Genomic DNA, 72,089 nt, shown 5'->3' with positions numbered 1-72,089 from the left:
GAACATATTAAATTCCCCCAGTACTAGAGCAAACAGTAAGGAGATAATGCAGGGTTTTCATGAGGTCGCGCACTTGCCGCTCTTGGTATGTGCAATTGACTGCACCCATATTGCAATCCGGGCACCTGTTCCAGTTGTCCTATTCTATCAGGATTCCAGTTGTATTTGGAATAGTAGGAAATTTGAATAGCTATTCCGTGCCATGTAAACAGGGTATTCAGAATGAATCCGTCCATATTCTGGATACCAGTATTCCAAAAACATGATACTGAATACCCACTTGGGATACTATTGGAATACTAGCCCTTCTAGACACTTTATTCAGAAAAATTGCAGACTATGCAATATTTTCCTATTTGTTTTTTTAGTAGATCAACAGTCAAAACCAACATATATATATATATATATATATATATATATATATATATATAATATATATATATATATATAGATATGTTGTACATATCTTTCTCAAGGGAGCCTGTGTTTGAATCAAAACATTGGAGGTATTTATAGGTGTTTGACGGCATGACAACTACTTGTTATTGTTTATATTCAAATCCATGATTTATTCTTACATGATGTAATGGTGTTCTATATTGTGACATCATTTTTACTTATATCTTTAAATCTATATTAATTCTAATTAACATTATTTTATATAAACTTATATTTATATTATCATGCAATGCTGGCTCTGAGGATCAGCCTTGATATGGTCTCCCCAGCGCATCAGCATGCACAACTTTTGAATTAATTTTGTTTATTTAATTATTTTTTAACTTTTATATATTTATTGGAATTAATTAGTTCATTCTTTTCTGTTGAGTCCCGCTGGCATAATTGTGTTCAGTCTATTTATCCATTTACTTTCTTTTATTCTTCTATATGTGGCATTATCTAATTTTAGCTGTTCTAATACTAAAAACCTTACATCATTTATGCCATGTCCTTGCCTGGTGAAGTGCTGTACTATTGGCTCATTCATTTTTTTTTTATTTCTAATTAATGAAAGGTGGTTCTGAATTTTTTTACATAAAGTTGTTCCAGTCTCTCCAACATATTTTATTTCATCACATTTTTCACAGGTTATTCCATAAACAACATTGCTATTTTTACAGTCGCTTTGGTCGGCCCTGTCATCCCGGTGGAGTCCCTTGTCGCCGGTTCACAGTCCCTTCTTGGAAGCGCCGGAAGGACAGACCCACCCTCAAAACTACCCGTGGAAGAGGGCGAAAATTGACATTTGTGGACTTGAGGGTGGGTGGTTGTGTTTTAGGGGAGGGGGTGGCCTTGGAATGGCCGATCAGTGTTGCACACTTATGGGGGAGGATGTGTAATACAGCAGGGAGGGGGTTAATATCCTCCCTGCAGAAAACATGTGCGTATGCACATTTTGTTAATTGTTTTTTTATTAATTATCCCCTGCACCTGGTAGCTATTGTTAAATTAAACCCAGGTGCAGGGTATTTATAGAGAGCAGCCAGTCTATTCGGGGCTGCTGTGAGTGAAGAGCCCGGTTGCGGCAAGGCAACCGCAAAGTGTCGTGGTGCCGAAAGGGTACGTGGGCGTGTATGTATACGTCTTTTTGTGAACCGGTAAACAGGTTAGCTGTCCGGTCTGTGTAGTTAGGTTCCGGTGTGTATTAGTTATTGCTCAAGAAAGAGCTAGGTGTTTGTTTTGTTTATTTCGTTTGTATTTTGTTTCTGTTTGTGTGTATTAAAAATAGCACGTAAGCGCTTTAAACTCCATTTCTTGAGTCCTGGGTCCTGAGTTAAAGGGTCAACGAACCATGTGAGTGGCGGGATCTATTACAATATATATATATATATATATATATATATATATATATATATATATATATATATATATATATATATATATAGCTCTGGAAAAAATTAAGAGACCACTGCAAAATTATCAGTTTCTCTGGTTTTACTATTTATAGGTATGTGTTTGGGTAAAATGAACATTTTTGTTTTATTCTATAAACTACTGATAACATTTCTCCCAAATTCCAAATAAAAATATTGTCATTTAGAGCATTTATTTGCAGAAAATGACAACTAGTCAAATAACAAAAAAGATGCGGTGTTGTCAGACCTCGAATAATGCAAAGAAAATAAGTTCATATTCATTTTTAAACAACAAAATACTAATGTTTTAACTTGGGAAGAGTTCAGAAATCAATATTTGGTGGAATAACCCTGATTTTCAAGCACAGCTTTCATGCGTCTTGGCATGCTCTCCACCAGTCTTCCACATTGATGTTGGGTGACTTTATGCCACTCCTGGCGCAAAAATTCAAGCAGCACTGCTTTGTTTGATGGATTACATCACTGGAAGAAAGCTTAGATCATCAAACTCTGGACTTCTCAAGCCTTTGGTTCCAAGATGTGTTATCTTGGTGGGTGTAGTTTTAGCTGTGTTGCCACATCATTCTGGAACTCTCTGCCCGGCTGCATCCGAGACGCCACATCAGTGTTGAATTTGAAATCCACTCTTAAGACACGTTTATTCTCAGCAGCTTTTTTACAGTGATCATGGGGGCGTGTTCTTAAAACTTTTAATGTTTTTGTAATTCTTGTTTTTATAATCTTAGGTATTGCTTTTTATTTGAACTTTACTTGTTTTTAATGTATTTTTTAATTGACTGCTTAGTGTTTGTTTTGTTTTGTTTTATTATTATTATTATTATTATTATTATTATTATTATTATTATTATTATTATTATTATTACTATGTTCCTCATTTTGTTTTTTCATGTGGTGCAGCACCCTGAGACACCATCATGTTACTTGCTGCTGGAAATTGTGGAAGTCTAAATATAGGTACAGACTTGTTCAGATTGATCCCTGCAACAGTGAAAACAAGGAATATGAACCCAGTACAGTACTTCCATCAGCATCCCTGGTAGGATCAGCGCTCCGCTTGTGTATTTTATAAAACAGGCAATTGTAGCACATTTTCTGGAATAATAATTATCTTTATATAGCGCCTTTCATAGTGGAACACTATCACAAAGTGCTTTACAAGATACGAGACCAGGGTATGTTAATTATGCATCAGCTGCAGAGTCACTTACAAGAACGTCTCATGACTTAACTTGCTCAGGGTCACACAATGAGTGGCTAAGCTGGAATTTGAACTGGGGACTTGCTGGTTACAAGCCCGTTTATTTAATCACTTGACCACACAGCCTCCTCCAGGATGAATATGCCTTTTTCAGATGGTTGTATGCAACGGTTTTGAACATGTTTTTAAATCGGTAGGTACTGTGACTTCAGGCTGAGGCAGCTGTATGCCTAAATGAAAGAGTACCAATTTAACTGTTGGAAAAAAGATATCCATCTCATTTGTAAGGTGTGTCTATTTGAGAAAAAAACTGTTGATTCAGTTAAGAGACCTTGAACCAGCTGAGCTTACTTTAGTACATGTCTGAGCACCCAGTCTGTTTCTTCAAAAGACTGTAAAATGCGTTACTGTCTACTAAAGAAGCTCTCCAAAAAGGCTATTTACTTTACAGGTATAGAAGCAGTAATTCTACCGTAAGTCCATAAATACAATTAAAATAACACTGCCCCTATACCCTACACAGCTCCACTAGCTGCAGCATCAAATCCTCTCAACCAGTGTCAGCACATTAGAAGGTCTATAGATGGTTAGTAAACATGTATAGTATCCGTGAAACAAAAAACACCTTCATCTACTAGAATTTTTTTAACAAATCATAGTAACAAAAATACAGAGTATCATTTTGTTTGTTATTTAAATGTCACTCAAGTAGACAGTTTAAAAATCACACCCCCGTTGTCTACTTGTAGCAATTTTAATGTCCTCATGTTATCAGCAGGAAACAGGAAATGCGATAGGTACTTTGGTGTTTAATTTTGCTACTATTGAAAGAAGCTGACGATTTTAAGCAATTTCTGAAATGCACAGTGCTTTTCTCGCAGCATTGACAGAATAACCAAAAACTCAAAATGAACCTGTTTTCTGTGCTGATCTGTTTATTTCAGCCACTGTTGTTTTCTAAGCTGTTACTGAAATGCAGTTCAGGGCAGAGTTTACAGTGATAGAGTATAACAACCTTTGATTAGTTTACCAGCCTGATGCCTGGCTGCTTTTCCTTACAGACATACTGTATACTGTAAAATAAAAAAACATAGCCTTTTGTTATGCATTTTCCACGTATGAAAAATAAAAAACACAAACATTTTTGGCACAAATATCAAATTCCAGTAACAATACATACTTTATATATTGCAACAGGTTGCCAACATTCCTGGAGCAAAATATTTCTTTATGGGCGTGATTTGCCAAATATTGTGGTCACAAATATGTATGACTTTATAGTATTGACAATTCCTTCCCATGTATCTCTGTAAGTCCAAATAGGTTTCATCATGTTTTTATTTTTGTTTGTTTGTTTGTTTATTGTTTATAGTAGGAATAAACATACCAACATACAGCGGACACAGCATACCAAACAAATTATTCATGTTCATATAAAAATTATTTTTACAAGATACTCTGGAAATAGCCCTAACCCTAACCCTGAATCATTCAGTACTAGCATATTTCACCTCAGGCATTATTTGCGCATATTTGTTAAAAAACGAGAAATAAATGGGGAAAATTTGAAGTTGGTTGGGGTGACCATTCAAACCGGGGCATTGACATTGACAGACTATATACAGAATAATACACTGGCTTCAGTGAGTTACAGGAAAATAATTCCATCTAGGGTTTATGTGACGTCATAAACTATGTTGAAGCCAGTCACCTGGATATACAGCATATTTATAATTTTGATATGTACCTGAGTAGGACATGTAGTATCTTAACTGGGGAAAGCCTGGGCAACCCCAACAGTATAGAGAGAGATTAGCGAAGCATAGGCTGAAGACCTGAGCCATACAGCTAGTGGCGTTTGGGAAAGCTGAAGATTTTATTATTGTGTTTTATTTTCATTTTTTCCTTCTATCTTGACTATTAATTTCAGCACCTGCGCATGCACTGGAAATGATCTGACCAGAGGAATTTACCATTGCTGGTAAATTCAGCAAGCTACCGTGGGACCGAAACTTATCATTTGATCCCATGTGTTTTATGTTGTATGTTGTGTGTTTCATGTTGTCTGTTATATGTGGATATAGTGGTGCACGGAATATAAATTGGCCTATGTAGTACAAGTGTTGTAGTATGTATTAAGGTATCGGATTGCACAATCACGTCACATGCAGATAAAACGTGTATTAGTATGTGAGCACATGAAGTACACAAATTAGTTCACATGCTGGAATTCAAGTGAATAATTAATTAATAATTGAATCCCGGCACAACTGTATATATATATATATATATATATATATATATATATATATATATATATATATATATATAGATGCATGTTTCACTCACTCGGGGTTGTGTGTTCGAGAGCGGAGAATGGAAGAGAGAGAGAAGAAGTAATTATAATATAAACAATTGCTATACTTGCTGACTATCAACCAGCACGATACTTGTTTGTCTGCTCATCCACTGTGTTTGTCTGTCTGTTTTGACCACTGTGTCGTTTTCTTTTACCTAGTGTTTTTGTCTGTTGAAACTTTTATTTTGCAGTACACCAGTGTATCAGCACCATTTACCTTTCACTTCCCACTGTGTGTGTTTCTATTCTGGGTCTGACGTCTCCACTACAGTCACCTTGGTGACAGCGGTCCTTATTCATTTTGCACATTTTAGCAGATCTGCCTTTTTTAGATCTGGTATAATCAAGCTGTGAGTGTACAAAATGCTAACTATCATTGTGGCCATATATCTAAAAGTCTCATAGTATTTTTTATTGAATCTACCCCGTTGTAACATCCTCAGATTGTGAAAAAGAGCTAACATTATTGTTCAAGTGTGGTAAAGACTAATGTTGGGTATAACACATGTCAATAAACAGACTCATGTGTGATGCCAGCACTTAGTAATTTTCACCTACCTGCAGCTTGTCAGAGTGTTAAGGAGAGCATGCCTTGAGCAGATTAATGAAGCATGTTAATGAGTTTCTCATATGGCAATATGATGCTCTGGAGACTGGCTTTGCAGTATTTTAACATTATATGAGATTCCTTGTTATTCAAGCAGTTCTTAATTACAGCATGTTTTCCAATAAATACACATAGCATTTTTTTCCTGAGTATCTACTCTACTAGCATTCCCTATCCACTGCAACACATAAAGAATTGTGCTTTACATTAATTATTGTTTGGCTTAACTATCTCTGTTCTGTATTTGTATGTAAATTGCTTTGAAAGGTTTTGCAACAGAGGAAAGGTGTTTTCTGAATAATAATGTTGTTTTTTTTCAATAGGAGATTCAATCATAATTTTAAATTAAATATTTAGCATGACTTCACGATTATGCTACAATGAAATTGCTCGAATGATGCCGCTTAAGCTTGAGGTTCACTATTAAGTTTATTTATTGCCTTTATATAGCACTTTTTATACAAAAGTATTGCAAAGCACTGTACGGTACATAGCTTAAAAACAGAACAATCCACAATACATTTGTATAGCATGTCACACATACAACTGCCAGTCAGACCATTTAAATAACAATATACACATAATAATACAAAAGCAGCCATTTTAAAGTTATATTAAAACCAACTAATATAAGAAAGACATTTTATAAAAGTGCGTTTTTAGTCCCAGCTTCATTTACAAATGAAGACAGAGCATTCCATAATTTAGGAGCTCTATAAGAAAAAGCCCTACCTCCTGTGTTGCTTTTATTGACCCCAGGAATAACCAGCAAAAATCTTGACCCCAGGAATAACCAGCAAAATCTTAAAATCAATTCTATACTGCACAGGGAGCCAGTGTAAAGAGGCTAAAACAGGGGTAATATGTTCACTTTTCCTGATTTTAGTCAGAATTCTAACGGCGGTATTCTGAAAAAGCTACAAGCAGGATACCACACGTTTTGGGCACCAGAAAAAAGTGCATTACAATAATCAATTCTAGACGAAACAAAGGCATCCAGTATATAGTCTCTTGGCATCAGATACAAAAATAATTGGTCAAAGTTGGGCTATATTTCTCAAATGGTAAAAGATACTTAAGTAACTTCCCTAATATGAGTAACAAATGATAGATCAGGATCAAAGATAACCCCCAAACTCTTAATTTCTAGTTTAAGTTTTGATGAGAGACTGCAAGGGTCGAACTCATTTAATTCCACATTTCCTTTTAGTTGGTTCTGTGAGCCCACTAGCATAACCTCTTTTTTATCTGAATTCAACATTCAAGTTGCAAGTGTAAAAAGTTGTCAGGATGTTAACAATGAAAAGAAAATGGACATGAACATTATTTAAACAGTTGTAGCAACACCTAGGGACACATAACACTATATTTTTCCTAACCCCACTACTTACTCTTTAATTTCACATGGAATACCTAAATAAGGCTCAAATTAAGTAAATAATTTGTATAGAGCATAATAAAGTACATTGAAATATTCAAGACCTGAAAAAGTCAAAAGATTTTCTAGTATTTAGGTTACAATGGAAATACAAGTGACTATATTGTATTGATTTGCCTATAAGGAAAGCAATTACCCTGGTACATTTCCATACAGTACTGATAACATTTCACCAGTTAACAAATATAAATGAAATATCTCTGTAAATAATATCTATGCAGCAATTCCAAGTTGCTTCAGTTCAAGGTTAGTTGACGATGTACTTTTGTTTAATGCTTTATTGACCTTACAACATGAAACAGAATGAAACAAAGAATCTATGAGCCCTATTAGCTTTATCCAACTGCAATCTCTTAAGCTCACTGTTATTTCACTTCAATAACTTCAATTTTTTTTGTCTTATCATCCAAGGAAATAGCTTTTCCATGAATGTCTGTTCTATATGTTCTCGTTGTAATAGGAGGACCAAGAGCCTTCAGTATATGATATTAAATCATTACTTTGGATTTATCATGACAGATTGTTAACAAGTCAAAATTTGTAATAGGGGACATTTAGACAACACTGTGGTGTCTTATGATGGACTGACTCAACACTTCAAAAGACTTAAAATGGAATTGGGAGATTTTAAACCTCGTATTAGTCAGTTTGAAAGGAACAGGGTGAAAATGTTCCATATAATGTAAATTTAATTTCTTGATTTTGCTCTATCATTGGTGGACAATATTAGGATTTTTAGTTATTATTGTTCATTTAGTTGTATTCCTTCCATTTTGTAATCTATGTACACACTTCACTTGAGTTATAATGGAACTATGAGCTAAAACAATGGCTTTGGACAACTGGTCCATTTCTGAAGTACAGGTAACTGCTGTAGGCATATATTCTTAAATGGATGGGGACAGATGTCATGAAAGAGTGCTTTCATAAAGCAAATATGACAATTACCATCTTTCATGCACTGGATTTATCATAGTAGTTTAGGAATCAGTCATAACGCCTCTGGTAAAAAGATATCTTGTCGTCATACTGTGATAAATTGATTATTCAAAACATTATTTTTCTGCTGTCAGATTTTCCTTGAAATCTTCCACAGAGGCTAAGTTTACAAATACATTGAGGGAAGTCATTTGTTAATTTTTATATGCAGGTATGCATTCTATTATTTGTATTTTGCTAGAGAAAAAAAAGTCTTTACATCTGTTCTAAAAGATGTTACATACAGTGGCTTGCGAAAGAATTGACCCCCCTTGGCATTTTTCCTATTTTGTTGCCTTACAACCTGGAATTATAATGGATTTTTTGGGGGTTTGTATCATTTGATTTACACAACATGCCTACCACTTTGAAGATGCAAAATATTTTTTATTGTGAAACAAACAAGAAATAAGACAAAAAAACAGAAAACTTCAGCGTGCATAAGTATTCACCCCCCCCCCCAAAGTCAATACTTTGTAGAGCCACCTTTTGCAGCAATTACAGCTGCAAGTCTCTTGGGGTATCTATAAGCTTGGTACATCTAGCCTCTGGGATTTTTGCCCATTCTTCAAGGCAAAACTGCTCCAGCTCCTTCAAGTTGGATGGGTTCCGCTGGTGTACAGCAATCTTTAAGTCATACCACAGATTCTCAATTGGATTGAGGTCTGGGCTTTGACTAGGCCATTCCAAGATATTTAAATGTTTCCCCTTAAACCACTCGAGTGTTGCTTTAGCAGTATGTTTAGGGTTATTGTCCTGCTGGAAGGTGAACCTCCGTCCCAGTCTCAAATCTCTGGAAGACTGAAATAGGTTTCCCTCAAGAATTTCCCTGTATTTAGCGCCATCCATCATTCCTTCAATTCTGACCAGTTTCCCAGACTCAGCCAATGAAAAACATCCCCACAGCATGATGCTGCCACCACCATGCTTCACTGTGGGGATGGTGTTCTCGGGGTGATGAGAGGTGTTGGGTTTGCGTCAGACATAGCGTTTTCCTTGATGGCCAAAAAGCTCAATTTTAGTCTCATCTGACCAGAGTACCTTCTTCCGTATGTTTGGGGAGTCTCCCACATGCCTTTTGGCGAACACCAAACATGTTTGCTTATTTTTTTCTTTAAGCAATGGTTTTTTTCTGGCCACTCTTCCATAAAGCCCAGCTCTGTGGAGTGTACGGCTTAAAGTGGTCCTATGGACAGATACTCCAATCTCCGCTGTGGAGCTTTGCAGCTCCTTCAGGGTTATCTTTGGTCTCTTTGTTGCCTCTATGATTAATGCCCTCCTTTCCTGGTCCGTGAGTTTTGGTGGGCGGCCCTTTCTTGCCAGGATTGTCGTGGTGCCATATTCTTTCCATTTTTTAATAATGGCTTTAATGGTGCTTCGTGGGATGTTCAAAGTTTCGGATATTTTTTTATAACCCAACCCTAATCTGCACTTCTCCACAACTTTGTTTCTGACCTGTTTGGAGAGCTCCTTGGTCTTCATGGTGCCGCTTGCTTGGTGGTGCCCCTTGCTTAGTGGTGTTGCAGACTCTGGGGCCTTTCAGAACAGGTGTATATATACTAAGATCATGTGACAGATCATGTGACACTTCGATTGCACACAGGTGGACTTTATTTAACTAATTATGTGACTTCTGAAGGTAATTGGTTGCACCAGATCTTATTTAGAGGCTTAATAGCAAAGGAGGTGAATACATATGCACACACCACTTTTCCATTATTTACTTTTTAGAGTTTTTTGAGACAAGTTATTTTTTTCATTTCACTTCACCAATTTGGACTATTTTGTGTATGCCCATTACATGAACTCCAAATAAAAATCCATTTTAATTCCAGGTTATAAGGCAACAAAATAGGAAAAATGCCAAGGGGGGTCAATACTTTCGCAAGCCACTGTATATACTGTATATATTAAACATCTCAAACCAACAGTAGTCCCAGGGGTTGCAGAAACTTATGGCGATAAAATAAGTTATACGTAGAACTACCGCAGCTGTCATTTTGACTGTCAGTAAAAACAGTGGATTTGGCTTAGTGCTGCTGAACTTGAGAGCTTCACTCTTGTTTTGAATAGCTACAGGAGACATTTTCAGACATGATTTATCTATCAACAGCTGTAAATACTTATTTTCTAGTTAAAATGAATAGACCAATACAACACAGGACTACACAGCAAGTCTTAGGCATAATTATCTATCCATCCATTATCTGTAACCGTTTAATCCTTTACAGGGTCGCGATGAGCCGGAGCCTAACCCAGCAGACACAGGGAGCAAGGCAGGACTACACCCTGGATGGGACGCCAGTCCATCGCAGTAGGCATAATTATATTGGAAAAAAAGTTACTGAATAATAGTGTACCAAACCAGCAAACAAACAAAAGTCAAACAAACAAATCTTGGGCGCTATTCTATATTGCTTCACAAAGTCGCAAGCTCTCGCTGCATGTCAAAAATCGTCTCTGAGCTGCTAAAACCACTCTGTTTTATAACCCAGCATTTGCAATCATAAGTCTCCTTCCAACAACACCCTCAAGTCTTGTGTCAGTGCTTGAGTTGTAACAGGTTTCCCTCCCATGTAACAAGCAGGCTGCAAAAATTGTGTCACGGACAATATCCTGAAGGAAAACAAACAATAACATCAAAACATCTGATTCATAAAGAAATCATGGGAAAATACAAATGAGGAAATTGGAATTAAAGTTAAGCACTATGTTTGGTATGTTAAAATAAACACGCTCTTTTAACTACATTTAACACTGAACAGTTTCCTAGCACACAACACTGTAGTAGTTTTATATGCATTTTAATGGAATGTAAAAAAGACTGCTCCGGTAGTTTAAGGTATGTATGTACGCCCGGTAGTTCTAGTGTTAAGCTGATATTTGGTTATTGTTAACAATAACAGATCCGTTTTGTCAGATTGTGGAAGAGCAAGAGCTCTGCCTAAAAATTGTGTAGTGCTTTGTGGTGTTTTAGTAGAAACTGGCAGGGATGGGGATAATTCCTGTCCCTGTCAAAAACATGTGAGATGTGAGAAAACATTTTATAAAAGTAGAGCCTGTGGCCTCATTAGGAGGAGAGAGAGAGAGAGAGAGAGCGTGAGCGGAAGTGAGCGAGCGAGAGAGAGAGCACGAGTGAGCGAGCGAGAGAGAGAGAGAGAGAGAGAGCGCAAGTACACGAGAACGTGCGCGCACGCGTGCACACACACACACACACACACACACAGATGGTTTGCTGGAGAACTGAATAAAATACAGGAAACAACTGCTACCTACCTGCACTGTTTTGTATGACTTATTATGGTGTTACTTTATTTTGTCCTTCATGAGCATAGTGGCATCTGACCTGCAATACTGCTGCCTGCTGTGTGTTACTTCCTGGTCTAGAGTCCCCACTGAAGCTATCTTGCCACATTTGGTGTCATAACATAGAGGCATAAAAAGTAATTGTCTCAATTTAATCAATAGGTAATGGAATCCAATTTTTTGATTAGTTGAAGTTTCAGTTTGTTTGTTTTTTTTTTTCCTTGACTGGTTTCAAATTCCCTTTCAATGCTGCAACCCAAGTTCTCATAAACTGTAATCTGTAGTTTAATAGTTGATGTTGTGATATTGTTTGCTCTGTTTTATTTATTTTTAGTTTGGGTTTTGTAACCTTTTTGTGGAATGCATCTTTTGTGTATAAGTGAGTTTTGCTCTCTTATGCATTGGTAACAGATGGCTTGACTATAAATAATTGATTGTTTTAAAAGCTTGAACTGTTTAAGTAACTATAGCAGTCAGTTGGTGTCATGGATGGCTAGAGTGGTGCGTGTGGGTAGCGACGTCAGACCAGCAAATGAAACAATGACAATAAATGTACGGGGCTAAACTGAAGGCTAGAGTGCTCAGCTTTTTATTAAACAAAAATAAACAAACAGTTTAAACAAAACACAAAATAAAAGGCACACTGGCCAAACCAAAATAAATGGAATACACAAAACAAGTATTTTTTGGAATATAGCAATTGTCTTCTCTCAATTCAGACTGACATCTCTTGTCTCACCTCTGACACTCACCTTTTAATGAGCCTGGAGTGCATCTTTTTATATTCTGTGGCTGGAGTCTTAATTACCCATTGATACAATAATTACCTTAAGGCTCCAGCCACATTCCCACGAGGGTTCTAGGGAAGGGGTTTTAACCCCATCCCCACCGACTACACATTATAAGACCGGCTTTTTTGCCGGTCTCAAACAGCAAACAATAAAAGATGGGCGGTGTTCAACCGCCCGCACATAAACACAATAATAATGATAAGGACAGATGGCTTTGTCCGCCCACATACAAATACAATATTAACAATAATAAGGATACAAATAATACGCACAAGGGAAGGGCACCCCCTCACAATTGGTTTTCAATATACTGAGGTTCCTTTATCCTTTTTCATTGAATTCCCGCTTTTGAGGTCTTGAAAGCAAGTGATTTTATCCCACAGTCAATCTGCAAGTATAGTTTAGAAAAATGCACAATGTCTCTTATTAATTGCTCCTCAACAGAGTAGTTTTTATTCAGTTGAAATCTTCAGTACAAAACTGTTGTTGGACCTGGTCTGACGAATACCTGAGGACATGACAAGGTACACCTTGGAGAGATTTTCCAGTAGAGTCTTATGACTATCTTAGATCGACCAGATGCATACCCAGTTCTTACCCAGACCTACATTCTACTGGGCAACCACATCAAACTTATTGAGAGTCAGGCTGACTATAACAGCATAATGCCATCTCCTTCTTCCTTTTACTTCCTAACAGACAAACCTTATGTCTGTACTCATTGGCATATCCCTGGTAAATTAATACATATATCCTCACTAGCACTAGCACTACCTTAACCCCAAACAACTTTTCTTCTGTAGCACTATGTGCCTTTAACAATTGCATAATTTTGTTTTCAGCTGCTTTTTGCACTGTAACCCAAATATTTTGGTAGCTGTGAATCTGTCTAGAAAAGGCTGTCCTCAAAGTATCCGGGCAAGAAGGGCACTAGTCAGAGAGGCCACCAAAGCACCACGTTTTACCATAATAATGAACAACTTGGAAAATGTGCACAGGCAATAGGGTGCATTTACTAGATTCTGTTTGATTTGCCTCATTTAAATAATATTACCAGTTCTATTATGCAGATCAGAATCTTTAAAAAAACTGGAACTATAACTACAAAAATGATCACTATGTTGAAAAAGTACTAAAATAGTACGTGCATGCCTAATCTTCTATTGGTAACACATTGGGAGGCAGCAGTTCCTTCTCTTTATACAGTGGCTCTCAAAAGTATTTTGACCCCCTTGGACTTTTCTACATTTTATCGTGTTACCCCTTTTGCTATGACGCATCTAAATACGCTCTGGTGCAACCAATTGTCTTTAGAAGTCACATAATTAGTTGAATGGAGTCCACCTGTGTGCAATTAAGGTGTTTCATGATTTCAGGTTAAATACATCTGTCTCTGGGAGGTCCCACAGTTGGTTAGTACCTAACCAAAACTACATCATGAAGACGAAGGAACATTCAAAGCAAATCCAGAATAAGGTTCTTCAAAAGCAGCAATCAGGGGTAAGATATAAAAACATTTTCAAGGCATTGAATATCCCATGGAGCACAGTAAAGTCCATTATTAAGAAATGGCGAGAATATGGCACAACTGTGAATCTGTCTAGAATATCCGCGCGAGAAGGGCACTAGCCAGGGAGGCCACTAAGAGGCCTATGGCAACTCTAAAGGAGTTACAGTTTTCCACGTCTGAGCTGGGAGACACAATGAATATGGCAACAATAGCCCGGGTGCTTCACAAAACTGGTCTTTATGGGAGAGTTGCAAAAAGCCATTGTTGAAAAAAACTCCTATCAAATCTTGGCTAGAGTTTGCCAGAAGGTATGTGGGAGACTCTGAGACCAAGTGGAAGAAGATTCTATGGTCTGATGAGACCAAAATAGAGCTTTTTGGCCTCAACGCTAAGCATTATGTTTGGCACTAGCCTAACACCGCATACCATCCTGAGAATACCATCCCTACCGTGAAGCATGGTGGTGGCAGCATCATACTATGGGGATACTTCTCTGCGTCAGGGCCTGGAAAGCTTGTGAAGATAGAGGGAAAAATGAATGCAGCAAAGTACAGAGAAATCTGCTGAAGTCTGCAAGAGACCTGGGACGGGAGAAGATTCATCTTCCAGTAGGACAATGACCCCAAATATACAGCCAAAGCCACAATGGAGTGGCTTAAAAACAAAAAAGTCAGTGTCCTGGAGTGGCCCAGTCAAAGCCTGGACCTCAATCCAATTGAGAATATCTGTAAAGAGTTGAAAATTGCTGTTCACCAAAGGTCCCCATCCAACTTGATGGAGCTTGAGCAATTTTGCAAAGAATAGGCAAAAATTACAGTGTCCAGATGTGCAAAGCTGGTAGAGAATTATCCAAATAGACTCATGTCTGTAATTGCTGCCAAAGGTGCCTCTACCAAATATTGACTCAAAGGGCTGAATACAATTATTTTCTGTTTTGTATTTGTAATTAATTTAGAAAAATTGGTAGATTTTAGTTTTCACTTTGACATTATGGTGTGTGGCAAAAACTCCTAATTAAATCCATTTTGATATCATGTTGTAACACAATAAAATGTGGAAAAGTCCAAGGGGGGTGAATACTTTTGAGAGCCACTGTACAGTTACACAAACTTCCATTATATCTTGTGATATTCTCAATACAATACTGTCACAAAGACGGCCGGAGTGGGGGGTATCAGACCAGAAACAGGAACCAGGAAATAAATGACAGAGAGGTGGAGTTTGGTGGAGCTGAGCGAATGGTCTCGCTCAGCATTTAATAAATGAACAGACAGTCAGAAAATAAACAGTTGTAAGACAAACAAAAACACAGGACACAGCACTGGTAGCCAAAATAAACAGACAAACAAAACAGACTAACACTAAACAAAACACGGTGAGCAGATATTTTAACTATTATTATTTCTTATTATTATTACCTCCGTCTCCAATCCCGTTCTCCACTCACCGAACACACAACCCAGAGTGAGTGAAAACATGCAGCTTTTATGCAGCAGTACCGAGACTCGATTGCTAATCAGTCATTCAATTGGAGTCGCTGTACAACTGCACGTGAATTAATAAAGTGCAATTCCCCGTGCTCATATATTATTACTTTTTACTTGCAAGTGAAGTGCTGTGCAATCCTCATGCCTAAATACAAACATACATTTTAAACACACGTTACACAGACCCTTTTATATCCCGTGTACCAATGACTATACACCAACATTAACACACAACATATAACACAAAAAATACACAGGGATGGGCACTTTGCCACAAATACCCAGACAGATGTAATCCTTTTACATAACACACTATTGCTAACCCATTGTTATAAATAACATTACCATTATTTCCCTACATTCATTTTAGACATTCAACACTACAGAAAATCATTCAGATTCCACATGTTCTACAAAAATGTCCACAGTAGGTGACAATATTATCCCTTTGTTAGGCATTGGTTCTTCATCAGTTTTCAATGGTCCCATTGTCTGAGAGTGAAAAGTTGTGTATGGTCAGCTGCACGTTCCTGCTCCCTATAAGTTCCATGGTTGTCTCTGCCCAGGCCCTGTTGCTTCAATAACCATCAGAATCCGCAACAACTTAATGTCTCAGAAATATCCTGGAAGAAAAAGTGCAGTATTAATTATTTTGATTTCACTACTATTCATTCCTTTATAACCACCAGAATGTCTGTTTAATTATGTCTTGGATTTTTTCAGAGCCTATCTCCACCCCATGTTGTGAAATATATATTTTCAACCCTCATGGCAGAGTCGAAAGTGGACCTGTAGGATAAAAGAAAGCCTCAGGCCTGTGTCTGTACTCTGAAAGTAGCTGTAAAGATTGTTATCTCTGTGGGTGTGGTTAGCAGCATTCCTTTTTCTGTAATGGAAAAATGTCAGATAGCTGCTTGCACAATGGCTTGTTTCACCTTTAAAGGTTTATGAAACTCACAAAACCTCTACTGTGAGTGAGTGCTTGTGACAGAGATCAACTGAATCCTAGTCAACAATCTGCCTCCCGACCTGTAAGCACACTGTATAACCAAAGTAAAGTGTCCCGTAATGGATGGTTTAGCAGTTCATTCCAGTGTCAGTCGAAAGCCAGCCTTCCAGGAAGGGGGCAGGGCCACGATACCAGATGTTGGTAGGTGATGCGTAGGTCAAGGATTGGAGGAGAATTGATTGGCTGTGCCAGCGAAAGAGGGTGTGCGGAGGGTATTTAGGGGAAGTGGCCCCAATGATCTGTTCCTTTGGTGTGGTTACGAGATTTGAACAAAAAGGAAACAGACGCAATTAATTATCGCAAGTGTTTTGTGTTTTGTTTGTTTGATGTGCTAACTGTTTGTCATTTGTCTTTCTTAGTCGGCTAAGCACAAGCCAGGAGCTGTCGCTACAAGCCATCATTAAACCCAGACTATACTGCACCACTTATTCCTGTGTCACGAACGGAGGCCTTACTAACTTGGCTTTTTTCTGTTTTTATTCCTTTTTGTTTTATTTTTGGATTTAAGCAGAGCGCGAAGAGGACTAAGAGGCTTCTGTTCCTTTATTTTTGATTACTCCAGCACTCCCTCCCTCACATCCTTCTTTATTATTTTTCTCTTTTTTTCTGTGTAATATTAAATAAAATTTTAATTTTTACACGTAAATCACTGTCTGGAAAATCCATTTTTACTCACACGCCTCACAACCCCCTTGGCATTTTTCCTATTTTGTTGCCTTACAACCTGGAATTAAAATTGATTTTTATTTGGAGTTCATGTAATGGACATACACAAAAGAGTCCAAATTGGTGAAGTGAAATGAAAAAAATAACTTTCTAAAAAAAATAAATAACGGAAAAGTGGTGCGTGCATATGTATTCACGCCCTTTGCTATTAAGCCTCTAAATAAGATCTGGTGCAACCAATTACCTTCAGAAGTCACATAATTAGTTAAATAAAGTCCACCTGTGTGCAATCTAAGTGTCACATGATCTGTCACATGATCTCAGTATATATACACCTGTTCTGAAAGGCCCCAGAGTCTGCAACACCACTAAGCAAGAGGCACCACCAAGCAAGGGGCACCATGAAGACCAAGGAGCTCTCCAAACAGGTCAGGGACAAAGTTGTGGAGAAGTACAGATCAGGGTTGGGTTATAAAAAAATATCAGAAACTTTGAACATCCCACGAAGCACCATTAAAGCCATTATTAAAAAATGGAAAGAATATGGCACCACGACAATCCTGGTAAGAAAGGGCCGCCCACCAAAACTCACGGACCAGGAAAGGAGGGCATTAATCAGAGAGGCAGCAAAGAGACCAAAGATAACCCTGAAGGAGCTGCAAAGCTCCACAGCGGAGATTGGAGTATCTGTCCATAGGACCACTTTAAGCCGTACACTCCACAGAGCTGGGCTTTACGGAAGAGTGGCCAAAAAAAAGCCATTGCTTAAAGAAAAAAATAAGCAAACATGTTTGGTGTTCGCCAAAAGGCATGTGGGAGACTCCCCAAACATATGGAAGAAGGTACTCTGGTCAGATGAGACTAAAATTGAGCTTTTTGGCCATCAAGGAAAATGCTATGTCTGACGCAAACCCAACACCTCTCATCACACCGAGAACACCATCCCCACAGTGAAGCATGGTGGTGGCAGCATCATGCTGTGGGGATGTTTTTCATTGGCAGGGTCTGGGAAACTGGTCAGATTTGAAGGAATGGTGGATGGTGCTAAATACAGGGACATTCTTGAGGGAAACCTATTTCAGTCTTCCAGAGATTTGAGACTGGGACGGAGGTTCACCTTCCAGCAGGACTATGACCCTAAACATACTGCTAAAGCAACACTCAAGTGGTTTAAGGGGAAACATTTAAATATCTTGGAATGGCCTAGTCAAAGCCCAGACCTCAATCCAATTGCGAATCTGTGGTATGACTTAAAGATTGCTGTACACCAGCGGAACCCATCCAACTTGAAGGAGCTGGAGCAGTTTTGCCTTGAAGAATGGGCAAAAATCCCAGTGGCTAGATGTGCCAAGCTTATAGATACATACCCCAAGAGACTTGCAGCTGTAATTGCTGCAAAAGGTGGCTCTACAAAGTATTGACTTTGGGGGGGGGTGAATACTTATGCACGCTCAAATTTTCTGTTTTTTTGTCTTATTTCTTGTTTGTTTCACAATAAAAAATATTTTGCATCTTCAAAGTGGTAGGCATATTGTGTAAATCAAATGATACAAACCCCCAAAAAATCAATTTTAATTCCAAGTTGTAAGGCAACAAAATAGGAAAAATGCCAAGGTCAATATTTTCGCAAGCCACTGTATCCAGCAGGCTTGTTTATCAGTGCAGCTATAGTTTCCAGGCCAGTCTCACTCCCTTCTCATGTCCTTAAAGCTTCAGCACAATTATACATGTAAAACATTAAAAAAAACAAAGTCTAAATTCCTTATTTTTCCTTTTTTGGCAAGATGCCCACAGCACATAGAAATGAAAGTAGAAAAGTTACAAGTGTTTAAAGGAAAATTATTCAAAAGTTCATGTTTCTAAATAGTGCCTACAGAAATAAAAGTACTGCCTACTCTTGCTGCAGTGACTAACAGCATATAATTTAACAGATCAACAACAATACAGTATGGTTCAATAAGTCAGGATTTATTATAGAATAGAATGTATGTATGTGTGTGTGCCAAGAGTGAGAGAAACAGGTTTAGGAGCTGCTAGGATGAAGAGAGAAGCCCTACACTCGCCCATAGGCGGAGCAATAGCTCTAATTGGAGACAATTCCTCCTCTGATTTTTTTTTTTCTTGCACTGTGTGATACACTTGTTTTCTTTGTTATCAGCAGACCTAATGGCTCCCTGGGCATCATTCATTCATTTGCACTTTCAATTAATCATTTTTTTTCTAAATTGTAATTGGATGTCAGCATTAAGTGAGTTAAGAGTTGTAACCCCGTACTGTAACCAGTTATTTTGTTATTTAATCTTGCATGCATTCTCTTGACATAAAGTTGACTATTTTTATCTGCACTTTGTGACATGTCTGCAAGCCCAGCTGTGCTGCTGCTACTTTTCCTTTATGTTCCATGTTTCTCAAATATACTAACATGTTCTCTATATACAATTCACTGCTAGTCAATTCTAAAAACCTGTTCCCTACTCACTCCCTACGCTGTAGGTGAAAAAAGTTAAAATGTAAAACTTACTATCCAATTCTTGGAACAAAAAATAAAATAAAACCACATCTGGCTTCACTTATAATCATTACAGAATTGATATACACCTCAATAACACATTTAAGTTTTACTTATTATGTTTTTAACATAATTACATTTGTGTATAATTATCTTTTAGAGTTAGAATGTAAGGTGCACTTTCTCTATCTCTCTCTCTCTCTCTTTGAGGGAAATGTTCTACTTCTTTTCAGATGGGGTAAAGGGTTATAGTAGCAAAAACGTCACGGTAGAAGAGAAGCTGTCCACTCTTGAGTTCTAGTAGCACTTTGTCTTTTTGCTATACTTCCAAGTTCTTTTTCCAACTCATGAAGTCTTGCTTCACCTGAAAGAGACCTGCAGTTGTACATGGCCAGGGTCAATGTTTTGTCTTTTGTCACCCTCTGCCTTCATGCCACTGCTTTGGTCGGCAGCCTCCAAAGAATAAGGGCATTGTTTTTGTCTGTGCTTTCATCATGGCCACAACTTACCACACTGGCCAGGTGTGTTGGTGAGTGCTCCTTTCACTTTGTACGAGTATGTTACTTACTCAAGCTTTCACAGCACGGTTGAACCTGCCAGAGTCAGGGGACCTCGCTTTAGAGAACCTGTTGTCACCCCCCTGCCACTTTGAGGCAGTGAATGTTGGACTTTAGGAGGAACATATATATATATATATATATATATATATATATATATATATATATATATATATATATAAGATATAGGATTTGAACCCAAATTAGTCATGCTTTCACTGCAACTACATAACTGCTACGCTACACAGATTCAGATCTTAACCCTTTCAATAAACTAGGCTACTATTGATATTTACCCTATCCAAACGTTAATACATTACCTCAATATAGGTTAAGCAATTTTGCGATTTCTTTAATGTGTGTGTGTGTGTGTTATTACTCATTAAGTGAAAAAAGAAGTGATATCTGAAACAAAAACACATTGGAAATGTGAAAAAATGGCAAGTTATCAAAAGTTCCCAGCCATTTAAAGCAGAGATATCAAAAACACTAGCTAAGTTAGAAGAAGCAATTGGGGTAACCTTGGCCAGCGCCAAGCAAATAGGCCCAATGGTTTCTTGAAACTTGGCTTGTGTTTTCGATATCTCCACTTTAAATGGCTGGGTGGTTTTTGACATTTCCAATGTGTTTTTGTTTCAGAAGTAAAATTCCCCATAACAACCCAACAGCAAAATTAAATCACCATGTTACCTATGCACAGAACTGCACATAATGTAAAAGGCAATGCAATTTAGTAAAAGATTAAAAAAAAAACAACACCAGGTTTCCAGAATTAAAACAGTGTCCAAAGTTAGTATACAAAATTGCAGAATATAGTGCTCGACAAGGCCCTAAAGTCACAGTTCACTTACAAATGAAAATGCACAAAAGCCACTAAATCACAGACAGAAAAATGCATCACAGTATCTAAAACTGTTTAATGATTAACTTTTTTACATTACACTAGCTTGTCTCGTTTGTTTTGTTTTTGCTGGATTTTCATCATGTTAAATTTGAAGAAGTGCTGTGTAACTGTTCGATACTGATTGATTTAGCATGAGAGAAAAACAAAACTAAACAAAAAAAGTGGGTTGTGATGGATAAACAAGTACATTGTAACATTGAAGAGATGGGGTTTTTATTAGAAAACTGGTGACAGTTGGAAATCTCATGTGATGGGGATTGATTTTATTCTTAATACAAGGGTGGTAAAATGCATTTGATTTTTATCTAGGTAACGAATATTCGAGTGCTGACTGTAGCAGTATCCTGGTATTCTAAAGTAAAGATTGCAATTCTGCAATAGTTGGTATAATGCCCTGTGGCAGAGATAGAATGATTCTTGGTGTTAAATCTCCCTCCTGACCTGTGAGGGCGCTGTGTAATGGTAACAGAGTGCCCTGGACTGGATGGCCAGACAATTCATTCCCAGGGTAGTGGAAGTCCCAGGGTAGAGAATGGAAGTCAGCCATTTAGAAAGGGGGCAGAGCTATAGTACACTAAATCATTGACCCGGAAGGGAATCGATGTGGCAGCCACAGATTGGAGGAGCGATTGCACTAGTTAACCAAAAGGTCATGATTGTTCGGTACAAAAGGGGACGTAGCGAAATGATCTGTTCCTTTGTATGGTTAATGCTGAACTGGAACTTTTGTTTGTCGTATCTAAAGATACTTGTTTTGTTATTATTAGACAGCTAACACAATCCAGAGCTGTCACCAAAGGCCAGCACTTTCCCAGACAACACTGCACCATTGTTCACGAATAACTGTATTAACACCACGAGCACTATAGCACTCACTGTGGACTTGTGTTTGTGTTTTGTGTTACCTGTGGGTGTTTAGGAACAGGACTATTATTATTACGGGACCAACCAAGGGATTAACAACAGAGCAATGCATGCCGCTGTATTGCCTGTTCTCATTGTTATTATTTACTGCCATTTGTCATCAGACTTTGGATTGTACAAATAAAACATCATTGCACCTGTATTAATGTTGTCTGTCTGTTTATTGATCACCGCTGCATTCCTGCACCTGCACACTCTTAACCACTTTGCCACATGCCCTTTAAAACATTAATACATACAAAGCACTGAGGTTTCCCCTGACTCTCATGTGGAAACACCCCTGAGACCAAAGCTTATTATGTGCTGAATACCAAAGATGTGTTCAAACATAAAGGTTACCATGTGTTGCTGTGGGATCTGAAAATGCTGCAGTGAAACCACTGCAGTAAATTCTAATTTATACTAACTTACTGTTAAGACTGGTGTGAGTCAAATAACCCAGAATGATCACCTCATACAATAGTTGATCAGTTTAATATTAATAATTTATTAAACATCAAAATCTAAATGCAGTATGAAAAAAGGCAATAATGCACATGATTATCAATTTCCAGTACAACAACGTGTGGAGTTTTTATTTCTTCTCTGGTCTAACTAAGAATCTATTAACAAGCCTTTTTATACCTAACCTGCTCCTGCATCATTCTTCAACAAGCCTTTCTTTGTAGCTTTTCTCCATTGCAGCTTTTGTATCCTCTTGATCCTTCCAATAAACATGTTTACAGTTCATGCATTTGACACACATACCCTGCTAATAAGATATATTACCACAAGAGATTACAAGACACAGGGCACTGACAACCTCCATATATCACACAAAAATAAGTGTCCATATCAGTAACTTTCCACCAGCTTGCCTTTACATGGAATGTAAGGAAATACACAGACAAAGCACAGCAACATATACAATAGAAAAAATTACAAAAAAAAGAAAACAAAAACACATTACCTTCTAACACTACACGTTTTATAGCAGTGATTAATATAGTAGGGTTGCATTATATAGTGTAAGGTGCTGTGACAAAGTGCCCCGCCCCTGGGCTTTTTATTTGTGTTGTATGTAACATGTAGCGTGTTAATGTTGGTGTCTAGTCATTGGTACACAGGATATAAATGGGTCTGTGTAACACAAGTTGTTTAAGATGTATATTTGTATTTAGGCACAAGGATTGCACAGCACTTCACGTGCAGGTAAAATGTAATAATATGCGAGCACAGGGAATTGCACTTTATTAATATTCACGTGCAGTTGTACCGTGACTCCAATGGAATGATTGATTAACAATCGAGTCTCGCTGCAGCTGCATAAAAGCAGCATGTTTTCAGTCACTCAGGGTTTGTGTGTTTGGTGAGTGGAGAACGGGTGTGGAGAGGAGAAAGAAAAAACATTAAGTAAATCATAATTTCACTCACCGTGTTTGTCTGTTCATCCGTTGTTTGTTAGTGTGTTTCGTTTAGTGTTAATTAGTTTTGTTTGTCTGTTTATTTTGGCCTCATGTGCCGTGTCCTGTTTTGGTTTGTTATTTTTCTGTTTAAATCTCTTTTATTTTGTTTATTAAATGCTGAGCACAGCTCAGCTTCACCAAAAATCCACGTCTCTGACTGTCCTGTGTTTTTGTTCCAGGTCAGAAGTCTCCCACTACAGCCATCTTTGTGACAGGTGTCCATTATACTTGTAAAGCATACAATGCAAGACAGTACCTGAAGAAAATGTTGTTGCAGTTTACTGCAGTAAATACTGTTAATGTCATGTGGTGAGCTTTAATGCATGTTCCTTTTCTGTTGCTTTTTATACACACCCATTAAAACAGGATTAGGTTTTTCAAGTTATTTCACAATTAAACATACTATTTATTCAAGTAGAAAAGTAGCACAATTAAAATTGAAAATCTGTAGAGTTATTATACAACAAATGTTCCTAAATATGCTTACCAGAAAATCAGTCAATGCTAAATTGTAAAATATTTAGTTTTACGTATCCACCTTTTAAAGCCATTTTATTTTCACCAGGAGTGAAATTTCAAACAAAATAAAAACATAATAAATGTAAAAATAACAATAGATACATGAAATGTCGTCTACTTCTACTATACTGGATAGAGAGATCTTTAGCAGAAAAATTTCTGATCGTTGATGCAGCTAGTGCCTGGATAGTCTAAAGCCTATTTCTCAAAAGCACCAGTCTAAAAAATAAAGACAAAATCCATAAACTTAAACTAAAAGCAACATAAGTAAGTATTATGCATTTTGGAAGGATGGACCATTTCAAAAGGCTAGCAGAGCAGATTAAAATAATATAACACCCTGAGTAGATTAATACTGCTATTTTTTATTATAATTGAGAATAATAAAAAATAATAGTAATTAAAAATAATAATAATCAATGAATAATAATAATAATAATAATAATAATAATAATAATAATAATAATAATAATAGTTTTATTATTCTAAAACAAAATTGTCCATATTGCTGGCTTAATGGTGTACTTTGGTAATAAGCCTTTCTTGCATATGTCTTAACAAAATGTTTAGCATTTGCTTTCCACATGTACAACTATATACTTTAGAATCAAATTCCTGGTTTACAAACGGTACAGGCTACATTGACACAACCCACTTGAAAGTCCTAGGTCCTGTAAAATGTTAATAAAACTACCCCTCTACATTCATGTTTTCCATGCTATTAAACTGCTTTTATACAGTAGTAGCTGCGTTAAAACTTCTCTTTGGCCAATGTGGGACCTTTTTAATATCTTTCACACCAACTATTAGTGGATATAGAATCCCACTTGTTTAATGCAGTTTTTTTTTGTTTGTTTTTAAACACACACATTTGCTTGCACACTGACTACTGTGCTGGACAGGGCATTAAATGCCAATTGATTTGCATATCAGCACAAATACCAGAAGCCAAACAGCATGAACCATTTTTTTGGAGGAAATATTAAGTTGTTACTTTACAGTGTTGCAGAACCCCCTGCAGAGTTTCACAGAACCATGTTTTTCTTTATCTTTGCTGTATGCAAATTTAACTCTGGCATGTTCCCCAAAAGAGAGTGTTTTTTTTTTTTTTCTTAACATTGCAATGTATCCAGTTCATGCTTCCTCCAGCAACAATGCTGGTCCTCTGATTGAACTGAGTGGTGTATTCTGGGAAGAGAAAACTAGCATTGTTGCAGAAGGCAGTGTGATCTGGATACACTTGCAAAATATAGTCAGCAAGATATAATACAATGTTGAGATACAGACAACATGGGACACACCAAAGGTAATATATTTATTAATGCAGGACACCAGTGAAATGCTGAAGTGTGCACTATTGATTAAGTCAATCTTTCTCTAACATGGTTTACCAGGATATTCTTAACCACCCCCATCTAAATAATTAGGCAGTCTTATCATAGTGTCAACTTATTACATTATTTTTCATTTTATACATGTTATGTAATAGTGTTGTTTTATTATAACACTGAATCTCTAATTTATATCTTTCAATAGAACAATTACAAATACCTTTGTCTGTGACTGTGTGTGTGTGTGTGTGTGTGTGTGTGTGTGTGTGTGTGTGTGTATATATATATATATATATATATATATATATATATATATATATATATATATATATATGTACACACACACACACACACACACACACACGTTACTTGTCAATATGCTGTATAGTTTTCTCTAAACAAAAAGTACAAATGTCAGCTTGTATTGGTAAGAGCAATCTATATGAACAACTCCTACAGTGTTAAACCATATTCAACATTTGAGATGATCATGAATTTCATTGCAATTTAATCAATCTAAATTGTGGTATTTTTCATTTACACTTGAAATTGTAATCATCATATTGCTTCAATTAGTTGTTTGTTTTTCTGTTTTCTTCATTTATGGAGGATGTGTAAATACCAGAAGATAGCAACAGTTGCTGCATTCATGTTTCACTATATTCCATGCACTTTATACAGTAAACTATGTGTGCAGATTTGAACATTGAAAGTTTGGATAAAACTCCAAAAACAGTTAGTTTAGATTGCGATCAAAATGCAAGGTACACATTTGTATTCACATTAAAGCTCCAAATAGGGATACACATCAGATTTGAATTTCAGTATTCCCGAAACAGCACTTGTGACCAGCTTTCTCCAAAAATTGCTCACTTACCCCAATACTTTCTATGATTAACATTTTTTCAGTGTCTCAAAGTAAGATCTGTATTTGGAATTCCACCCCTATAAAAACAATGAAGCCACCACCTCAGCATGATGTGTTTAATTTGATTGATAGTGTCAGTGTACTGCGTGTCACTAGAAGATCATTGGTGTTGATTTGACTTGCGTCCATTTCCCATTGCATTGTAAATATTGTATGTTATTTATTTTATAGCATCCAGAGGTAGTGTGCCATGTCCCTCTTATTGAATTGACTGGTAAATGATAGTGTCTTTTTTGTTGCTGTTGCCAAACTTGCCTGCAGAGCTCTGCCTCATGGTTAAATTAATGATCTGGAGGAACATTATTCTTAATCAATGAATCCCTGGCTTCATATCAATCTTCTTTTCAGATCCTTTGCAAAAAGAAAAACTATTTTAAAACTATCTTAAAAACTATTTTAATTGTAGGTATTATGTTTAGACATTTAGATGGTCCCTAACCTCAAAATAAAATGTCCACCGCTGGTATAAAATGTTAGTTTATCTGAAGTATAGTTGTGGTTTACGGTAAATAAATCAGTTAACAAATGATGTGAGTAAATTGGGACAAAATGTCTGCTGTGTGAATTTCAGTTTTACATAATTAAAAACCTACAAAAAATATACTGGCCAAACTTAATTTACTCTGCTCCGTTTTTAGAATGCTAATATGCTAGAAAAAGAGATATGTTTCAGTATTCCTACGACTGTTAGAAGTATATTGTTCAAACTGTACAGATATTATTATTTTGTTGGCAAATAACTCCATAATTTAGACAATACATATACACATTTAGGGTAATGTAATTGTTGCTGAACTCTTTGTTCCACTCTTTTACAATACCTAAAAAGAACCTGCTTACGAATAATAATAATAATAATAATAATAATAATAATAATAATAATAATAATAATAATAATAATAATAATAATAATTCAGTTATGTTTGATATAAAATGTTGCTAATTAATTAATTAAAACAATAAAAAAGCAACCTGATTGTAAAAAAAAAAAATTGATAGGCTTCAACTTAGCTCACAATATTATTATTATTACCCATAGACCAAAAACAATTGCAATTCTCCCAATTGTAGATACCTTTTCTGGTGGTGATAAAAACATCACTACGTATGTCAGCACCAGTTTTCACACCTTTGTCACTAACACTGAGCAATGGCGGGATTAGAATCATTACACTGCATACATTTTTAGGGGCTGAGTTTAATATGATTCACTATGATTTAAATCATTAAAACTGAGCCTATTATTAGCGTCACCGTTCAACAGGCAACATAAATACATTCAATCATGCCAGTATTATAATAATAACAATAATAATCATTTATTGAATTTATAAAGAGCCTTTCAAGAGATCTCTAGGTGCTGTACAACAGTAACAATACAACAAACCAAGCAAAACAGAAATAAAATCAACACCAATACATTTAAAAGGCATCTGTATAAAACTACATCTTCAGGCGAGATTTAAAAACATCAAGAGAAGGGGCCTCCCTTACAATGAGTGGCAGTGAGTTCCATAGGAGCGGGCACAACAAGAGGAAGCCTGGTCACACGTCGACTGCAGGATAGCTTTAGGAACCACTAAAATATTTAGATCAGCTGATTGCAGAGCATGAGAGGGGACATAAACATGTAAGAAATCTTTTAGATAGCCAGAGGTCTTTTTAGGAGCCAAGTCATGAAGTGCCCTGTAGGTAAGAAGTAAAATATTAAAATCAACTCGAAATGATGTAACTCATTTCCACCTTTTACATGTTAATTACATTTTCGTTGGCAATGCCTGTCACCCGACCTTTGCATAACAACATTTTATGACACTCTAGCCTTGTTAAATTTAGAAAACAGCGCTTGTGGCCATCAAATGCTTCATTTAAATATGGCATTTAAATTCCACAGCACTTGTTAAAAAATACATTTTCGCCTTATCACCACACTTATTTCCAGTTATTTTGTTCACTTATAGAAATGTCATGGTATTTGACTGCACAGTGTCATAAATATTCATGCAGTTAATACTTTCTTTGTGTCAATATGTGATAAACAGTGACAGAATTTAAAGTCAGTGATAACATTGCAAAGCAGAATTATTTTAATAGAGTTGGATAGAAATAAATAAATACATAAATGAAAATAAAACATTACATCGCTTTAGTCATGAAGAAAGGTAAAAAAAATGTAATTTATTAAAGATCATATTAAATCAAAGTATGTAGTTTAATTAACTCAGTTATTTATTTTACTTCCTAACAATACAACTTTGTAAAACATAATTTGAGGCCAGTTATGTCAATTTATGCATATCTATTTAATTATACAGCTACCTCTGGCAAAAGAGCCTGCAAATCATTAATAGAGCTATTCATCATACACCACTGCACTGTGCATGATATTCTGGTGAGTAACCTGTGGGAACCTTATTTGAATGTTAACCCTTTCAGGACCAAGCATTTTTCAGTGGGATGCTCCCCCATGATCATGTGTTTTTTAGCTATAAAAATTCCTATAAAAATCTTTTACAGTAGCATCTTGGAAATGGTGTCTTCTTTTTCAGAACACTCTGGGGAACATTATAAAGTACTTCAGAACCCATATAAATGTTTCACTTTTTTAAAAGTTAAGTATTTTTTGTATTATGTATTCTGCTTAGTATGCCTAAAAATGTATTACTCTATGGCCTGAGGGACCTTACAATACCTGAAAGTTTTGTTGAGAAATTTTGATGTTTGGGCAAATTACAAGACATTGTTTCACCTGAGTGATTTCAATGACATAATACATGTTTATTCTCAGGGTCTTTATAAGCAATAATAGACACTACTATTGATTTACTTTCTCAAAATAAATATTTATAAATTAAATAGTTCTTCATTCCATTATTATCAGTAATAATGAAAAAAAAAATGTACCCAATAGATTTAGTTCATGAAATAGTATATGCTTATATCCTCTAATTTCTTGATATTTATAAATGTTGTAAAAATATTATATATATAGGTTAATACATCAGATGTACAGTGCTTCGCCTTTTTCATTCGTTCTAAACTAGTTATTGTGATGTTTTCTTTTTTTGTCTCCGCCTGGCTGCTGTAAACTGTCTCCATTCTTTAGACACTAAATACCCCTCAGTGACATTACACGAAAAACAAAAACTGTCAGGAAGTGATCGTCAGTCCCTCCCCTATCAATTGATGTGTTTCAAGCCTGTACTGCAAAGTATGGTGGCCCTGCAAGTCATCAAAATGAAATGCTTTTTTATCATGTTTACATGATCGTGGTCCTAGAAGCCCACTTCTGTATGATCATGTTAACACGATCCCGGTCCTTAATTAAGAGGTTTACATCTTCTGGGCTGATTATGTCATTTCACGTTACAGGGAAATTCAAACACTTACAATCGCAGGGTTTACATGCAAGTTTTAGTCATGCTACTATAGTGCATTCATGACGTGTCACGCACAAATGATGCATGATTGTGCTCATTCCAAAAATGCATGGCAAAAAAATGTGCAACTTAAGTGTCATTACACTTTGGTAAAGCACAGTAAAGAGTGTGCTAATTGGCCTAATTAGTCCCATAACAACAAACTCGACAGTCGTTTAAAATATTTCACGATAGACTTTCATTAAATACCACAATACCTCCTCCACTTCCCCTATATAAAAGAACGCTTTCTCTGGGAACATTCTTTCCACCCTATTGTACTCCTCAGGACTGTAGTGTAAGATTATCCTTATCCCAATCTTACTAATACAAATCAGTTAAATATCCATCAATCCATTATTATCAGTCAGTGTATTATGAATAGGGCTGGGATTTAGTCACGGTGGTTGCGGGTGTCACGGATTCCGTGATTTTTGCTAGTGTTAGTGAACTGTGTTCAATATGTATGTGATTTTATTGGAAAGCGTTTCTCATTAACATTAAATTTCACATTTAAAAACAATGCATTTATCTTTTATTAATTCTAATAATTACATATTTTGAACTAGCTCCAACATGTTCTTGCTGTCTTTTTTTAATTTTTTAATTTGTTTGGAGAAGAAAAAAAAATTCTGAATCAAACTAAGCTCTTCGATTAAATGCTTCTTGAAAGTTATGTTAACAGTTCATAAATTCAGTGTGTGTGTGTGCAATACTAACTGTCAGCATTCGCTGTGGGACATACATTGAAAATTTTCCTCTTTTTAATTGAAATTATTGTTCCACTTGTGTTTCAATTGTTGTACGGTTGTACTTAATTTAATGTGCATGTCTCTTGTCAGCCCCACACCCTCTTTGTGTGATCCTTGTGTGTATTTCTCGCCCCTAGTGTGTTATGCTTGCCGTTTCTACCCTCTACGTCTTTATTCTCTGCTTAGTTCAACGCTTATACAGCGGCTTGCGAAAGTATTGACCCCCCATGGCATTTTTCCTATATTGTTGCCTTACAACCTGGAATTAAAATTGATTTCTATTTGGATTTCATGTAATGGACATACACAAAAGAGTCCAAATTGGTGAAGTGAAATGAAAAAAATAACTTGTTTCAAAAAATTCTAAAAAATAAATAACGGAAAAGTGGTGCGTGCATATGTGTTCTCCCCCTTTCCTATTAAGCCGCTAAATAAGATCTGGTGCAACCCATTACCTTCAGAAGTCACATAATTAGTTAAATAAAGTCCACCTGTGTGCAATCTAAGTGTCACATGATCTGTCACATGATCTTAGTATATATACACCTGTTCTGAAAGGCCCCAGAGTCTGCAACACCACTAAGCAAGGGGCACCACCAAGCAAGCGGCACCACCAAGCAAGCGGCACCATGAAGACCCAGGTGCTCTCCAAACAGGTCAGGGACAAAGCTGTGGAGAAGTATAGATCAGGGTTGGGTTGTAAAAAAAATATCCAAAACTTTGACCATCCCACGAAGCACCATTAAAGCCATTATTGCAAAGTGGAAAGAATATGGCACCAAAACAAATCTGGCAAGAGAGGGCCGCCCACTAAAACTCACATACCAGGCAAGGAGGGCATTAATCAGAGAGGTAACAAAGAGACCAAAGATAACCCAAAAGGAGCTGCAAAGCTCCACAGCAGAGATTGGAGTATCTGTCCATAGGACCACTTTAAGCCGTACACTCCACAGAGCTGGGCTTTACGGAAGAGTGGCCAGAAAAAAGCCATTGCTTAAAGAAAAAAATAAGCAAACACGTTTGGTGTTCGCCAAAAGGCATGTGGGAGACTCCCCAAACAAACGGAAGAAGGTACTCTGGTCAGATAAGACTAAAATTGAGCTTTTTGGCCATCAAGGAAAACGTTATGTCTGGCGCAAACCCAACACCTCTCATCGCCCCGAGAACACCATCCCCACAGTGAAGCATGGTGGTGGCAGCATCATGCTATGGGGATGTTTTTCATCAGCAGGGACTGGGAAACTGGTCAGAATTGAAAGAATGATGGATGGTGCTAAATACTTGAGGGAAACCTGTTTCAGTCTTCCAGAAATTTGAGACTGGGACAGAGGTTCACCTTCCAGCAGGACAATGACCCTAAGCATACTGCTAAAGCAACACTCGAGTGGTTTAAGGGGAAACATTTAAATGTATTGGAATGGCCTAGTCAAAACCCAGACCTCAATCCAATTGAGAATCTGTGGTATGACTTAAAGATTGCTGTACACCAGTGGAACCCATCCAACTTGAAGGAGCTGGAGCAGTTTTGCCTTGAAGAATGGGCAAAATTCCCAGTGGCTAGATGTGCCAAGCTTATAGATACATACCCCAAGAGACTTGCAGCTGTACTTGCTGCAAAAGGTGGCTCTACAAAGTATTGACTTTGGGGGGGTGAATAGTTATGCACGCTGAAGTTTTCTGTTTTTTTGTCTTATTTCTTGTTTGTTTCACAATATAAAATATTTTGCATCTTCAAAGTGGTAGGCATGTTGTGTAAATCAAATGATACAAACCCCCAAAAAATCCATTATAATTCCAGGTTGTAAGGCAACAAAATAGGAAAAATGCCAAAAGGGGGGGTCAATACTTTTGCAAGCTACTGTAAATGCTACTGTTAGTTAATAATCCCCGTTGCAGAGCAAATAAAAAAAGCAACAAATTCAAATTTAATTTGCTTGTCTCATCCTTCTTTGCTGAACCTGTGCGCAAAAATGCTGCAATATGCTTTTATTAAAGACAGTTATTTTATTTTATTTTTATCCCTGTGACTTTATTCTCCCTCTGTCATTTTCTCTGTGATTTTGAACGCATTGACTGTGACTGCTCCCGCAGGGTGTTTCAAGCTTCCACCCCTTCTGACAGCACGTAACACCAGGCCCGCTGGACTGATGAGGAAACTCGTTCCCTCCTCCAAATTATTGTGGACCTGGGGGTTATGGATGAACTGGATCGACCTCGCCAAAGAAATGCCACCATTTTCACCAGTATTACCGGTGCTCTGGCTGAACTTGGTACAAGAAAAACACTCCTGCAGGTACGAGATAAATTCAAGAAAGTGAAATATCTGTACTTGCAGGAGAGACAACGCCTGCAGTCCTCTTGTCAAAGCTCAAGGTCTCAATTCGGTTCTGGGAGCAAATGCACCGGTTAATGTTTGACCGGCCAGTGGCAGTGGCATCGGACCATTTGCTGGAATCCTCATCCTCCCAGACGTCCTGTGAAATACCAGCCCCATTAATTGAGCCAGCCATCATTTACTTTTCTAAACTATAATATGTGACAATTTTAAAACACGGAAATCTATATTATTATTATTTTCTTCTTCTTGGCAGAATGAACCATTTTTACTGCAAGCCCTAAGCCCTCTGCCTTATGTGTAAAACCTCATATAAACCCTTACGCATTATTTGAATGAAATCCTTTATCGCGCAGCATCTTTAAGCGCGTTTGGTGATATTTAAATAAACCATCCCATTATTTTATTATTAATGAGGTCGTTTGCATTTGGCCAACTAAATTCTCTCTCTAAAATAAACTCTCGTGTAAACGTGGAAGCAGAACTGTCATGACCATAAAAGCGCGAGGGACCTGTTGTCACGCTTTTCAGTTGTTGCTTGTAAATTGCCCCAATGGTTATGTTTACAGCTAGCAGACCATGATAGTGCTAATTCCTGAATAAAATAATTTTTGCACACTGCAATTATACCTCCTTTCAAACCTATAACTCCCATAATTTGTTCTGATCATGTTTGTTTGTTTTATGTTGTACTAATGTAAGACTGAATGGAAAGAAGAATTTGCCCTTGTGTCTGCATTTGCGTTTTGACAAATTTTTCCACTGGTTTGGTACAATTTTCGATTCTGTTTATATAGCATTTGCTAACACAATTGAACTGGTTATTTTGGTGGATAAAACCGCTTAAATGTTCATTACTTATTCATTTAGAACCGCAAAAAATGATTTACGAAATATGATCCGCTGGCGGATAAAATGGAGAATCACGTTTGTTTTTTTTTTTTTAACGTTGGAAAAATTCTGCAGATTTTGCCATTTCCACCGAAAATGAAACCCCTTTCGAAAATTAGGCCCAGTGTGTCGTGGCAATCAAATGATGAGCTACAGGGTCAATTTAAATCCCTTAATTTAAAATTGAAGTGTTATATGATGGCTTTTCTATTACCAGGATTCTAGAAGAATGTAAATAAAAAAAAAATATATATATAAAATATATATATATATATATATATATATATATATATATATATATATATATATACACACACACACACACACACACAGTAATCCCTCGCTATATGAACTACCGATATACGATTTCAATTATATGAGACACAGATATTAATACCAGTTTTTCCATTAAATTAGCATATTTTCGCTGTTACGAGAAGGGAGCTCGCAAAGCGTACGTCACAGCATTTACCACCACCGCCATCCCAGCACGTGCTGTGAGCCTTCTTTGTCTTTGAATTGATCTCGTGTTGTCTCGCGTGTGTAGCAATTGTCAGTTGCATCTGCTATCTTTTCTTTACTTATTAAGTGTTTTTTTTGTTTGTTTTATATTTAATATTCTCTTAATTTCTTTTTTCTTAACTATGCGTTATTTATTGCTAGCATTTTCACTTCATTAATAGTTACTATAACGTACGTTTTCTAACACCATGCTAAGCACATGAATGAAAACTGTGTCAGGCCCGGTCTTTATTTGTGGGGGACTCATGCATGGCACAAGAGATTGTTTATTTGTCATTTACTTAACAACTTTAGGCCAATTTCTTTAATAATTGATACCGAATTTAAGTGATTTCAAATTTTGATACTGTTCTGGCCTTTATTAAGGGGAATTTTGGATGTTGAAGAGGAAATTTTTTGGGCTCTGGAACCAATCGAAGATTATAACATGGGAACCAATGGAGATTTCATTTCTGTTATATGCGATTTCGCCTAACGAGCAGTTTTCAAGGAACGAATTACGCTTGAATGACGAGATTACTGTGTGTGTGTGTGTGTGTGTGTGTGTGTGTGTGTGTGTGTGTGTGTGTATATATATATATATATATATCCATTGTTATCCATTGTTATTCTTCACTGTCAAGTCTCTGCACAGTGCAATAGTTTTGTCAGTCTCTCAGTCTGTCCCTCTTCTGATCTTAGGACATATTTGAATTTATACGTTCCAATAAAATGATTGATTCTTTCTGTTTGTGAATTGAACATGCTGTGCAGTGCACACATAAATATGTCAAGCAGCTTTGAGAATGCCCACCCTGCAAAAACTGTTCATACAAACATGATGGTTTGTTCTTCTTTACAAACCCTTTTTTACGCCTGACTGGATAAAACAGAAGTGGTTTCCCAGCTATGTTGGACCTGCTATAGAATAAACTGCATTGCATTGTTATACGTAAACCAAAAATGATAGAAAACATAAAGGGTTAAAAGCACTGAAGTATCAGATATGGGAATTGCTTTTCAGGTGACCAAAAAAGAACCACACACAGGGAAAAAGAAACAAATTATTAATGGGATTTATCTGCACGTAACATAGCAGTATTTGCAGCACAGTGATTGTATAAATAAAGTAGTGGACATGTCTCATAAATGCCAATAAAATATTTCTGCTCATTCTTTACTGAACAGACCATTCTAAAAGCCATCCTTACTGCAAGTAATGAGTCAAATTGTAGAAGTTGTGTAAAATCTGTGTGCTTTTTGCAAGCAAATCTAGCATGTTATAAATATAAAATGGAAATACATGTCCATATCATTCGTACATCTGAAAATATGAATTTAAATTACAACAGTATCTATCCCCCATAGTGTTTACAGTTGTGCTTATGGACAGCACGGCTGTAGCTAGTTATCAGTTTGGGGAATAGGTTCTCAGGTTCAGTTGGGAAAGGAAAATATCAACCAGCCTATCACGTTAATAATTGTGAGCCTCCCCCCTACTACATTAGCTCATGTTTAAGTTTTGTTATTGTATTGTATAGTCATTGAACCACACCACAAACATAGGGAAAGTTATGGCACCGTACCTGCCACATTGAACAGTAATAGGACTCTAGTGTGTGAACTGGCTAAATAGGAAATTATTTACCAACTTGAACCAGGTTGGAATTACAGATTGGGGAGGGTAAATTGTTCAGAAGATTAGATTCCCAAATTGTATCCAATTTCAGGCTTATATCATATCTAAAATAATTTTAAACTAAAGTCATGATGTGGCTGCTTTGTCTATTTCAACACAGCTGCTTCACCATCTAATGAATAATAAACATGTTTGGAAGCTCCAGCCAAGCTTCTGACTGAAGTACAGTAGCACTGAGTCTTCTGTGTTGCAGGAGGTGTTGGGCAAGTTACGTATTACTGTTTATTCGATTCATCAGTAAAAACTAATATAATGTCCTGACTTATTAAATAATAAAAACAAGTAGTGCATTATACTACTTGGTATATTACTTGTTATATTTATTTATTTATCTTGTCTTGTCCTGCAAAACAGTTATTTACTATAGTTTACTATTTAACTGTCTGGTAATTCATTTATTAAATTGTCAAACAGGTTTTTTAAAATGTTTGTAGCATAACAAACAAACAACTCTTAATAATTGACTGTATATAGCAAATAGTACATTGTAGTCATTACAATACATTCGACTTTACGCAAATCATAAGGAGTAAAAACAAAAAATAAACTTACATAAAGGTTTTTTATAAGAGAACAGCAAGCGTTAGCTGGTAAAAACTGGCAATGTATATAAAACAGATAAATTAACGTAATGTAATAGATACACATGGATTTTGTAAATTCATACTATGCATCAATTACACTGTAATATTTTTTCGCATGCATGCAATTTCAGTTCTTCAAAGCGTACATTGTCAAACTATTTAAAATGTTTTGCCGTAAGCTGAGTTGTTCGTGTTTCCAGTTTGACGGTGTGTCGTGTTAACTGAAAGTACAGTAAAGAGCAGTTCACATTTACGGTTACAACTGAATTGAACTGTACTTTGGCTTTAAAAATAGACAAGACCACAATGTAGGTGTGTAACAGAGAAAAAGTAATGAGACAAGCTTGTTTATTTTTAGTGGAAGTAAATGTAATATTATTACTCCCATTAAAAATATAACGCATTATATTACCTTGTTATTGACAAAAGTAATATTATTACAGTAACAAGTTACCCCAACTCTTTAATTAATGATGTTGCTTTTTAACATTGACAATAGGTCTATGACACTGCTTGACCTTTTGGAATTTGCAACTGCCTTCAAGACCGTTCATCGCAGTATATTGGACTGGACCGTCTGTCTATTTATATTGATCTCTATGATTCACATTGGACTTGGTTTCCCTCATACTACACCATCCTCATTTGTTTCTATTGGTTAGTGATGTGGATTTAGGATTCCCCTCAGGGTAAAATTGGACTCAAAGTCCTTAGTTATTAAGTCCATTAAGATCATTGATGATTAAATAGTTTAATGTTCACTTTGACAGCATACTTATTCATGTTAAATATCATCAAATCATGGGTGCCACCGATCCTGAACTCCTACCAGTAACGCAGAATTTCAACTTCAAAAGAGGACAGGCTGACAGGTTATATCAAGGGGAGTGATTTTACGAAGTATCCGTTTTCATTTCTATACATTTTATTGTCAACATGTTTTAATGAAATTGGTTGGGATTATCACTCAATAGACAATCAGTAATCATCTTGCATGTTCATTTTAGATGTAGGGGGCAAATGTATTTTGAACAAGCATAGATTGTGCACTATGTATGTATAGTAGTATGACATATTTGATCCAATAACAGTTTTGATACAGTAATTAATATAACTTAAGATAAATTATAAATTTGCATTTGCTTCATCATTTTGTCCCTCGCCTAAAAATGTAGAATCTCTCATCACTGCTTAACAGTTCAGGAGGTAAGAGCTGATGGATCTTTGAATTAATGGTCATTTTTTGAAGTCATAATTGCTTCCAATTAATGCACATAATACAATAAAGCCTTTTAACAAAAGTGGGCTGGATCGATATGTACATGTGTTACAGTGTTACTCAAGTCAGCCTTCACTTGTAAGTCATGCCTTTGCACAGAAAAAGAGTAAGGATAAAGCAAAGTCATATACAGGAGCCAACCCATTATCATCTCCTATTATCATTATAAAAAGGATTCAGTTACAATATGTATATACCTACCCGATTGTAATAGATTTGTTTCAGAAACACTGATGAAAAAATTCTAAAAATATATATACAGCTTGGCTTCTGCTACAAGTTAAGAGCTATGCAATTCTTAAGGCTACTGCTGCTCTCAAGCCTGCCAAAAGCGTGAATTAAATGTGCAAAGTAGAGGTGTTTTCTTATAATGACAGGGAAGATATTTCCAGAGCAACGTGAATACATTTTGAACTATAATGCCACGCAAATCACAGGCTGCACATTGTGCATGGGAGTGGGTCTTTGTGTGTCTAACATTGACAACTGATCATAATGTTTCTGGATTTTAGTATTCTACCCATGCAACACTTTTATGTTTTACAACACTGCAAGGCCATAAATAAATTCAACAGCAATACAAAATACCAGTAAATTGAGCATAAGATTATTATTATTTAAATTTGTTTTGCCTGATAAAAATGTTCAATGCATTTACATTGTCCAGCACCGCCACCACTGCTGGAGTGTCCAGCATCTCACACGTGTCCAGATATAATCAGAGTACGAGTGCCCATCCAAATATGACAGCTATGAGTTGCCAAGTCAAGTAGATTCATCTGAATCACAGCAGATTCATTTAGTAATTCAGCATTACATATAAACATTTTTTGGAACACCTACTGTACCAATTAGATTACATAACTGCTAAACTTATAATAGTAGCAAACAACAGCATTGCATTTGTACTGCAGAAAAGACTTGCCATGACTGTCAATATATTCATACCACAAACTAATTAATTTAAATTGAACAGTCATCAACGCTTGACTAATAATATTACAAGCAGGAGTTAAAGCTCTCCTCGTATCTTATCACAGTATTTGCTTAACAATGAATTATACTGGTACAATACATTTAGAAATGATTGATCTTGCATTTCTTTTAAATAATTCACAGGACAGGATCAACAGCTGCATGGAGGAAGGAACTTGAAGAAAAGAAGACCCATCGGCTCCCACAACTGAGCCACCAAATACATAGAAAAAAAACAGAGGTTCATTTTTTTTACTCTGATGGCGGAACTAAAGACTAATCTTACAGATCAGTGGAGAGGAAAACTCTGATGATCCCATCTGAGAGACAGCCCTTACTCTGGGCATTCTAGCAATACTCTGGTGGGCAAAGATAGCTCATGCAGAGAGTAAGGAACACAAGTCTTCACTACAGTGGAAGACGTTGGCTGCTGAGGTTGTTGCACCTATACGGAAGGAATAAATATTATGTTTAATCTTGAAATACCTATTTTTAAACTTATTTTATTATGAAATGCTGTGAATAAGCCATCTAAAACTAACATCTTACAACAATGAAAACAGTGTCCAAAAAGTATTATTTCTGTTTACAGCTCAGCAAGCAGATTTTGAAGGAGCTGTTTTATTATCCTTGCTTCTTTGCAATTTCAGGCTACTGGGCCACATCACCTGCTCTAACAAAATTAAAAGATGAAGAACTGTCAGGGGGAACAGATGAGCTGATAATACTGTGTTTAAGCTGAGGAGAGAAAGATCCTGTGGACCAGAAGAGGAGCTTGATCTGAAAGCAGTAGTGAGAGTAAAGATTGAAAGCACAACAGCTGAGGTTAAGTGACTTGTTAGAGTCATACAGTGAGCGAGGGGCTGAGCTGGGATTTGAACTGAGAACCTCCTGCTTATAAGCCAATTTCTTTAACCACTGGACAACACAGCCTCTTGAATGGGCTGCCCTGGAGACACATATCAGAAAACAAAGCATGGCAACAAACAAGGCAACCAAGAGCGGTCAGGGCTGAACAGTCAGAAAAGAGGGGCAGTACATGAAAGTGATGGAATTTCTGGCTCCAAACACAGAGAGTGGAAGATCATTATGGTAAAGTATTTTTAGTAGCTCATTGCTAGCTTCCCAACTTTTAGATATATTTATTACAGGAGCGAGTGTTTGAAAAATGGTTTCTGATGCTATGACAATTGTGTTGTGTAATATCATGGTTTTTTAATGTATTGCGTAACAACATTATTGCAGATCTAGTAGAAACGTACAGTAATAATTAGCAAGCTTTTGCGGATCATTAAGTTTTATTAAAATACTGAAACTAGGTATATTTACTGCAAAGCCTCTCCTGCACACTAGCGCTCTGAAGTAAAATACTAAAACATCTAGTGTACAATGGATTGACGCATGACTTTTTAGAATGACAGATGATAAATGATGGAAAGGATCCAGTGTGCAATGGCCTTTACAGTTGTATACAAAAAAAATAAATAAAAAAACATATCAAGAATTACAGTACAATTTAGGGCAAGACACAAAATACAATGACTTCAGTCCTAATAAGAGCAAATACAAAACACAGTACGATTTGATGTCCGGGCAGTTTAAGAGCAGATAACAGTGCAGGTGAAATACAAAATACTACAGATTGGGTTAAGTGCAGGATTAAATACAGTAAAATAGGGAGCAGATAAGTGCAAGCTGTTGCCTCAAGGCAACAAAATATAACTGTCACTATCACCCTCCTGTATACAAATATGTAAGTTTCAATGCATGTTGCTAGTAGGGAACATATTTTACAATCCAATAAATCCATGGATCGGTATGATGCAATTTGAGGAGGGGGTACATCCTTTCATGAAGTTGGACCCCAAAAGCACATGGTGTGTCAATGAGGTGAGAAGCTTTTAACATTTTAATGTTATTTTTTGACAGCTTGATACATACATTTTTTTTTTTATGTTTATGAAACACTAAAGGCACATATGGATGTGTTTTGAGGTATTTTTAATTTCTGACTCTAATTTAATTTTTTTAATTAGATATTGTTGCCTCAAAGCTACACTGTGAAGTTTACTGGAAAGTAGATGCTGACTATATGTTGCTTGAAAGCTACATTGTGTAATGGGAGTAAACTTAAAACAAATGTAGAACATTATATACATATTTTTAGTCAGTTATGTCAATGATGTCAATTATATTCACAGGCAAGATGGATACAGGAACATTTTATGGAAGAAAACAAACTTCTATTGCTGTTAGAAGTATCCCTTGAGAGAGCGAGGACAATGAACTAGAGTTTAGTGGCAGTGATAAGGAATGGATCCCAGAAACAGGTCTGAGAAATAGAATGGATAGAAAGTAGACATTACTTGTTGCATTATTTATTGAGGGAATTTCAATTCTGTTTTTCAAATAATAGAGCTGTACAGTCAATACTATGTAGGAGACAGTTATATTTCCTTGCTTTCATATATTTCATTCAGGTACAAGTAAAAATGTTGATCAAATATTTGCAATTTTATTTTTATTGAAAATGAAGTATAATAATCTTTTTTTTTTCTTTTCAGCCAATGAACTGCAATCAGAATCTGAAGATGAAAATACAGAAGATATCTAAAGAACAAAAGGGAACCCTACATGGAAAATACTATGTGATTCCATTATTCCTGCTATTCCCCCATGGCTAGGCACACTTCCTGAGTCAGATAATGTACTATCTCCATTGTAGTATTTTCAGTTGTTTTTCTCTTCAGATATTCTTCAGACCAGTGAAATTTTTATGCAATGCAATGCAATGCAATCCTAATAAGCTACTAAACATGGCCACAGAGGAATTGGAGCAGATTTGTGGGACTGCATTGTACATGTCAATTTTTAACTTGCCTTCAACTCGCATGTTTTGGAGCTCAAGCAGTAGGATTCCTCAAGTTGCAGACACAATGACACTCTGAAAATGGGAAGTCATTAAAAAAAATGTACATTTCAATGACAACATGGCACAACCAGCAAGGGGACATAATGATTTTGATGAACTTTACAAGGTACGTCCACTCATTGCACATCTTATTAAATAGATTAATGACATACCCATGGCTGAAAAGCTAAGTGTTGATGAACAAATGGTGCCCTTTAAGGGGCGTCATAGTCTAAAGCAGTACCTTCCAAAGAAGCCCAAGAAATGGGGCTATAAATTAATGGTCATGACTGGCTTTGATGGATTTGTGCACAAATTTGAGATATACTGTGGCAAAACTGTGCAACCCCCAGGACTGACTGACATTGGGGCATGTGGAAATGTGGTTATTCGTCTTTCTAGCATTGTTCCAAAGCATAGGAACTACAAATTGTACTTTGACTATTGGTTTTGTGGTTTGAAGCTGCAAGCAGAGCTAGCAAAACAAGGAATCCAGAGCATAGGCACAGTTTGTGCGAACAGATTACCTGGAAGTAACAGGAAATCTGATGCTGAGCTGAAAAGATCTGGACATGGGTCTTTTCAGGAAAAAAACGGAACTGTAGAAGATGTTGTGCTGTCTGTAGTTAAATGGTTTGATAATCCCTAAGTCACATTACTGAGTACATAGGTTGGTGCAAAGACAATTGCAGAAGTACAGTGATGGGGTCGGTTTAGAAGCACAAAGGTTGCAGTACAGTGTCCTGCAGTGGTAAAAGAGTACAGTCAGTACATGGGAGTAGTAGATCTCTTGGACTCTTTGATTGCTTTTTACAAAGTAAAGATTCGGTCAAAAAAGTGGTACCATAAATTGCTCTTCCATTTTATTGCCATGACCTTTGTCACCTCATGGCTCCTTTTCCAAGGGGATTGCAGTACAAAAGGAGTACTTAAAGCAGAACAGATGAGGCTAGCAAAATTCAGGTCTAAATTAGCAGAAGAACTGTGCAAGACTGGAAAGAGTCTTGAAAAGAAGAAAAGATGTCCTAGCACCAATGTGCAAACAGAATATGAAGCAAAGAGAAGAAAGAAGGGACCAATAGCTCAAATTCCTGTTGCTGATGTCCGTTTGGATAGCACTGCTCACTGGCTGACATTTTGTGAAAAGAAGGGAAGATGCAAGAAATCAGGATGCAGAGGCACTCCAAAAGTGCTCAAAGTGTGATCTGTATCTCTGCTTCACATCGGCAAGCAACTGCTTTCTGCTGTTCCATACCAATTAAAAAAACAAATAGATTGCACTAATTTACCTCCTGAGAGTTAAGAAAAAACAGTTTTATAAATAGTTTTATTGTTCATTGTAAATGTTAAAAACAAATGTGTTTCTTTAGTTTTGTACTGCCTTAACTGCACAACGTTGCTTTGGAGCAACTAATTAGATTAATGACGGGGGGGACGGGGGATATTATAATACATGTATGTATATATATATATATATATATATATATATATATATATATATAGTTTTAGAAAGCCCTAAATAGCAGGAAACAAGAGGGATTTTTATTTTGTTTTGTTAGAAACAAAAAGTCATGCAATAAAGTGTTAAGGTGCATCAAAGGCAGAGTGCTATATTGTCCAGAAGGGAAGAGTTGAGTTTTACAGGTGTTGTCTGAAGAGGTGTGTCTTGAGGAGGTGCCAGAAGTTGGTCTTGGACTGGGCAGTCCTGACATCCATAGGAAGGTCATTCCTCCACTGAGGGGCGAGGGTGGAGAAGGAGCAGGCTCTGGGTGCAGGGGAGTGTAGAGGAGGTACAGCCAGTCTTCTAGTGCAGGCGGAGCGGAGAAGTCGGGTGGGGGTGTAGGGACAGATGAGGATCTGGAGGTAGCTGGGTACAGTCTGGTCAAGGCATCAGTAGGCGAGTACAAAAGACTTGAACTGGATGCAAGCGGTGATTGGGAGCCAGTGGAGTGAGTGGAGCAGTGGAGTAGCGTGGGAGAATAACAAATTAACAATAATGTAGATCACAACATAACATAATGTTTTACAATGGCAGCATTATAATAACATTATAATACTTGCGCAGACGTATCACTTTTTAGAAATTATTTTTTGTGCGATAGATTTGAAAGCAGACACACTTCAAACTACAAATCAATGCTAACATCTTATCTAGCACATGTACATCAGAAAACTTGCATCGCAAATGTTCAATATCATCATATACAGTATCTTCCACAGTTTTAGGCATGGGTGTATAGCGCTGTTATATGAATTATTATCTGTGAAGTGCAGGTACAAACCTGTCAAGGCTTCCTTACAACATGTAACACCAACAAATAAATAAAGAAATCTCCTCATTTTATTCTGTGTTGATACACAGGCATCCATTTTTCACTCTCCGCTATGTGTATATACAGATGATCCGGTCTGTCAAGCACATTCCTTTGGGATTGCTGCCATCTGCCAGTAAAAAACAAAACTGCATACACTTTTACAATACAGTTTTCTTATTTGTTCATTGAAGCACGTTAAAAAGACGTGTTAAACTTTGTAGATGCACTTTTAAGTTTTTTTTTTGAGCTATTCTCACAGGAATGACAAATTTTGACTTGCATGCGCTCCATGTGGAAATGGCGGGATAAGCAGCTGGGTGGTTAACTACTATATTTTCTTCCATTTAATTAAAAGGCCATGATCAGTGTAATGAATCAATGAGTATTAGGAGCTACACTTGGTCCCTTTAGGCGTAAAACAAGGACATTATGATATAATAAAATACTCAAATGTAGGTATTCAGATATACAGTGTCTATAGGAAGTATTCACCCCCCTTGGACGTTTTCAGTTTGTGGTGTTACAACCTGAAATCTTGATGCATTTAACCCTTTGCCGCCTAATCAGAATTCCCACATTTGGACATGCACATGAACATGTTGTGTTTTATTGCTTGTTGTTTGGTAAACTTAAATCATAATTTAAAGCCCAATATATTAATAGAAAGATCTGAAGTAGCGGTTTCCAATGATATCATTTGTTAACTAGAAATAAATATGAAAACCTGCATCAGTCTGCAAAAGACCTAAGACTGGGACAGAGATTCACCTTTCAGCAGGACTGACCCCAAGCACACAGCCAAAGTGACACTGGAGTGGCTTAAAAACAAGAAAGTGAATGTCCTAGAGTGGCCCAGTCAAAGCCCGGATTTGAATCCGATTGAGAATCTGTGGCAAGATTTAAAGATTGCTGTCCACCAACGATCCCCAGCCAACTTGACAGAGTTTAAACAATTTTACCAAGATGAATGATCCAGATGTGCAAACGTGGTAGAGACTTACCCCAAAAGACTCACAGCTGTAATTGCTGCCAAAGGTGCATCTACAAAGTATTGAATGAGGGAGGTGAATACTTATCTAACCAAGACATTTCAGGTTTTTTTTTTTTTTTTTTTCCCATTAACTGTTGTTTCACAATAAAAATTCTTGTGCCTCTTCAAAGTGTTGAGTAGGTTGTATAAATCAAAGGAAAAAAAAAATCCCATTTATATGCATCATGATTTCAGGTTGTAACACAACTGTGAAAACCACCAAGGGAGGGGTGAATACTATAGACACTGTATTCACTGACACACAAGAGCTATTGCAAATCCTTTTATAAGCCTTTATAAAAAGTATGTCCTATTGTACCCCGGTCTCTCTCATTCATTTTAAGCCATAGCCAGTTTCAGCAAATAGTTATTGTATTTATGTATGTCATGTTATATTTATGTATGTCATTTTATAAGTGGTGTGAAACTTATTTTTAAATGTCAGGATAGTTTTGCATATGGAGCTAACTAAATATATTTCAATATCTGTAAAATAAAAAAGTAAATAAATGAAAGCTTTCAAAATCCCTGCCAACACGGAAGTCAGCGGTTCAATGTTAATGAATGATGCAAATTGAATTGAGTGGAACACAAAGATTAATTATTGTACAATTACCAGTCTCTTCACAAGGCAGCTAATTAAAACAATCAAGATAAATAATTACTTTTTGCATTACTCCAGCAAGGCGTACTTCGTATATGGTCGCGGTGAAGTGGTTTACAAATTGACACAAATTCTTAATTAAATGTGAAACAGCACAGGCATAGCAGTTAATGCATTGGATTTCTAAGGAATTTGCATTAATATGTATTATTTTAAAGTGTAACAGAAAAATAGAAACAGGAAAATAAACAGAGAGAGATGTGGAGTTTGGTGAAGCTGAGCGAATGCTTTCGCTCAGTATTTAATAAATAAACAGAACAGAAAATAAATGGTGGTAACAAACAAAAACACAAGGACATGGCACATTCTCCAAAACAAAAGAGATAAACAAAACGGACTATCACTAAACAAAACACGGTGAGCTTCTTTAATGATTATTATTTTATGATTTATTCTCATTACCTCCGTCTCCAATCCCGTTCTCCACTCATCGAACACACAACCCTGAATATGTGAAAACATAACTATAACTGTACCGAGACTCGACTGCTAATCAATGATTCAATTGGAGTAGCGGTACAACTGCAAGTGAATTAATAAATTGCAATTCCCCGTAGTCCACATATTATTATGTTTTACTTGCACGTGAAGTGCTGTGCAATCATCGTGCCTAAATATAAATATACATTTAAACACTCGTGTTACACAGACCCGTTTATATCCTGTGTACTAATGACTCTACACCAACATTTAACACACCACACGCAACATATACAGAAAATATACACAGGGGCGGTCACTTTGTCACATATCCCACCCCCCCCCCACCCCCCCGTGCAGAGCACACATGACCTCAATCAATAATTCCATGACCATCTTTTATGTTTCACTAAACATCCCTTTCAACATACAAAGAAGTTCTGGTTACATGCAATGCAAATTACAGGCACATTTTGAACGTGTTTCATTGTGATCTGCAACAACGACATCGTTCATGCATTTACAATAACCAGAGTTGTGTTTCAAAGGATCTCCAATAGAACATATTAGCCCCCTTGCTTGGATCATGTGCTGAGATCAATATGACACACTGTGGATCACAGACTCAGTTGCATCTTTTTAGCGAGATCTCAACATACACTGCGAGAATCGTGCGGCATTGTTGAAATAAATAGCGGGAGTTGAATTGTGGTTTACTGCAGCGTATCACGAATAAACCTAAAACCTGTCTTTCCTTTTACAAGGTGCAATCATCTTTTTTGAGTGAAACGTGTATGCGACAGAGATAGATGTCTCTTTGATAGAAACAGTTGAGCAAAATACCACCATCTGCATGCAACGTCCCCTTTTCGTAGCTCTGAGCTCGATGTTCTGCTGAAATTCATTTTGCTTTTTTTAAAACTTATTATCAGCTGTCTACATTTTTATTGTTAATTATACGCTGTATGCTAATACATCTGCACAATGTAAACAACAGTTTTAATTGATGCCAGACAGCTACTGTCAGTGGAGAGCTGTTTCTACCATGATAAATATAAGAGCTATTATTGGTAGTAATTTTATTACACCGTGTAACAATTTTTTTTTTTTTTTTTTTTTTTTTTTGTTCCTGGGTAGTAAGTGTTATTTCCTATTTGCTTATGCCTCAAAAGTATAGAAAATGACTATTATTCCCCACAAACTTTTGTGACCAGGACAGTGATATTTTGAAATTTACCTATTTTCCAGAACATTCCAGATAGATTCAGTGCTGAGTAAACTTGGAGTAACTTCTAGAACTTTCCAGTAATATAAATAGTAATATAAATACAGGGGTCTTAAGCCCACCAGTTCAGTTTAGTTCCAGCTGCCTAAGTGGATACATATCTGCATTTTTCTGAGATGGCATCAAGAGGCTGCAAGCATCCGGCAGACGAATTTTGCTATGTCTGCGGCCAATTTATCAAGACAAGAGTGAAAAAGTACTCCGTGGAAGCATCTGTTAAGATGTGTGAGGCCTACAAGGCATATTTCGGCATGCCTGTCGGGGATCAAGACAAACCCTGGGCACCTCATTTCACCTGCGAGCACTGCAAAAAAATCTCTGGAAGGTAAGATGGACAATTGTTGTTGGAATTTTATGTTATAAAATTTGTTAAATTGTAAAAGTTTTTAATTTTAAAATGTTTTACAATTTTCAGTGTTATTGAAAAAATATATCATATATGAAAAATGTTGCGAGAATCTCTTACACATTAGTCATGGGTGAAATAAATGTATTTTTGTAGGATGGTACAGAGGGGAAAAGAGAGCCATGAAGGTCGCTAACCCAAGAATTTGGCGGGAACCCACTGACCACTCAAGAAACTGCTACCTCTGCATGGTGGATCCTTCAAAACGTCGGACTGGCAAGAATGCACCTGTTATCACGTATCCGGACCTTCCTTCATACATCGTCCCGGTGCCACACTGCCATGAGCTCCCCGTACCCACTCCTCCGGAGAGAGAGCAGCCGTCTTTAGAAGAGAGCAGCAAGACAGAGAGCGAGGAAGACGTTGTAGATCCAGGTGACAATTTCAGAGGTGGAGTTGAGGAGAGAAACCCATACTACCCCAACCAAAAAGACCTCAACGCCTTGATTAGAGATCTTGGTCTCACCAAGTCCAATGCCGAGCTTTTGACGTCTAGGCTCAAGCAATGGAACTTGTTGGATGAAAGTGTGCAAGTCACAGATCAGAGGAAGCATCACCAACCTTTTTCCAGCTTCTTCACCCGTCAAGATGGGCTCTGCTTCTGCCACAATGTGACCAGTCTGTTCGAGGCAATCGGAATCGTCTGTAACCAGAATGAGTGGTGCCTCTTCATTGACAGCTCATCCAGGAGCCTCAAAGCCGTGCTGCTCCATAATGGTAACAAGTACCCGTCTCTTCCCTGGCTCACTCGGTGCACCTCAAAGAGGATTACAACAGCATCAAGACCTTGCTGGACACCTTGAAGTATGATGAGTACGGCTGGGAGGTCATAGGAGACTTCAAAATGGTGGCATTCCTGATGGGTCTCCAAGGCTGTTTTACCAAGTTTCCCTGCTATCTTTGCCTTTGGGACAGCAGGGACACCAAGGCGCACTACCACAGGTGGGACTGGCCACAGCGGACCGAGTTCTCTGTGGGGAGGAACAACGTCAAGTGGGAGCCACTGGTGGACCCCCGGAAGGTGCTAATGTCACCACTGCACATCAAATTGGGCCTTATGAAACAATTTGTCAGAGCTCTAGATAAGGAGTCTGCAGCCTTCAAGTACCTTCAAGACTTCTTCCCTAAGCTGTCTGAGGCAAAGGTCAAAGCCGGTGTTTTCGTCGGACCACAGATAAAGAAGATCCTGGAGTGCAATGAATTCCCCAAGAAGCTCACTAGTAAGGAGAAAGCGGCTTGGAACAGCTTTGTCGCAGTGGTTCGGGGCTTCCTGGGCAATCACAAGGCCGAAAGCTGGTTGAGACTCTGGTGAAGAACTACGGCACAATGAGCTGTAGGATGTCCCTCAAAGTCCATATCCTTGATGCTCATCTTGATAAATTCAAGGAGAACATGAGAGCGTACTCGGAGGAGCAAGGCGAGCGCTTCCACCAGGATATACTGGACATTGAACGTCGCAACCAAGGACAGTATAACGAGAACATGATGGGAGACTACATTTGGGGGCTGATTTGTGAAAGTGATTTACAGTATAATCGTAAATCTCGAAAAACTACTCACTTCTCAATCTTTTGTAGTCATTTTTGTATTACTTTAGTACAAATACATGTTAATTTGGATTCATATGTTGTTTTTTTTCTGACTTTATGTGAATGAAAAGACACACATTTGCCCGTTTTCCCATTGGAAACAGTGATATTTCGAAATATCGCTGTCCTGGTCACAAAAGCAAAGTTTGTGGGGAATAATAGACATTTTCTATACTTTTGAGGCATAAGCAATTAGGAAATAACACTTAGTACCCAGGAACAAAAATTGTGTTACATAGTGTTATTGTTGCAGACATTTATATGTATTTGTCTATCATTTATACGTGATAAAAGCTGGTGAAGAGTAATATAAAAAAAAAAAAAATTAAAAAAATAAATAAATAAACATGTTTTTCACGGTACGCAGTGAAACACACGATTTCTATGAAATTCGTGAAATCAGGAATTTTTCCGTGGCCCTAGTTATAACACTAAAAGTATCATTGGATCTTTGTAAGTCTGAGTAAAAAGGGAGCTAGGTTGGGGTCACGCTGACCAAAAAACACCTGTGAAATGAGATAAACATGTCTTTGTCTGAGCTACTGGTTCCAAGGTTTATAACCTTGAGGAGAAAGGCAGAAATGAGAATCTCATTTAATTAACTCAGATGTTCACAGTCAAGTTTCTTATTAGCTTAATCTGAACAGTAGTCTTTAATCTAAACACAGGTATGCTAGAATAATTCAAACAGAATATAAGTGTAAATATTTTATACCAGAAGAACTGTAAATTAAGAGAATGTAGTGCAGAAATTAACTTAAAGTAAAAACTTCAGTTAAAGGATAATGGTACCAGTCTTTGTCAGACATATAGTCGGATCTGCCAAAGAGAATGGCATTAATTTGTTATCCTTGTATTTGCTTGAAACGGAATGGTACCAGATGGGAGGTAATTGAAGGAAATAACTTTTTGGCAACTAATGCGAGTTTTAATGTTTAGGAGGTTTGAAACCCAAGGTTTCTACGATGAGTGATCTATTACATATAAGAAATGACTCCTGGTACAGGAAAGGGGAGTCAGTGGTGAACTATATATGGCTTCATTAAAATAAAATCATAATAGTTTAATGTGTTAAACATTTCAGTGACATTCTGAGTGAAAAATGCCACTGAACTAATTACAAGTGTTGCAACTAATATGTTCTAATGGTGAAATTACTTATTCGGGTGTATGAATTGACTGGCCCTTTATTCCTGCATGTCAGTTAATAATAAAACAAACAAAAACAAAAAAACCTCTACGTAAAGTTATGTGTTACACCCCCTTCAGTTTTAAAAGTTCTCTTTTGGCAGTGGATGTTGGGTTGTGATTAGCAGTGACACTAATACTATACTTGTAGTGTACTATTTGGTATAATTGGGAGAATAAAAAGTGTATTTTAGGTATGACTTCTGTGAGAAGTAATTGAAGAGAATCTATTTAAAGAAGAGAAGCAATTTAAAGGAATCTCTTAGGATGTAGACTAGAAGGAGACACACAGCCATAGTTTATGTACAGTACTTGGAAATTTAAAGACTGAAGCATTTAAAGTGATTAAAAATACATGGGTTAACGAGCCAAACACTTCAGCACAAAATAGGCCTCTTTTTACTGCTCTTTTTATGAACTGCTTTGTGGTGCTGAGGCACACTAGTATTGTACAGTATGTTGAACTCAAATAGGATTTTTCAGCTGGTTGAGTCTGTATCTATTCAATCAATAGATAGTTGAAAACAAATCAATACACCTTAACAATATTAAGAATATACACAATATAATAAAAAAGCAACACACAGTTCTTTAGTTAAAGTAATGCCACTGTTGAGTTCTGAGCACTTCTCAGTATTTCAAAATTTTTGAAAAAATAAATACAATTAGTTTGTTAATACTTAACATAATACAAATGGTAGATAACCCATTCACTATATTTGAAATAATTGACAGGGATTCATTTGTAAAAAAAAAAAAAATAAAGTTACTGGATCTTATAATTAAAGAAGAGGGATAACATTTTTGTTTGTAAATCGAATGTACTGACCTTGATTTACAGTAGCTTCCATATGCTTCATGTTCTCAGCGGCTTGTGGATCAGGGTTTCATGCTTCACTATGTCTGTCAGTAGATCCATTCTGGCCATGTGTCACATAATCTTAAATTTTGAACAGTACCTTATCTAATGAACGGGAGCGACGTTTACAGTTTAAAAAATAATAATTCTTACTCATAGACTTTGTATCTAAAATATATCGTTACAGTACACGTTTGTCATTGACTTTGTGGAACAGGAAAGTTGTTTTTTATTGTACAGTTTATGGTTCATGTGGTTCATCTGTCAGAAATTAACCAGCACAGATTACCAGTAACCCTGGTATCCTATAAGGAGAGACGGTGTGGGTGAATGAGAGATGAGAGCTACTGTAGTTTCAGATTTACCTGCAAATACAATAGCTTTTTTAAGCAAATCTACATCTATAACCAAGTGCCCTTGGTTTTGAGCTAAGTGCAGTTTTTACTTCAAATCCTTTCAGGAATATTCATATATTACTAGAACATCTCACAATAAGCACTCCCAAGAACCTAAAATCATATTCTAATTAAATTAATTTGTACAATAATTCCTTTTAGTATAAAATGCTAGGCAATTATCTCCTGGTAATAGTGTTACTAAGGCTGGAATTCATCCTTATTAAAAATGAAACAAAATGGATGGCTGCAGGAAGCTGAATGAGACATCCATTAGTGGCAAACAATAATATCCAGACGGTTATCTTCTAGAACACAGAGTGTTGTATAAAACTTTACATTCAGTCATTAGCCAATTATCAGATGTACAGAACACCCCCTTGCAAGATAATTTATGATTTGTGTTGTTGTCTTTGAGACAAGGTTTAAATGCAATCAGCTAAAGTGTTAAAGATATGGATGGACAAACCTGTTCTGATTAGATCCAAATTCATTCCTCTCATATATTGTTCAATTCTCTTCCAGCCCCCAAATTTTCAATAATCCAAAGACACGGAGTGAACTTCCACTGCTATGCTGATGATACCCAGCTATATTTGTCCCTAAAGCCAGGAATTTCTTCTGCCTGGGTGTTATTAGCTACTTGCCTTGCAGACATCAAGCATTGGATGTCACAGAATTTTCTAATGTTGAATGCAGATAAAACAGAGGTTATGCTTGTGGTCTCATAGAACCAACTAAAATGAAATGTGGGATTACATGAGCTTGACCCTTGCAGCCTCTCATCAAAACTTAAACTAATAATTCGGTTTGGGCTCATCTTTGATCCTGATCTCTCATTTGAGACTCATATTAGGGAAGTTATTAAAGTATATTTTTACCATTTGAGAAATGTAGCCAAACTTGGACTGATTACTTCTGTATCTGATGCCGAGAGACTAACACATGCCTTTGTTTAATCTAGAATTGATTATTGTAATGCACTTTTTTCTGGTGTCCCGAAACATGTGGTATCCCACTTGCAGCTTGTTCAGAATACCTACCATTCTGACTAAAACCAGAAAAAGTGAACATATTACCCCTGTTTTGACCCCTTTACACTGGCTCCCAGTGCAGCATAGAATTGATTTTAAGATTTTGCTATGAACTTACAAGACCCTGAATTTGAATTAGCACCTAGTTATTTGCAGGAGTTACTGACCATGTATATTCCAAACTGCACTGAGATCACATGATGCAGGGCTGCTGATTATTCCTAGGGTCATGTGGCAGAGAAAAGCTCTGCCCTTTTTAAATTGGCAGGGATGGGGTTAATTTCCCCTACCTGCCTGGGTTTATTATGTTCAGGTGGCTGGGGTTGATTAGCTGATTAAATGATTAACTTAATTAACGATCAATCAGCACCCAGCCACCTGACATAAAAGGAGGCCTCTGCTTCTCATTTGGGAGGAGGGAGTTGAGGAAGCAGGTTGGTGGGTTTTTGTGGTTGAAATTTTGTTAAATCCAGTGAAGGCATTGCCCAGCCTGGAAACCTTATTTTTGTAAGTTTTGTTTTGTTATCTTTCTATTTGTGTTTAAAGATCTTTATTTTGCCCTTGTGCACTTTATTTTTGTGTATTTATAATAAAATAATTATTTTTTTGAACTACAGACTGTCTCTGAGCCTCTATCCACTCGCCAGCCTGCCACATTTGGTGTTCCGACACCCTATATCACGGAGGTCCTCCGAGCCTCGTCATGGACGTCACAAACAAAAAACAAAAAAAAAAGGGGATTTTTGACCCCCTTTTTGGCTCGTCTGTCGTCGTTTCCGTCGCAGCCTTCTTTACACCGCCGACGTCGTCGGTGCTGCGGTCCCCACCTCTGGAGGACCCGGAGGAGGACCATCGTTGGCGGTCCTGCCCAGACGTGCCACCGGCAAACTGGTGTGGCCGGTGTGAGGAGGACGGCCACAACTGGGCAGGATGCCCCTACAACCAGGCCCAGGAAGAGGTGCCATGTTCACCCCGGGCATCAGGGGCCACCCCACTACCTCCAGCACCACCACCTTCACCACTGTCCCAGGAGATCTGGAACTGGTTGATGCACCCTGAGGCAGACCTCGTCCACGATCTCCCCATAGTTATCAACACGCTGTGGCGTCGAGATGGGGAAAGGTGGGAACAGTGGGAGGAACAACACCACCCAGCGTCCTTCCCAGAGGTTGCCCTCATGGTGGTTAATTACCTGGTGGTAGACATGGGAGATACCCCGGTCACTCCAACAAAGAGGGTGGAGATGACTTCGCGAGAGCCAGAGAGGGGTGAGCCACCTTCGTGAGAGCCAGAGAGGGAGGAGGAGCCGCTGCTGCTCCCAGAGCCCAAGAGGGAGGAGCTATGGCCCAAGGATGCCTGCCTTGCACCGCCCAAGGATGCCTGCCTTGCACCGCCCAAGGATGCCTGCCTTGCACCGCCCAGGGATGCCACGCCCACTCTGCTCAGGGATCGCCTGGGGTTGCCTGCTGCTCCGCATCGCTTGGGACTGCTGGTGTCTCCTTTTTGTTTTCTAGGGTTGCCGGGGGTCCGCCGCTGTCGTCGCCGCCTCCGCCACTAGAGGGAGCCGGGCCGTCGTCACCGCCTCCGCCACTAGAGGGAGCCAGGCCGCCGTCGCCGTACTACCTTGGAGATCCGGGGCCCCCTCAACCAAAAAAGGCTTGGGGGCTCTGACATCAACCCCGCCCACCACCCACCATAACAGCCCACCCAAGGGACATAATTGAACTCTTGGGGGGGGGGGGGGGGGGGGAGGTGTGTGGCAGAGCAAAGCTCTGCCCTTTTTAAATTGGCAGGGATGGGGTTAATTTCCCCTACCTGCCTGGGTTTATTATGTTCTGGTGGCTGGGGTTGATTAGTTGATTAGTTGATTAACTTAATTAACGATCAATCAGCGCCCAGCCACCTGACATAAAAGGAGCCCTCTGCTTCTCATTTGGGAGGAGGGAGCTGAGGAAGCAGGTTGGTGGGTTTTTGTGGTTGAAATTTTGTTAAATCCAGTGAAGGCATTGCCCAGCCTGGAAACCTTATTTTTGTAAGTTTTGTTTTGTTATCTTTCTATTTGTGTTTTAAAGATCTTTATTTTGCCCTTGTGCACTTTATTTTTGTGTTTATTTACAATAAAATTAGGATTTTTTGAATTGCAGTCTGTCTCTGGGCCTCTATCCACTCACCAGCCTGCCACAGGTCAATAAAAGCAACACCCGAGGTAGGACTTTCTCTTGTAGAGCTCCGAAATTATGGAATGCTCTGCATTGTTTGTCAGGGAAGCTGGGACCGTTACAGTTTAAGTCAAGACTAGAAACATGCTTTTTTAAAATGCCTTTCTTATCTTAGTGGGTTTTAATGTAACTTTAAATGTGCGTTTGTATTGTGTATACTGTTATTTACATATGTTATTTAAATGGTCTGACTGTGGCAGTTGTATGTGTGATAGGCTTTGCAAATGGATTGTGGTTTGTTCTTTTTTTTTGCTATTTGCTGTACAGTGCTTTGCAATACTTTTGTATAAAAAGTGCTGTATAAATGCAATAAATAAATAAATAAATTCCTGCAACGATTTCCTGAATCAGTCACAAAAACTGCAATTGTCATATAATTTTGTTTAAGCTAGCAAGACTCATGCAAAAAAAATCTACCAAAACTTTGCAAACAAATGTTATAAATGCTATTAGATACATTATCACTAGGCCAAATTTTGCTGAATATTATTATTTTATTTGTTTGTATTACTTTAAGGCTTGCATATACAGCATGTATACGTTACAATTAAAATTTCTTGTACTTAATCCCTTCCTGTCTTGATATGTATTCCAGTATAGTTGTCTAATTTAATTCAGACCATGTGGGAATGGATGAGCAGTGATAATATTTCTTTTTGAAACAAGGTTAAAAAGTCTGGCTTTAAATAAGACTTTTTGTTCCATTAAGAACTAGCTGGAAATCATGCATTCTACCAAATGCAGTGTTGTTGTTGTGTTCCCAATACTATTTTCTTTTAACTCTTGGAATCTTTCTCTAGCTATCACATGATGAGTTCTAGAAGGTTAGTAGGGAGAATCTGAATTACATGTGCCTTTGGTTCTTATTCTGAGTGTACATGACTTGAGTGCAGAAGCTCAGAGTAGACACATCTTTCCATCATGAAAATGAGAATTCCATTATATGTGTTTCTGTAATGTGAAAATGCTACTTTGTTACACCTAAAATGACATCCAGATTGTTACATATTGTTGAATTAGAAAGAACTATTTTCCTGCCTAGACACATCTGTACAATGCCAAAAGCCACCAAGAGTCAGAAACTTGTTCATGCTAGTAATGAGGCAACGTGATTTGTTAGTAAAAGCCTAGTGGGACTGTGCACCATTGAGGAATCATTTTCTCTGAAAGGTCATAACCTTATTTTCTGAAGCCAGCCTTTTTCAACATGATAAAAAATAATATTGTTATGGTTTGGACTTTAGGCTAGGCATGTGAATGTATTGAAAGAGGGGTTGTAAAGCATTCAGCACAGCCCAACAAAAAAAATGACATTCTTTCCAAGTCAAAGATCTAGGAGAGGCTGTAAGAGTTTATTTGTGGAGCGAGATCCAAAGCATGATGCAAGAGTTCCTGTAATTTAGGTAACCTACAGGTAACTTGCACAAAGTGTTTCTATGTCAACTTTAGCAGCAGGACTTTTAAAAGGTGACCTTCAGAGTAGATGTTTTAATTCACCAAAATCTGCAGTGTATCTGTATTTCCATGTGTAGCAAACCCAGTTGCAGCTTTAAAAAGATGTCAGTTGATGGAAGAGGCTACTGATCATCCACTGCTCTAGGTTATTTCTATTCATTCACTGAAGAACGTGGAGAGCAATGTGAAAATTAAAATGTAGCATTTCATGTTTTACTGTATTTATTAAGATCTATGAAATACATTTTGCAGTGAATTCTGAATAACATGGCATACTATTGTATTTTTCTAGTACCTGAGATCCCTTGGCACTTTGTTTTGTCACACTAATACAAGCAGCCCAATGCAGAACTGATGTAGCTAGGTCAGACAAATGCTTCTGAAAAAAAAAAAAAACTTATTTCCCATTTGCACTTGTTTTTATTAGATAAAGAAAAATATCACATTTTGCAACAGTGCACATTCAGTGTGACCAGCATTTTATAAAGAGTAGACTGTTGTATTAGCACTAGTAAATAAAACATCAGCAAGCAGTGCACCTTTCCCCTCCAAGTAGTTTGGGATAGAGAAAATGCAATTGCTGTGAAATCGCAATAATGACGAAATAACAACAACAACAAAAAAAAAAGAACAGATGCCAGAAAATGAAATAAGGTTTGTAGTTACCCTTTGGAAACTTTCTTCAAAGCAACTCAGGAGGCTTATGAAAGGTAAAAATTTGGGTTAGAATGTTTTTTTAATTCAAAATTGATGTATATGTGTGACAGAGAAGATATGAATCTTGGTTATAAATCTTCTTCCCTTTCAAAATGAAAATTAAACTTTATATTAATTATTATTAATAATAATAATAATAATAATAATAATAATAATAATGACGACTTTAAAATTATAGAAAAATGTAGATGATATAATCAGTTTAATGTTAGTATCCTGGATTTAGTAGGGTGTCTAGTTTTCATATAAAATGTTATTTTGGCAGATTTTGGTTACAGTTTATGGTGTCAATCTTGTTTTTTATAAAAACAATGCCTAGAAACTGCATGTTTGTCATTGCAGGTACAAGCTGAGAGCAAGACAGTATGTGGCTGTGTGGTGAGGTTGTGTCTGAAACGTATGTCTCACAGGCAACCTTTCCGATATTGCATATATGCTGTGATTAACCACTTGGAAGCATTAAAAAAGCAGTCTATGTGGGAAATGAAAACATTACATAGGCTGTAAAAGAGCAAATCACGTTTACATATTAGTGCTTGCATTATAAATTGCATCAGGAAAATATATATTTATTTTATTTTGATGGAACTGGTTTCTTTGGTAAATCATTAGTTATATTGCTTTATTTCACACTGATTCTATTTCTTAAAAGCTTAATTACATAGTATCAGACATTGTATTAATTACAGTGTAGAGCTCTATACAACTCTCAACGCCAAACTAATTACATAAAAACTGTTGTAACTATAAATATTAAAAAAGAAGTGACATTGTGTTAAAATGCTTTCCAACAGCGGGATTCAGTGCTGTGATCATAAGGAAAGCAAGATAAGGCTTTATTGATCTATACAGAGTTTGGCTTATTGCTGAGATTTGAGTGGTGTTATCAGTCTAAAGCAGTGTGATTTTGTGCCACCCCAGCAACTTCTATCTTAATTGTCCTTTACCTTCCCGCTATGTGGATTTCATTCAGGTCAGTTCATTGCTGTTACTGTTTTGACTTGCATTTTGATTCTTCATACTACTTCTGTTTCTGTTAGATGCTATTGGCCAGCGTTAATGTCAGTATAATCACTGCATGCTGATTAACCAAAAATTCTTTCTGTTTCTTTTTATTAGCAAACATAAGTAGTACACATTACAAACATGTACAGATATGTATAACAATAGAGGATATATACCAATTAACAGTTAGACTAGGGGAAGAGGTCCAAGACAATTAAATGACATACAAATTATTGAAGTAGCTTGAATTCTAATACTGTTCAAATTCTTTCATAAAGAAAAAAAAGGTTTAAGATTTGTATATGAAATTGATATTTCGCAAGAATCAAACGTAAATTGATTATACAACAGATCTCATTATTATACTGTCTTATTTGCTTAGTTATTTCAAACAATACGCTGGAATCATCAAGAATAAAACCATTTACAAGTTTATTTACAAGTTTAACGAGGAATTCTTCATTTGAAAAATACTTTAAGGTACTGGGTGTATTAATATGCATTTGTGGCTAATGAAGTCAGTTCAAATGGTTAAGCAGGCTGTGGAAGGGTGATGGGTAATTCACTGACACAGGAGCAGACAGGTGAATTTGGCAACACCGCACAGGTGCCCAGTTTTATTTCGGGGTGCTGTTTTATCTTTAATCCCGCAGATGGTGCTGTGGGTCCGTGGTATGATTTACCAACGATGGTAAACAGAACCACGGGCATACCAAGTGATGGTACCCAATACCGACGCCCTTGCAGGTGCTTCGAAACAATAATTTAAAACAGAAGGCACAAAGAAACAGGGAAAATAAAACAGTAACAAAAACTACAAAGAAAAGGTGCTGCACTTTGCAGCGATATCCCGGTCGCCGCTACCCGTGCGACCCGGATCACCGTCCTACTCTGCCAGCTCACTAGCCTGCTCTGATATACTAATCAGGGGTCTGCCCAAGGGTTCCCCGCCCTCAATGTCTCACTCTGAACCTCTGTTTCTTTCTCTCCCACTGGTTCTCGGTAGTCGACCAGCGCTTCCGCACTCTCGGCGCGTTTAACAGGGCAGACCTGAGGAAACAGCAGAGCATTATTTTATAGGACCAACAATCTCCCAAGACTCGCCTCTCAGCCATTCAGAGAGGGGGAAAGTCTACACACCCACTTTCCCACCTCCCTGTGTCACTGCCATGATTCACAGGCGGTTGTTGGGCGACTGCTGTCCTCTTCCTGCAGCCCGTGAACACGCCGGCAGAGTCAGTACAGATCTCTCCCTGCTACACAGGCAATAAATAAGATGTTTTTTGTAAATATATATTTTTTAATTTAACTGAGTGTAATTTAACTTGTACAATTATAAATAGCTTTGTTAATTGGCTGGTAGATCACCTTCCACATTGAAGATACTATGTACCTAGCAGCTATTTCTTCTTGCCATGCCCCCGATAACTCAATGTCTCCGGGAGCACATTTTCTGGTTACTCAGTTTCTCTGAGGTGCTCGGCGGTTGCGTCCTCCTGAGGGATACTCTCCCCGAATGGAGCCTTGTGGTTGTACTGGAAGCTCTCGTGCAGGCCCCGTTTGCACCTATATACTCCACTGAGTGAAGTATCTGTCTGTGAAGACAGCCTTTCTCTTGGCTATCACCTCCGCAAAACGGGTTAGTGAGCTTCAGGCGTTATCTATGCATAGCTCCTGCATGCGTATTTTGGATCATGGTAGCAGAGTGTCACTGTGTGCAAACCCTGCTTTCCTCCCCAAGGTGGTCACAGCCTTCCACATTAATCAGTCTGTGGAGCTGGAGTCCTTTCATCCACCACCATTTACTTCAGAGGAGGATAGGACGTTGAATTTCCTCTGCCCAGTTCAGGCACTGAGATGCTATATCGATAGGACGAGAGCATTGCGTCATTCTGACCAGCTCTTTGTCTGCCATGGGACACGGACCACAGGACAACCACTCTCGAAGCAGCAACTGTCGCATTGGATTACGGACACAGTCTCGACTGCATATGATGGTGCTGGCTTGCAGCCGCCTGGGTGGATAGCCGCACATTCCGCTAGAGGTGTGGCTACGTCATGGGCCTTTTTTAGAGGTGCCTCCATGACTGAGATTTGTAATGCGGCTAGCTGGGTGACGACACATACTTTTTCCAGGATCTAACTCCTTAATGTAATTGATCACTCATTGCCTTCATTGGGCACAAGGGTCCTTGAGGTTGCACGCTTGCACCGCCGACCTTTGGTCAGGCAGAGCTGAGGTGTCCCTTGTGTGCTGCCGTTCATCCCTCCCTCGCGATGGCTCTGGTATTCGTTTTCCCATTTTAACGATGTTTGGTGGCCATCTTCGAATTGAAAGGGAACTTTAGGTTACTTAACATAACCCTGGTTCCCTGAAAGAGAAGACGGCCACCAACCATGAGATCGCATCAGTCGGCATCAAGGTTTCATCACGAAAAGAGGTTGATCCTTCCCTATGTGACAGTTTTAGCCCCTCGGTAGGCGGGACCGAGGAGGTCATTGGCAGAAGGGGGCCTATCAGCAGCTTTCATAGTAAGAGCTCAGTGACACCTACCAATAGGCAGGCGTATATCCCATAAGCTATGTTTGGTGGCCATCTTCTCTTTCAGGGAACCAGCGTTACGGTAAGTAACCTAACGATATCAGCTTCATACTGCATTTGTAATTTAAATTGTATAGTATAAACAGTTTAACCTGTTAAGATTATATTAATTAATATTTGATAATGTACTTTTGACTGTGCCCTTTCTCTGATTGGTATTTTCTGTTTATTTTATTTTTTTTATACTGAGTTTCATTGGCCCTTGTGTTATTTGTTCTAATGTTGCATTTCTAAACATGAGATTTGCAACAGGACTACAAGAGATAAGAAGTGTATTTCCATCTCAAAGATGATGACTCCAGGTGTTCCAAGCATGGACACACAACCGCAAAATCTAGAAAAATCTAGAAAAATAACATTACATTCTAGGTGCCAAAAGTCATTGTAAACATAGCTGTTCTCTACATCCTTCAGTCTAAGTCAGTTTGAACTCAGTGTAGAATTTGGTATGAATGAAAACGCTGATTATGGCTGAAATGTAATTGAAAGATACAATTCAGATGATGAAAAATAGTGATAATGCCAGCCACCAGAAAAATATCTGATCTTATATTCAATATAATGTTAGAAATATTTTGTTCCAAAAGAATGGAAAGTACTTACACTTTGAGGAAGGAACAAGAAAAAAAGTAGACAACTACAAATATCTGAAGAGTAATAACATAAATAAGCTATATACTATATATAATATAATATATAATAGGGTGATGTATGAGTGTATCATACATCACCCTATTATATATATCAAAATGGCTTTTTAAGTGTTTATACTGTAGCTTGGCTTGTGTAAATGGTGGTAGCAAAATATCAATCAATCAAATTAATTTTTTATAGTGCTCCTTTCATGCCAAGGCAGTCCAAAGTGCTTCACATTACAAATAAATATACTATACAATAATATAACATGATATACAATATAATATTGAAAAACATTCAAAAACAAATGGGGGGAAAAAAGTAAATAAATACATAAATAAATAAATTACGTTAACAAAATTCTAAAATAGGCCATCCCAATCTACAAAAAGGCCTCTGCATAAAGAGTTATGCAGAGTATAAAGTGTTTTAAGCTAAGATAAATGGTGGCAGAAAAATACAAGATGAGTATAGCATTGGCACTTGGAGGGAAGCAGGTGATCATTCTGCAGATAAAACTGAATTACCAAAAAAGCAGATGGATGCCACTGTGTTGTTAACCTTAAACATATCTTATTGCAACACCAAATATCTATCTATCTATCTATCTATCTATCTATCTATCTATCTATCTATCTATCTATCTATCTATTAGTACAGGGTACCGTACAAGCTTACTCTACATGGGAGCAAGGTGGGTGATCTACCATGTGGCTCAACAACTTCTTATTTATATTCAGAAAGTGACCCTTTGATTCAAGCACCTGCACATCTTGGGGTTTATAGTAACTTTGAGACGACAATGGCTGTTGATATGGTTTACGTTGCAGTCTGAAGCCAAGTCATACCACAAATGCAAGTGCTTAGTAAGTCAATAATAGTGACAATAAAAAAGAAAGTTCTTTACATATAGCATTCCTTTATAGCAACATAGAATTATGTTTTTATATTATCATTTCAAGGACTCTGTCTTTGGTGTTACTGGCGTTCATCATGCAAAATAAAAATCAGACATCCCTCTTAAAAAGAGTTAGATCTGTGATGTGTATAATATACAGTATATAATATTATTAATATTACTTTGAATTTACCAAATGCAGTAGATTGTATTGATTAACAATTTATAATCCCCTCAGGATTATTAAAGCCAAATTGTACAATCACATAAGTATTTTCTCACTTGCAAGTCCAAGTGATTATTCTACAGTGTGTGCACAATTGCAAGCTTTAGAAACATGTTATGCACTTTCTGACAATAAGACAACAGTACTAAGGAAAAAAAGTTATTTAGAAGAAGTAGTATTTCAGTGTGCATCTTGAAAAAAAAAAAGCATTCTTGTGTATAATGGAAGAAAAGAAAAACAGATTTATCAGAAATTCACATTGAAACCTAAGAGAAAAGCAAACTAGTAGTCTGCTGCAAACAACTCCTTGGAGATATAAGTATAGGAACATTTTCCTTCAGCACTGACTGATGCTTTAGTATGAAGCTCAAATTGTAATAGGACCTCTAGACAGTAGATTGACGGCAATATTACCTTCGATGAAACTGCACTTCCAAGTGATCTTATTTATAATACTGTTTTATTAATTCAAAGGATTATAAAGAGAAATCAGAAATAACACCTTAACAAAGGTGCGGCTATCTAGGTTAAGGTAAACAGCAAATAGTAATGGCAATTGAAACACCCTAGGAATGCGAGAATCCTTGGGGCAGGAAAATACGCTATTTACTAGAGAACAAATATACAGTGTGAAGTGTAATTTCAGTATGTTTGTATTACCTGCCTGTATGTAAGTAAGGGGTCAGACAGAGCTAGTTAGAGTCACTTACCCTCCAGACTTCGTGCTGCTCTTGCTGATCCAACAACAACATGACTTCCAATGACACAGTGACTATACAACTAATTATCTAACCATTGTTTCAAAACGACTTCCATTTGTCTTGAATTAAAGTTTGCAAAGCATATGTTTTAATCTGTATTATTTGGAACCAATTCATTATGTCAAAATGTTCTGTCAATTCTGTTTCATAAAGTATCTGTCAAACATAAGTCATTGAATTGCAATTATACTTTATTAATAATTGTTAGACTAAATATTACAGTAGTAGGATATAATTAAAAACGGTCAAACCACATTCCTTACATTCATAACATGCATTATATAAAATGTAACAGTTATCAGTAGAAACTGAGAAAATAAACATATTGTGGTTATATTTTTGACTGTTGGTGCACAATTTACATTGCATACAATTTCAAAAATCTAGTAGTTATTCTGTTAAGATAATAAACTAGAATATAAAAAAAATCTTGATCTGTATTGTTTTCCGTAAGATTTTTCCAATCAGGGGTAGATGGTTTTCTTGATGCCTATAATTTTAGATAATTGGAAATTTTTTAATTTGCTGTACTTCCACTTGCATACTGAACTGGAATGAATTCAAAATTGAGGCAATGCTTGAATGTGTGAATGGCCCTGTCTGCAGGAATGTTTAAACCATGATCTAACTGTCTGGTCAGCAGGACCTTTATATCAAGTAGTTTCCCATGAAAACAGTATACTAAGCATTTACAGGGTGGATTTACCATGGCCCGGAACTGGAATCAGCCAGATTTACATACTGCAAACCGAAATGCCTGGACCTATAAAAAAAAAATTTAAAAAGTTATTTTACGCAACAATTAGAACAATTTCCCACTGAAGTCACACATATTCCGTATGTGTAGCATATCCACCCACAATTAGTGCTTTACCATACTTTTACTATACAGGTCTGTATTTAAGAAGCAAGTTAAACATGTATTTAAGCAGCATGTAAAACACTGGCTACTATTTATGTATTTATTTATTTATAAAAAGAATGGCGTTGGCTAATGTTTATTGGGAAATGTGTAAAACACATATTTTTAAAAAGAATGGTGAACGTTTTAGCAGTAGCGCCCTCAGTGAGCAAGTGAATGGCTGCTAGTGACAATGTTATGCAGTGAGCGAACAATCAATGAGTTAATGTTGTCATCTTGTTGAAGACAATATCTGGAATGGTCTCGATTTTCTAAACCCAAATGAAGTCTGAAAAAAGTCTTACACATTAACATAAGTATTAAGAAATATTGCACTATGCAGTAACTACGGGTAGAGATGGAGTTTTGTTCTAAGATATCCTAAAAAGGATGATGTTATAAAAGATAATTGCTTTGAAAAAAATGAATAAGTCAAACAATGCACAATATGGGGTGAAATACTCCTGAAATAGTTCATGTACCAGGCACTACTCTTGGTCATTTTAATCTCCATAGTATTCTCTGAAACCATCCCCATACTTTCCAGACCCTGGTACTCACCTACAACAGGACCTGGAACACTGCATTAGTAGCATTATTAGAACATATATCCCTATATTTTATTTATATATACATATTTTGCTTATTACTTCTAACAATAAATTGGAGACCAAAATCAGGAGTTTTGCTAGATTCTTCTTCTTCTTCTTCTTCTTCTTCTTCTTCTTCTTCTTCAGGTCAAACTTAATAGGTTAATCAATCATATGCATTCATAAAATTAATACAATACCTAAGCTAAAGTACATTACTAACACTACTTTCACATTCGTGTTCCAGTAACGTTCTGCCCAATTCCCAGCAAAATCTAACAAAAGTATAATGATTTGCAATGCTATTATAGCATAAAATGATACTCAAAACTGTAATTTCCAAGAATAATAGGTTTTACTTTGTTCCACTTGATTAACTGTAAACAATGTATTTCAGGCAGAAGCAGTATAAAGGTAGAGACCACTTATTTTTATTTATTTATTTTTTAATCCCTGCCATTGCAGTTTCTCCACAATATTAATTTTCAGAAAGTAATAGCTTTACTGTGCTTTACTTATGCCTTTTTTTACACGGAAGTGAAAACTCAAATTTAATTTAAATAATCTCTTCAAAAAATAAATGAAGGGGATATTGTACAAAGAAAAACAAAACTGTAATGTGACACACATATGCAACATTTGCCTTTGACTCACCATGATATCAATAATATTATAGTATTATAGAAATAATAGAATGCAATGTAATTCTTTGTTGTCGATATAAATCATTGGACAATAATGGACTATAAATAAAAAAAATACATATGAATGTCGCCAACGGATGCTTTTAGAATTACATCAAGTAGCAACTATCGTCGACTTCATTCTGGGTCCAGATTAGATTAAAAAAGAATTGTTAGAAAAATGTATTTTATTCATATTATGTGTCTGGGAGGCGTAAAAAAGTGGAAAACAGGGCTGTATTCTGATCATAGCGCAAGCGAGTTCTTTCTCTGAAAGGGATTGTTGCGCTGGATTTATAATTTCATCAGAATCACACTTTTGAAGACTTTAACCACTGCATTTGCGATTGCACTCATTTAATCAGAATATGGCCCATAATATCATATAGACCATTAGGGGGGAAAACTAAGGTCAACCTCGCCCCTGCCCTCGTCCTATAGCAAATGACGCCCCTGTCGGTATACCAAGGTGAATGTGATCATTGTCACTGGGTAGTAATCTAAAAAGAGAGAATTGTCCAATCATCCTGTCTATGACGGTTAGACCTAATACTATTCAGCCCTACTGCATGTGTGTCTTCAGAGGTTTTTGGGTTTTTTTGTGTTGTCATGATTTATCTTTTCAGTTACCATGGTAACTAACAATGACTAGCTATTTTAAGGTGGCTGCTAGAATGTCTGTGAAAGATTGACAAAGGGTTGACAAAAGGATCTCTAGGCAGTAGAAAGAGAGAGGGAAAAGCTACATTAAAAAGAAACAGGGGAAAGAAAGAGACAGGTATGTGGAGGAGATGTATGGGATGAACCAGATAAGTCAGAAGTAGAAAAACTAACAAGGAAACAGAGCAATGAATAGAATTGAAAGCAGAGAGAGGGTGTAAGAAGTGGGAGTTTAGATAGCTTGTAAACTTTCTGTTAGTAGAAAGATAAAAAATAAAACATTAGGACATTACAGTTATGATTTTTTTTTTATGAGGATTAAAAAAAAAACTCTGAGTGCTAACGGATCACGCTTGCATTAAGCGAGTGACTGTATTTCTGTATGTATACCAGTATTCTGGTATACCAGTACATTCGATCCTCAACTTATGACATTTACGACACGACAAGACCTGAGCCTGCATCATGTGTGCATGCTCAGTGTCCGAACCGCAGTATCTGCTGTGGCCGCCCTGACTTATTCTAGCATTTATTTTTTTTATTTTTTTTTTTATGCATGTAGCTGTTCTTTTTTATTATTATTATGTATTTGTCATTAGCAATGTCTGATAAGAGCAATTGACTCCAAACGAGACCTAAGCTGTGAAATCTGACACATGATGAGGGGCTTAACTTCAGGCGATCGTAGTTCCTGCTAGGAGTACCACATACACACACTGAATACGTCATTGGAAAGCCCCTAGTCTGTACCTTTAAACATACCAGGTAGGTGTCTGAGTAATATGCGTGTAATCACCGGGCTGAGTGTAAAGATTTAAATAAATATTTGCATGTGTAGAATATAACGGGTCATTTTTGTGTCAGGAACGTAACCCCAATTTATAACATTGTTCCTATGGGAAAATATGCTTCAACTTACAATGCGACTTTCAGGAACCAATTGTGTTGTAAGTGGGAGGACTGCCTGTATTCATTTTGTTGCTTTTTTTTCTTTATCCTTTGCATGTAGTTTAGCGCACAAAGAAAGCTCAGTGGTGCTATCTAATGGCTAAATGGGATCCTGGATATCGTGCAAGGAAAAATATAATAGTGAAAAGATAAAGTTGCCATTTTTTTCAGATTCAGGTATTTTTTGTTATTATTATTATTATTATTATATTATTATTATTATTATTATTATTATTATTATTATTATTAATTAATAATAATAATAATAATAATAATAATAATGTAGTGGGAAATGTGGGTGAGTAGGATAGCCTATTGTAGTTTTGCTACCTGTATTTTTGAAAATGTACTGTACTAAATATTTTAACTGGATAAGTTTTATACAGTGCTACCCCGTTATAATGTGGTTGTCAGGGTCCATAATTATCATTCTGCGTTATTTGTGTTTTGCCTTATAATGAATATTGATGTTTTTGTTCCCAAAATGGTTTACAATGCCCACAAGCCAAATTAATACTGTAGCATACGGTGGAAAATGAGGAAGGAGAGACACACAATTTGCAGGTACTCGAATCCAGTGTTTTTGGGATGATTATTCTTGGCCGCTGTTACCCTGGGCCACACCAAAAACAACAGCCTTGCACTCTCACAGCAGCACATTCACAAAGCAGCTTGTCTCACTCTTTAGCGCAGCGCATCGTTCCTAGATCTTACTAAGAAAACCTCTAAGTTTTTCTTCATCTTTTAGCCAGCCACGCAATGTAGATTCTGCAAGATTTATATCTTTTGAAACTGCTGCTTGAGTTTCACCTTTTCTTACCCTGTCCACCACATTGAGTTTCATTTTAACAGAGAATTTTTTTTTAATTTTTTTTATTTTTCTGTCTGTCATACATTGTACTGTATATCTGAAACATTCACCCAATGTATACAAGTCAAATTGCATTATGGGGGAAATGGGAGCCACGACCTTACCTTGTTCAAACCTGTTCCACACTATAACAGGTCACATTATAGTGCGGAATAACAGGTCCCTCCATATACTGTCTAGACAGCACATCAGCATTGCCATTAACTCGACCTGGGTTATACTTAATCTAAAAATTAAATAAAGCTAGCTAAGCTCTCCAGCACTGCTCTACTGCCCCAAGCTTGACTGTATGCAAGTGGCTAAGGGAATTGTTTTCTGTATAAACAGTACAATAGTTCCCCAGTAGTCCCGAAATTTTTCTGTGAGAGCCCATTTAAGGGCTAAACACTCCAAATTCATTGAACTATAATTAGTCATATTACACTCCGTGGTTCTCATCCCTCGACTTGGTCCTGGGGCAAAACTGCTCCTAGACCTCAACCTTGCCAGGGTGAATGGTGTCTTGAAATCAACATAGGCCAGTACTGGAGCAGATACTAACCTGGCTTTCAGTTGCTGAAATCCCTGTTCATACTTCTATCCACTGGTCCCATAGTCTTGCCTTGGTCCTTCTTGCTTTCTTCTGGCTTCCAGATAGCTGAGCCACTAGTCAATACAGTGGAGCAGCAAGCTTTGCAAATCCTTCAAGAAACCACCTGTAATAACTGACAAATCCAAGGAAACTCTTTCAAGCCCATTGGGCTTCGCCACTCTGAAAATAAACAGTCCAGTATTGCAGAAAACAAACAAGCATACCACCTGGAATACCAGCAATGGTAAACTCAGGTTTCAAATAAAAAGAGTAAACAAAAACATTGCAGTTACAAAAACAACAACAACAAAGGAAGCACAGGGTTTCTCCGTGCTGCTGTAGTGGGTTTCCTCTCACCGCCTCTTGGCTCCCTTCCGAGGAATAAAGAATAGTCCTGGGTTTTTCCACTGCAGTAATCCACCAGGGTTTTCCAAAGCTTCAGGATTCTGTGAAGTACAGCAGGTTTGTAAAAGCAAAACAACAAAGCACAGCACGCCTCTTCCGTGTTTTCAGTTCAGGACAGAGAGACCGAATGGCAAAACCATGCTGCCTAAATACTGCCGAGTCCCGCCCCTGCAATTAGCGTGCTGCCCCACACTAGCTAATTGACGACCACGGCACAGCTCATTGCAATGATGGGACTCTGTGGCCATGTGGTTCCTCATTTGGCCAAGATGGCCGCCCAACCCGGAACCTCCAGTCTGGTCAGAGTTCAGCCTATTTAAAACAGGGACTCCTTTCAATCCTGTCACAGCATCGAATGACTCTATTTGGGGCAGAGGGTAGGCATCCTTACATGTCTTGGCGTTAAGCTGACGAGAGTCCACGTGCATTCGAAGCATCCCATCCTTCTTCTGAACCAGGATGATGGGAGAGGAGTAGGGACTACAGCTCTCTCAGATTATCTGACTACCAAGCAGCTGCTGAATATGTGCTTTTACAGCAACATACTGAGACGGCTGTATTCACCTATAGCGCTGTCGGACAGGTACAAAATCTAGCAACGGGATCTCATGAGATACCAATGAAGTGCACCCTAAATCTCCTTCATTCTGTACTTCTGTAATTCTGTACTTCTGTAATTCTGTACTTCTGTAATTCTGTATCACTGTACTTTGTAAGCAGATGCCTCACCTTTACCTGTTTCTCCCTGAAAGTGAACAGCTGAACTATCAGAGTAGACATGGGCAATGCATACCTAAACTTCTCTTATCTCCTCAAAGTTGACTTCCACTTTCCCTCCCACTATACCACTAGTGTAAAATACCCAAAACTTTACGGGCCGCAGATAAACATTGTTTGTCCCAACGTTGACTACTGGGACATGCAATAAACCCTTCTCCATACTCACTAGGGCAGGGGAAACTAACGGCCCTGGTGGTAAAACCCACTCTCCAGGCCCTACAGGTCCTAGCCATATCATTGAAGGTGTAACTGCCTTACCCTGTGGACCAGTTTCTGGTACCTAAAGCATGGTGCCTGTTGGGATACACACAGGCACCTTACCTTGCACTTCTGCTTTACCTAAAACTTCAGTTTCTAAACCCTCTTCCATACGCTTATACTGGAGCAATACCTTTTTCCATTCTGCATTTTCCAGTTGAACAAGGAGAGAATCAAATAATGCAGCACCATGCTGAGCAAACAAATTACAGTAGCATTCAATGATGACATTCATGCCTAGCAAACCCAGAACAGCATTTTTACATTTCTGAACACTGGTACTGGGAGGATCTCTAACTACCAACACCCCCTGCTTGGGTATGCTTTTCCCTAGTACACTGATCTCAAGTTCCATGTATCCTTGTGACAGAAACAAAATTAATTCTGGTTGTAAATCTCCCTCCTGACCTGTGAGGGCGCTAAGTAGCGAAAGGGGAACTCTTTGGACAGGCTGGCCTGACAATTCATTTCCAGGGTCAGGAAGTCAGTCAGCCTGGAAGAAGGAGAGACTCCGGTGCAGGAACGTATTGAACGTATAGATTTCCCTAAATAAAGAAAAAGAGTTTGTGGGTGTTTTGTTTGTTTTGTCTGCTTAGTAATTGTCTGTGTTTTGTTATTGCACTAGACGGCTAAACACGAATCCAGAGCTGTCGCCAAGGGCCAGCACAAAACCGGATCAACACTGCACTACAGTCACTGTAAACATTATTGTCACCATTATAGCACATATTGTATTGTACTTCACCACAAGCACTGAGAGCACTCATTTTGGATTTTTGATTGCGTGTATGTCTAATTGTGTAGGTTAGTACTGTGTTTATTATTTACGGGACTGCTACCCTTTTTCACCACTGTGCAATACACATTGTTGTGTATTGCAAAGCTCTTATTATTTACTGGCTGGTCATCAGACCATTGGATTATTAAAACAAAATAAAAACAAACCATTTCACCTGTACTTTGTTGTCTGTTTGTTCTTTGGGATTACTGCACCAGCACCGCACCTGGTATACACCTGCTACTAATTACCACTTTTCCACAATCCTACATACAGTATGTCCAACCCATTTGCTGCTTTAAGGTTCAGCCACCCACAATTATGAAGCTACTTAATGCCCCAGGGTTTAACCCTTTGCAGTCCTATGTCGAACCAGGTCCGACATTACAATTTTCCCTTTCCAGTTCAAAGTTGGACTCTGTCTGATATAATCAAAAAGACGTCAGGCACAGATCTCTAGTTGTTTTTTCTCCGGAAAAAATTGGAAAAATTTTTCAATGGCCGAGTGAGACCGATAGTAGCTGAGAGAAAAAAAAAAGAAAATGAAAAAGGGGCGTATCTGAGCAATACACATTGCCCTGCACCACAGAGATAACACGGACACAAACAAAGATAATAGCTGCTTCCACATCCAGCGCTCAAAAAATATCATACAGATCTGCAGAGCTTTTGGAGATGTTATAGTAATAAAATAATGACTTGGATCGCATTATTGAGGAGTTTGGTGATAAAACCAGTGACCAGGAAAGGATTTATCAGTATGCACAACTATGAAGAGGTATGTGAAAAATACAGCGAACAAGTTGTGGGGCTTGGCTGGAGATGCAGTACTGAGTGTCCTTTGCTATGCAGTGCCTTTTAAACCTGTTTTACTGAAAAAAAATATTTTAAACAGCTCGTGTAAAATAAATTGGACCTGATGTGCCTGACAAGCGCTGAGTAAATGGACCGCTAAGGGTTAAAGGCCTGGTTATAAAAAATGTCATTTTTTATGGTGACCAGTAGACAAGGCACTTCTACCCCACCAATAATGACATTCACTACTGGACACCGACCCACCAAACGATGCACTACCGTAAGACACATTAGGGCTGCCCTATCAGAGCCCAGCCTAACCCCATCTGGTGTGTGACTTTTCCGTCTGTTGTTCCTGTACCCTGGCCTTTACTCCTACACTAGCTCCCTTGACTACCTGATTTGCCTTGGCAGTCTGTCCTGTCCCGCAACACCATGCAATATGGCTAATTTGGT

The sequence above is a fragment of the Polyodon spathula genome, chromosome 3, assembly GCF_017654505.1.
Source record: "Polyodon spathula isolate WHYD16114869_AA chromosome 3, ASM1765450v1, whole genome shotgun sequence".
NCBI classification, from domain to species: domain Eukaryota; kingdom Metazoa; phylum Chordata; class Actinopteri; order Acipenseriformes; family Polyodontidae; genus Polyodon; species Polyodon spathula.
Note: the sequence above shows the minus strand (reverse complement) of the source record.